This window comes from Saccopteryx leptura, chromosome 6 (assembly GCF_036850995.1).
Source record: "Saccopteryx leptura isolate mSacLep1 chromosome 6, mSacLep1_pri_phased_curated, whole genome shotgun sequence".
Taxonomy (NCBI): Eukaryota; Metazoa; Chordata; class Mammalia; order Chiroptera; family Emballonuridae; genus Saccopteryx; species Saccopteryx leptura.
This window is the reverse complement of record NC_089508.1, coordinates 97294591-97366679: the sequence shown is the minus strand read 5'-3', so window position 1 is coordinate 97366679 and position 72089 is coordinate 97294591. Positions and strand designations below refer to the sequence as shown.

The 72089-nt window shown below is 38.7% G+C and overlaps 1 long non-coding RNA gene across 1 annotated transcript; it reads left to right on the top strand.

Annotated features, from left to right (window-relative positions):
* Positions 1-36027: 36027 nt before the first annotated feature.
* On the top strand, positions 36028-68170 carry LOC136377375 (uncharacterized). Its single transcript, XR_010746289.1, has 3 exons — positions 36028-36231; positions 49763-49917; positions 68060-68170. It is a non-coding gene; the product is annotated as an uncharacterized lncRNA (long non-coding RNA).
* Positions 68171-72089: the final 3919 nt, after the last annotated feature.

The following is a 72089-nucleotide window of genomic DNA, read 5'->3' as shown; positions in this document are numbered from 1 at the left end:
CGCTTCTCCTGTGTGCCCTGGCCGGGAATCGAACCCAGGTCCTCCGCACGCTAGGCCGACGCTCTACCGCTGAGCCAACCGGCCAGGGCCACTTTCCACCTTTTTGCAGGCATGATTGTTGCTTCACTTTTTATGTTTACATCAAAGATCCCCTTTCCAGTAAGATGTTGATACTCTATTTTTAGCCATTAGACACAGCTTCATAAATTTTCATAATTTTTTTTGAATAGAGTTTTTTCAAATCTTTGAAGACCTTCACTACTTTTCTTTTTAAAGTTCTACCTGTTTTACCCACTGCCTGGATCCAAAGAGTTTATGTTTCATTCACGGAAGCCTGACGAACCACTTCTAAGTACTAAAATTTGTATTGAGTGTAACCTAGCCTTGGAAGTTATACTCTTTAATTTTAACTGTATTCTATTTGTTAGAAGATAGTCATAAAGTACAGCCCACACTTGAGGGAAGTGGATCTAAACTCATTTTTTGGAGAGAAGAGTGTCAATGTATTTGATTTGTGGTCATATTATAAAACACTGCAGGTCTCTCTTCCCCTCCCGCAGCCGAGGCTCCACTGGAGCAAAGATGGCCCGGGCGCTGGGGTTGGCTCCTTGGCCTCTGCCCCAGGCGCTAGAGTGGCTCTGGTTGCGGCAGAGTGATGCCCCGGAGGGGCAGAGCATCGCCCCCTGGTGGGCAGAGCGTCACCCCTGGTGGGCGTGCCAGGTGGATCCCGGTGGGGCGCATGCAGGAGTCTGTCTCTCCCTGTTTCCAGCTTCAGAAAAAATACAAAAAATAAATAAATAAATAAATAAATAAAAATAAAACACTGCAGGAAGAAAAACTGAGTAAGACATATTCTTTTTTCTGCCAGGGTTATCATAACTAGAAAAAGTAACAAATATATAACTAAGCATGATACAATATAAAATATACTCAAATAGATTTATGTGGAATAATTTTTAGATACAGAGAAAAAGGAATAATACACTTAGGTAGTATAGATGAGTTTGTAAACTTTAAGGATGAATAGCAATTCACAAATCAGAAGTTGGGAAATGCTATTCTAGGCAGAGAGGACAGCAGGAGAGAATTTGGAGATTCATGAAGAGTGTGGGCAGCTTGGGAAATGGTACTAAGTCTACGAGAGATATCACATAAGAATGCAAGCAGCAATGACTCACAGGATTTGGTATTAGCTAGTGTCCAATTGTAAGAGAATTATTTACTAAGATAAGGAATTTGAACTCAAATTCCAAAGAAAATTGATTTTACAAGGATGACATTTCTTTGAGGTTTCATATTTTATTGTAAAATTCATATGGCATTTCATGCTATTCTATAATAAATCAGTATTTTTTTAGTTTAAAATGTTTACCCAAATGTTAAGTAAAGTTGACATTCCCAGGGTACAGACAATTGTTATGTTCTGGTTTCATATATAGTTCACATGTTGCAGAGTAATCCTTGAGCCACCCAAAGTAAAGATGCCACCTATGGCACAGGCGGCAATGAGGATATGTTATGAGGTCATTTTAAAAATGGCATCATAGCAAGATCTGTGTTTTAAGAAAGTTAACTCTGGGGATAATGAAGACAACAATTCACATTTTGGGAAATTAGGAAGGGCATGTTGCAGGCTGTTGTAAACGATGATAGATGTTTGGACAATAACAGTGTAACTTGAGAGAAAGAACAGCTTCGAGAAGAGTTTACAGAATAAGACTTTCTTGGAATTAACTAAGTTATTTATATTACATAAGATGTTTGTTTTCAAACAGCTGGTTCAGATAACTATGTGCATAGGATGTGTTTCCTTTGGGGAGCCACTCATTCACTTCTGGGTCCATCTCATAACAATCACCATAGAGGAGAGAACTGTTTATAAGACAGTGCAGTCAGAGCACATTCTACTCCAGACAGCCCACTTCGCTTTGAGAAATGACCAGTTATTTCCATAGCTGAAATAAGTTTAATTTAAAGACCTTATTGTAAGGCCAATGACCATGGCCATGCAGGCTCATATTGGATTCGGGCAGATGGTAAAGGAACTGTGGGTCAAAAAAAATGGTGGGCCATTTCATTTATTAGAATCTCACAAGAGTGGATGAGCAAGCACGCAGGGAAAACCACTTCTTTCTCTCTCTCTCTCTCTCTCTCTCTCTCCTCTTCAGCAAAAAGCCTTCTCCAACAAACAATGGCCCCTTCCAATGGCAGCAGGCAATTGGCAATTTGCCATCTGCCACCCTGAAGGCAAGCACAGCAGCGTTACATAGGCTATACACACAGGGTGCTACTCCTCCGGGATCATGCACCAAATAGGCAAACTGCAAGCCAGCAAACCTAACACACTTGTTTGCCCAACACTTATCTTTATTTATTCACTTTGCAGGAAACTAAAGGGTAGAATTTGTAACCTTAAAATTGTTACTGTGTTGAGGAAACCAAAAGTTGGTTCATATATTAAATGTTATGTTTGAGACTCCTAAATCTACCAAACTAGTAATCCACAAGTTAGTTTTCACAAAAAGGAAATTAAAAGCTTATGTTGCTAACACTGATCTTTTTCCAAATAAAGTACATATTAGTTACTTTAAAAAAGAAAAACAGCTCTCCTTATACTCGTATTTCTCCATCTTCAGCAGTTCACTACTGACCCTGAAAGAACGCAAGTCAAAAATAAAATCAGTCTTTGTATCCATCCCAGAAACCCAGTTTCTGATGTGACAGGAAAACCAGGGAGACTGCTGCTCAAATCCTGTTTTTTAAGAGAGTGACATAAATCATGTATACTGAGAAGGTGTGAATGTTTAAATGCCTTACTTATCTTCCATTAACAGTCAATTAGCCTGAGGAGAAAACTTTTAGTAGAAAGTGTGGGAGGAATTGTCAGAATGCTTACCAGAGGCGGATCAAAAAGTAATAATGATCTCCATGCCAAAATGCCTCCTACTCCCCAAATCCCCATGAAATCTCAACAATCCCTGAGTTATGCAGCAGATGTGATTCTATATGCTTAAAACAGAGGACGAAAAGGAAAAAAAAAAAAAAAAAAAAAAAAAAGAACAGCACTAGCAATTTGGAAATAATTCACTTAGGGAGGAAGAATCAACTTGAAACATTTTAGAATGGAAAAAAATTGAAACTACACCAGAAAAAGGTCTTCACAATAGCGATGACTCAAAATCGTAGAGTCAGGGAAATAGTGCTGTCTCCTAAAAACCTATCAGGAGGGCAGAGTGTGTAAACCATTACAAAGAAAATATGTGAATAGGTACATTGGAGGTTTCCCCCTAGAATTCTATTTTCACACAATTTATACTGAGAATAGTAAATGTAAGTCAGGAGAGAGAAGAGGAAGTGATGTTTTACTGAAGTTAAACATTTAACTTTTCACATAAGGAATGATAAGGTTGCAGGTGGGGGCCATGATCCCCTCCTCCCTTAAGTGGAAAAGGGATTTAAAAAAAACTGGACATTCCAGATCACCTCCCCCCAGGCATCTGGACTGACTCACCCTGGTGGGGACAGTCCCCTGGCTTACTTATAATTAATCCTTTTTTCCATAATGACCCCACCTCGAATCCTCTATTTAACCCTACCTGTTGGAGAACTGGTCACTGACCTCTGCCTTAGGAGTCCGCCTGGCAGATGACTCCCTAATAAACTTTTCTTACCTAAACTTGGGTGTGCTCCTTTGGCCGACCTTACAAGGAGGTTTTCTCAAGTAGCACATGAGGCTATATCTGAAGTGATAGAATTCTTATACCTTATATTAACTTTTATAATATCCTCCTAACCCCACCTCAGAATGTCACTAGCCAGAAATTAGGAGATATGGAGCAGGATATAAAACTGCTTCTTGGAATTAACTAAATTATTTATATTTCATTACATGTTTGTTTTCAAACAACTGGCTGAAGTACCTATGTACATAGAATGTATTTCTCTTGGGGAGTGTTGGGCAGATAAAATGTATTATGCTCACTTTGTTAAAGAGGCCGTTGCCCAGGTGATATTAATGTGTGTTGAGAATCCTTGTAGCCTGGGGCTTGGTTTTGGGATTAAGCCTTTCCCACCCTTTTTGATGTGGGGCGGTACAATCCAATCATGCCTCAGAGAAGTGATTTTGTATTAGAGACTTCCCTATTTTGTATATTGGATTAAGGGTTTGGATTTCTACACTATAAAATGGGGACGGAGCGGGAATTTGTGCTCTTGGTTCCTGAGATTATCATTAGAGGAGAGAGCAGAGCAGAGAGCAGAGAAATGCCACGTGGAGGAGGCCAGGAAAGCAGCCAAGATGGCGGAGTGTTGAGTGAGATGCCAGTTTGTACAGAGTTTGTATCTGGGATAAGGAAGGAGATGGGGAACTGAGGAGAATAAGGCTGGTGAGCTAGAAACCTTTGATTCTAGGAAACTCGGATAAGTCAGTGGCTTTGTGAGCACTGAATGTGATTGGGTTTTGGAGCCCAGTGTGTGTTTTTACTTGCCCGCCAGGTGCAAGCTAGGATTAAAGACTATGGCCCACCAGTTTTTGGCTCCATGGTTTCTTTGCCGACTGTCCAAATCCAATGCGAACCTGCATGGGCTGGGCTGCTCTGATGGTGGCCTTGGCCCTGGCTGCTGGCTTTACAGGGAGCCAAGTGTGGAGCAGGGAATAAGAGCTCTAGCTCTGGAGGGGCTAGAAAGTTAGCACATGTTCTTCAAGCTCTGAAGGATCTTAAATGAACTAATGACAATTTAAATTTTTTTTTAATTTTGAAATAATTATACAGTCACAGAAAGTTGCAGAAGAATCTAAAAGAAGTCCAGTTCACCATGTATACAGCTTGTCCCAATGTTGACATATTGTATAATAATAGCACAATATTAAAACCAGGCAAATACATGCCTGACCAGGCAGTGGCACAGGGGATAGAACATCACCTGGGATGCAGAGGACGCAGTTTGAAACCCCGAGGTCGCAGGTGTGATAAGGTGCCAAGGAACTGTAAAACTTAGTATTAGCAATGCCAAAGAGAAAAAGTCAGGCCTCTTACCCCTTCTTTCTGTGTAGAAAGGAAAGAGAAGAATGCAGGAGCTTCCTGGCTTACAATGGCAACTGGGTCATCTATTCATAGTTTAGCTAATTTCTATAATTCTCTGAAAAGTTGCCTGGGGCCACTTGCCACACAGAGCAAAGAAGATAGAACTTATCTGAAAACCTTAGAAAACAATGTTTATATACCTTAATCAAGAATACCTATATTTGGACTCACCCTAAAGTCATGAGAGTAACATATACCTCTAGACAAAGGGATCACAAGCCCCTCCTTACCTACCCCAACCGGTATGTGATTTTGTCTATAAAATCAGCCTCAGCCTGACCAGGCGGTGGCACAGTAGATAGATCGTCGACTGGGATGCGGAGGACCCAGGTTCGAGACCTGAGGTTGCCAGCTTGAGCGCAGGCTCATCTGGTTTGAGCAAAGCTCACCAGCTTGGACCCAAGGTCACTGGCTCACGCAAGGGGTTATTCGGTCTGCTGAAGACCCACGGTCAAGGCACATATGAGAAAGCTATCAATGAACAACTAAGGTGTCGCAACAAAAAACTGATGATAGCCCTGGCCGGTTGGCTCAGCGGTAGAGCGTCGGCCTAGCGTGCGGAGGACCCGGGTTCGATTCCCGGCCAGGGCACATAGGAGAAGCGCCCATTTGCTTCTCCACCCCTCCGCCGCGCCTTCCTCTCTGTCTCTCTCTTCCCCTCCCGCAGCCGAGGCTCCATTGGAGCAAAGATGGCCCGGGCGCTGGGAATGGCTCTGTGGCCTCTGCCTCAGGCGCTAGAGTGGCTCTGGTCGCAATATGGCGACGCCCAGGATGGACAGAGCATCGCCCCCTGGTGGGCAGAGCGTCGCCCCATGGTGGGCGTGCCGGGTGGATCCCGGTCGGGCGCATGCGGGAGTCTGTCTGACTGTCTCTCCCTGTTTCCAGCTTCAGAAAAATGAAAAACAAACAAACAAACAAAAAAACAAAAAAACAAAACTGATGATTGATGCTTCTCATCTCTCTCTGTTCCTGTCTGTCTGTCTTTATCTATCCCTTTCTCTGACTCTCTGTCTCTGTAAAAACAAAAACAAAAAACAAGACAACAACAAAATAAAATCAGCCTCAGAATTGTATGGGGGGGAGGGCTAAACAATTTGGGATTGTGCCCCATGTAGCTAGCTGAATAATTAATAAATGCCTCAAAAATTCATCTGGACTTCGTGTCTTTGGGGAACTCGCTGGTTACATTACAACACAGGCTTGAGTGCAGGGTCATTGTTGGTCAAATAAGTTTGTAAATATGATATATAGGTTTGCTCACTTATAGTTTCCATTGGGTGTCGGGGACAGGCTGTAAGCAGGCAGGGTTGTTATACTCTGCCTAGTTTTAAGACTAAGCCTTTCCCACCCTAAGTGACTTTGTATCAGAGACTTCCTTATTTGTATATTGGATTAAAGGTTTTGATTTCTACACTATAAAATGGGGCAGACTGGGAGCTTGCTCTCTCTCTTGGTTCCTGAGTGTTTCATCCACCGGGTACAAGAACAAATGTCGGAGACTTTCAGGAGTTTAGATGTTACTTTATTGGCCAGTTTAACCTGCGCAGGGGCGAACTCCCAAGATGTCCGGAGACACCATGCTCATGAGGAGCTGCAAACGGAAGCCGCGCCTGGTGCTTACAGTCAGGTCCTTATATATCCTAAGTGAGCAAGCATTACACAGAAGCAGATGTGGCAGTTTAGCTATTGGCTAGGGAGGTCGCACACAGCATAGCAACAGGGGCCGGCATAGCAACAGGGGCTGGTTTTAGCTTAGTGGCGAATTTCAAACATAAACTTCTGATAAGGGTCTCTGACTTTCTTTGTTCTCAGCCTCACAGGGGCCATATCAGCACTCCCTGTTCCTTCAATAGCTACACTCTTGGCAGCCCCAGCATATCAGTACTCCCTGAATCTAACACTGAGATTAGCATTAGAAGGGAGAGCAGAGAAATGCCACTTGGAGAAGGCCAGGAGAAGCAGCCAAGATGACAGAGTGCTGAAGGAAAAGCCAGTTTGTGCAGAGTTAGTGCAGGGAGAAGGAAGGAGTTGGGAAACAGAGGTGAATAAGTCTGGTGAGCTAGAAACCTTTGATTCTAGAAAACTCGGATAAGTCAATAGCTTTGTGAGCACTGAATGAATGAGTTTTGGAGCCCAGTGTGTGTTTTTACTTGCCTGCTAGGTGCAAGCTAGAATAAAGATGATGACCACCAGTTCTTGGTTCCATTGTCTCATTACCATCTGTCCAAATCAAATGCAAACCTGCATGGGCTAGGCAGCTGTAATGGTGGCTGTGGCTACTGGCTTTACAGTCATCCAGCTTGAGCACAGGGTTGCTGGTCTGAGCATAGCCTTGAGACCAAAGGTCACTGGTTTGAAGCCCAAGGTCCCTGGCTTGAGCCCAAAGTTGCTGGCTTAAGCAAGGGGTCACTGGCTTAGCTGGAGCCCCCAGTCAAAGCACATATGAGAAAACAATCAATGAACAACTAAGGAGCTGAAAAAAAGAATTGATGCTTCTCACCTCCCTCCCTTTCTCTCTCTCTCTTTTTCTCTCAAAAATAAATAAATAAAACCAGGCAATTACCATTGGTACCATTCAGAGTTAATTCATATTTCACCCTCATTTAGATGTGTATGTTGTGTAAATTTCTGTGCAATTTTTATGTAACTACACCAATATGGCAGAACTACAGCATTACTGCAGGGCTTCTCTGTGTTAGCCATTATAGCCACACACTCCCCCTTTCTCTCCATCCCTTATCCCTGCTTACTACTAATCTTTTCCCCCATCTCCATTATATTGGAGACAAAAAATTTCTCCTAGCCTTCTATATTCTTTTTGCTTGTTTAAGAATTAAATTGACATGAGACAGATTAGCAGGAGAAAATCAATGGTCTCCAGCTCAAAAATAATCTATATGCCAGAGGGATTCATTCTGGGAAGACTCGTTCTAGACCCCTACAGTAATTTCATCATTTCAAAAATATTATAAAAGTGAAATAAAATGTTAGATTTTCTTTTTTACAGGGACAGAGAGAAAGAGTCAGAGAGAGGGATAGACAGGGACAGACAGACAGGAACAGAGAGATGAGAAGCATCAATCATTAGTTTATCATTGGGTGTAGCAACACCTTATCTCATTGATTGCTTTTTCATATGTGCCTTGACTGCGAGCCTTCAGCAGACCGAGTAACCCCTTGCTCGAGCCTGCGACCTTAGGTCCAAGCTGCTGAGCTTTTGCTCAGACCAGATGAGTCTGTGCTCAAGCTGGTGACCTCAGGGTCTCAAACCCAGGTCTTCTGCATCCCAGTCCAACACTCTATCCACTACGCCACCGCCTGGTCAGGCAAAAATGTTAGATTTTTATAAATCTTTATATAGTATGTACACATATATAAAGATGGATTTGAGGTTTGATTTTTTTTAAGTAAGTATAATTTCTTTGAAGTTCATCCACATTGTTGCATGTATCAGTAGCTTATTCCTTTTACCTGCTGCGTGGTATTCCATGACATTGTTATTTTACAGATTATTTAACTATTCATCCATTGAAGGACAGGTGGGTAATTTCCAGTTTGGGCCTATTGAAAATGAACATGTTACAAACAAGTGTGTTTCAGTTTCTGTGTGACTCTAAGTTTTCATTACTCTGAGATAAATGCCCAAGAGAGCAATTGCTCGGTCCTATGTGGTATCATTTTTAGTTTCCACACTATTTTCCAGAGTAGCTGTACCATTTGACATTCCAACATGATCCAGTTTCTCTATATCCTCACCTATATTTGATGTTAAGAGTATTTTTTTAATTTATTTTTATTGTTTCAATAGGTTTGCAGTGTTATCCCATTGTGGTTTTAATTGTATTTCCCTAGTGGCTAATGATGTTGAACAATGTTCTCATGGCATTATTTAATGTCTGTGTTTTTTTCAGTGAAATATTTATGTCTTTTTCCCATGAAGGTGTTCATAACAAGTGTCCCAAAAATATGTTATTTTGGCATAAGAATGATTTTTTTTTTTTGTATTTTTCTGAAGTTGGAAACCGGGAGGCAGTCAGACAGACTCTCACATGCACCCGACCAGGATTCACCCGGCACGCCCACCAGGGGGCGATGCTCTGCCCATCTGGGGCATTGCTCTGTTGCAACCAGAGCCATTCTAGCACCTGAGTCAGAGGCCACAGAGCCATCCTCAGCACCCGGGCCAACTTTGCTCCAATGGAGCCTTGGCTGCAGGAGGAAAAGAGAGAGACAGAGAGGAAGGAGACGGGGAGGGGTGGAGAAGCAGATGGGTGCTTCTCCTGTGTGCCCTGGCAGGGAATCGAACCCGGGACTCCTGCATGCCAGGCTGATGCTCTACCACTGAGCCAACCAGCCAGGGCTGGCATAAGAATGATTTTGACTGAAATCTACAGATTCAGGAAAAGCCCTTTTACCACTCCCTTGGCTGTGTAAGTTTACATTGAGAAGGGGACATGAGGAAGAGAGCTATTATCTGAGATACTTTATGTGCATAACTTGACAACCTTTTTTTCAAGTGTCTCTTGTCTTCCTGTGAAAGGTCTTCTCACCATTTTATCATCAGATTCTTTTCTTAGTTCTGGGTGTTATTTATAGTATATAAACCTAATCAACAGTGTTGCCCTTTAGCTCTTCATGTTTATGGGGCCCCCATTCACAGATAATTAAATTTTACTTTTCTCCAGTTAATCTGTTTTATGTTAATTTAATTATTACATGAGCCAAAGACCCTACAAGGGAAGAAGTGAAAAAATTTCCCCCCATACACCTATTTTCTAATTGGATTATTTGTTTTTTAAATGTTGACCTTAAGAGTTCTTTATATATTCTAAACTAAAATCTTCTGTTGGATATATAATTTGCAAATATTTTCTCCCAATCTGTAATTTTTCTTTTCATTCTCTTAACAGGATCATTAGCAGAACAAATATTTCTATTATTTGATAAGGCCCAACTTATTAATTTTTTCTTTTAATGATGTGTTTATGGTGTAAAGTTTGAGTATGCTTGACTCAGTTCTAGACCCTGAAGATTTTCTCTTTTTCCTAAAATTTTATATTTTCATATTTTAATTTAAAGCTGTTGTTGGTCAAATAAATTTGTAAATATGATATATATGTTTGCTCGCTTATAGTTTGCATTGGGTGTGGAGGACAGGCTGTAAGCAGGCAGGGTCATTATAGCCTAAGGCTTAGTTTTAAGACTAAGCCTTTCCCACCCTTTTAATACAAAAATCTTTTCAAAACTAAGCTTTTCCCTACACCCTTGACTGTTTTCATGATGTGGGGTGGTGCACTCTCATGAGGAATCCCATTATGCCTCAGATAAGTGACTTTGTATCAGAGAATTTCTTGTTTGTATATTGGATTAAAGGTTTTGATTTCTACACTATAAAATGGGGCAGAGGAGCCCATGCTGGAGGAGGGCAGAGAAAGGCCATGTGGAGGAGAGGAGAAGCAGCCAAGATGGTGGAGTGCTGAAGGAGAAGCTAGTTAGTGCAGAGTTTGTGCAGAGAAAAAGGGTTGAGGAACAGAAGTGAATAAGGCTGGTGAGGTAGACACCTTTGATTCTAGGAAACTCAGATAAGTCAGTAGCTTTGTGAGCACTGAATGAGTGGGTTTTAGAGTCCAGTGTGTATTTTTACTTGCCCGCCAGGTACAAGCTAGGACTAAAATAATGGCCCACCATTATTGGCTCCATTGTTTCATTACCGTCTGTTGTAACCAAATGCGAACCTACATAGGCCAGGTGGCTGTGATGGTGACCATGGCTACTGGCTTTACACAGTGGATGTGTTAGATTCAGGGAGTACTGACATGCTGGGGCTGCCAAGAGTGTACAAGGTCCCTGTGATGCTGAGAACAAAGAGTTCAGCAACATCCTGTATTGAGTCAGAGACCCTTATCAGAAGTTTATGTTTGAAATTCTCCACTGAGTAATACCCCCCCCCCCCCGTAACTGCGCACGACCTCCCTAGCTAATGACTAACAGCCACATCAGCTTCTGTATGAACCGCTTGCTTGCTACGCTATAAAAACCCCTAGACTGTAGGCGCTCGGTGTGACTCTGGTGACTGCACCTGAGCTCACCCCTGCGCAGGTTTGTTTTTTTTTTTTTCTTTCTTTTTCTTTTTCTCTTGGCCATAAAACTTTGTCTGAAACTCTCCAAATGTCTCCAGTGTTTGTTTTACCTGGCGAGTGCAACATTTATGGGGGCTCGTCCCGGGGTTCCCATTATGGGAATTTTGGCTGGGGATAGGCGGAACAGCTCGAGCTGGTGAGTATTTTGTTGTGGAATTCCTTGTTTCTGTAATCTGGCTCCGGAGCATTTGCAGTCTGTGGTGGCAGACAGGACACTGTCAGAGACCCGCCCAGACACTCGGGCCAAGGGCAGGATGCTGCCGGCCGAGGTTTCTGTTTCTGTCTGAAATCGATTGATCGTTTTGAAGTAGTGAGCTCACTCGCGCCGCGCCGCGCTGCTGTCTGGTTGTTTGTTTAGCCTGAATGACTGTGTGGGAAATTTTGTGTATTGCCCTCCTGGGATTTGCTGCACTGTTGTGTTTGGTGTTAATTTGTTTGCCAGTACAGTGTGATCAACGTTCATCTATCTGGATCACCCTGCTTATAGGGTGGGGAATCCTGTGTGTTGTCTTTGTAGGACTAGAAGCATACCTGGCTAAGAAGAACAAATACCGCGAGATGGGACAGCAAGAATCTACACTTAAATCCCCTCTTGATTGCATTTTAAGTAACTTCTCTGATTTTCAGAAGAGAGCTCAGGGTTATGGGGGACCTCCACCCGATCGAGAAACTCTCCGGACCTTAAGCCAAGTGGAGTGGCCATCTCTTAAGGTTGGATGGCCATCTGAAGGAACCTTTGATCTGCCCATAGTTTTTGCAGTAAGAGTCATTATATATCAGGTGCCTCATCCAGATCAATATGTGTATATAGATATTTGGATAGATATAGCTACAGACAAACCTGGGTACATTAAGAGGTGCATAAAAGCTAATCAAAAGGTTAAGAGAGCTATTTGTGTGAGCGCAGCAGACATTAAGCCTTGCCCTCCCTCCGCTCCACCTGCACCTGAAAAAGAGCCTCCCAAATCATATCCGGTCCTTCCTGACGTTACTGAGGATATAGTAGACCCTGTAAATTATCCTCCTCCTTATCAGAAGCCCAGGGAGCCGGATTCAACTGTGCCCAAGAATGTCCAGAGTCCTCCCCACACTCGGGGGGGGGAACCCCTTATGCTCAACCTCCCTTTGCTGGAAGTGCCCCAATGTTACCTCTTAGGGAGGTGCTGCCCCCACTAGATGAAGGACCACACACACCGTCCCGAATGATTTATATTCCTTTCTCTACTAGTGACCTTTATAATTGGAAACAGCAGACCCCGTCGTTTTCAGAGAAACCCCAGGGGTTAATTTCTTTGCTTGAGACTGTTTTCAGGACCCATCAACCAACTTGGGATGATTGTCAGCAGCTTTTGCACACTCTGTTCACAACGGAAGAAAGAACCCGCATCGGCCAAGAAGCTGAAAAAGTATTTAAGGAAGATGGAGGCCCCAGCGAGATTAGCCGTGTAAGACCCCTCCTCACGGAGTGGGCTGCAGCAGACATTGGTAGCTGGCCAGCCTCCGGCAGTTGCCGTTTGGAAACTGAATTTGACTGATTTGAAACATTTGGAGTCTTGAGACTGTTTGGTAAGGAAGCTTTTGGTAAATAAGCTTCCTCTTTGAATATTTGGAAACAGAGCTCTGGTTAGAAAAGGGTGTGCCTGACCTATGGTGGCGCAGTGGATAAAGTGTTGACCTGGAACACTGAGGTCACTGGTTCGAAACCCTGGGCTTGCCTGGTCAAGGCACATATAGGAGTTGATGCTTCCTGCTCCTCCCCCTACCTTTCACTCTCCTCTCTAAAAATGAATAAATTAAAAACAAAACAAAACACATAGAAAAGGGTGTAATAGAGCAGGCGGGATGCCACCTGATTTCTCCCCACCTGGTCAGTCGGGGAACGCAGGACGCTGCCTTCTCCCTTTGGTTTTGGTTTAGAAGTTTGGTTTGTTTTGTGTGCATATTTGGTTTGTTTGTCTGCTACTGGAATGGCCAACTTAAGAGCAGACTGGCCAAACCAAGGATTGCTAGACCCATAGAAAACATAGAGAGTTTAGCGTACTATCACCAGCACCCACCTGCAGGCAGGTGGCATGGTCAGTGTGCAGCCAGTATAGCAGCAGAGGTAGAGAAAGAAAAGGCAGCCAGGTTGCAGCTGGCTGCAGGAGAAGCGGCAGGCTCCCCCCACAGTTTCAGGCACTTGCCCCTCCCTCTTGGGCACCAGCTCAAGGGCTGAGCCACTGCTTGGTCAGGCAAAAGATAACAGCGCAGTAAGCTAGAGGTTATCATCACCTTGCTACAGCCCCTGCCCTCCTCTGCTTTGGCTCCGGGGAATCCCCACCTCCTATCTGGAGCTAGACCCGAGGAGAAGATTTAGGGAATACGGCCCCTTCTAAACCCACTGCCTTAGGGTTCTTTAAATACAGGATTCCCAATTTTGCTCTCTTAATCAAGCCCCTCAGTGAGATCTTCTGAGCATGGCTTTTAAGGTCTATAACGACCAAGGAAATAACAGAAAAGGCAAATAAGGCCCAAAAGAAGTCAGGAAATACCAACTTTTGGCTCCAGCGCCCTAAGGGGCTTGCTTCATAGCATTTCATCAAGGCCCTGCTCCAGAGTGGAAAGAAAGGTCATTGAACTGAAGCCTGCCAGGCTTCCCGGCCCCATCAAGGGACACGTCTGTGCTGTGGAAAGAGGGACACGAGAAGGTAAGCTGCCCCCTTGCTCCATGGAGGGAGGGTTCAGTCTCTTCTAGCCCTGCTCCAGCTACCTGTGACCTGACCTTGCCCAGCATGCTGGGAATTGCCACTGAAGGCCTAAGGACATGTTCAGGAGCCTAAGGTATTTCTTCCAAGTAGCAGATAAGCTAATAACACAAGGGCCATCTACTATGCCTTGCTTGAATATTTAAGTTTTATTTATCCCTCAAAGATCTCTACTGTGGGTATTGACAGTCTGGTTTTATTGCTTTATGTTTAGTGTCTCCTTTATTTCTCTTATCTCAATGCCCCATGCCTATTATAGGCTAGGACCTGCTGCTAATTCCAGCTAGAAGCAGTAGTCACTAGGACTTAAACTCTAACTGCAAAGTGTAGAAATGTAACACCCTTTCCCTAAGTACTTACAGGTTTTATAGGTTACTCAGCAAACTGTTCAAAGACTGTCCAAGAGGCACTTCTAGCAGTACACCACCCAAGGACTGACTCCCATGTAGATGGGTCCAGACACCATGATCATACCCGCCTGGGTCCACCACAGCTGGCTGAAGCTTGCAGTCCCAGCAGAGACACCTTTGTGGACAGCGAAAACTGACCCCACCAACCTTGTAAGCTGACCCTGAGAAGGACAGCATGCCCTGCTTCAGCCACAAACCAGAAGTTAACTGGTCCACGCATGGAGACTTTGGGGAGGGAGGGAAACTAAGGTAAAGGAAAGCCAAGTAAGTCATCTTAAGGTTTGATGCATGTACTGCTATGAGTCATACAGAAAGGGAGTGTAAGTCCCTTGGCTGAGAGAGAAGCTATAAGGTAAATGAAAGTTATGTATGTGCTCATAGCTACCACTATAGAATAACCTGTGAATATTGGTCATGTGTCCAATAGGCTACTTATGAAAAGGACACCTCCAAAAAGCAATCTTTAAAAGAGGATTACTTATTGCTAACTTAGTCTTTGCTGAAGGTTAAGGTTTTTAGGAATTAAGAATTCTGATAAATTAGAAAGGAATTGTATGGTTTTGATAATAGAAGGTATAAGGTGTAGAGGTACCTTTGAAAGGAAAAGGAAAAAGTAAGTTGTTATGAAAGCCAGTTATTCCTGGATAAGAAAGTGCATAAAAGTTGAAGGTTTATGTAAGTTGAAGAAGGTTTGTGTAAGTTGCAGAAGGTTTGTGCAAGTTGTAAGAAGTTAGTACAGAGAAGAAAAATGCAAGGCAGAAAGAAATTAGTCCATAAAGCTTGTAGTACTAAGGGCACACTATCAGCGTGCCAGCACATACTAGGGAGGACCCCTGACCTAATTAGCTTATAGCTACAGCTAAAGTAGAAAATTCTCATGAGCCCCAGCCTTATACCATTCTCCCCACTGATGAAGAATCAAGGATTTGATTTATGCCCAAAAGAGATGGGGGAATGTTAGATTCAGGGAGTACTGACATGCTGGGGCTGCCAAGAGTGTACAAGGTCCCTGTGACGCTGAGAACAAAGAGTTCAGCAACATCCTGCATTGAGTCAGAGACCCTTATCAGAAGTTTATGTTTGAAATTCTCCACTGAGTAATACCCCCCCCCCCGTAACTGCGCACGACCTCCCTAGCCAATGACTAACAGCCACATCAGCTTCTGTATGAATCGCTTGCTTGCTACGCTATAAAAACCCCTAGACTGTAGGCGCTCGGTGTGACTCTGGTGACTGCACCTGAGCTCACCCCTGCGCAGGTTTGTTTTTGTTTTTTTTTTTCTTTCTTTTTCTTTTTCTCTTGGCCATAAAACTTTGTCTGAAACTCTCCAAACGTCTCCAGTGTTTGTTTTACCTGGCGAGTGCAACAGATGTAGATTTTTTAACTTGCATTTTTTGCTTTTTTGTGCTTGTTTTTGCGCTCATTGTTGAAGACAGTGACATCATCAGACACAGATGAGGACAAGTTAATAGATGGGAGTTTTGACAGTGATGAGGTATTGTATGAATTTTATGATGAATAAATCTTGAGTTCAATAAGTTTATGTAATACATTTTTTTTTTCAAATTTCAGGCCCCAAAATTAGAGGTGCATTTTATATGTCAAAGTGTCTTATACATGGGGAAATACAGTATATTTAATTTAGCTTCTTCCACTTTCTTCATTGTCTTCTGCTTGAGTTATTGCATCAGTGGTTCTACGGGCTTATAGTTTAGAAAGAAAAGAAACCAAGTTGATAAACTTACTGCTGAGCTATATAGGCCTTCTTTAATTAAGTATGTGATTATCACAATAATAGTATTTGTGCTTTGAAACTCAAGTACAGTGTTAAAGTCTCTGTTTTAAACTTAACAGTTTATAAAATTACTTGGCAAATACTTGGTATTTTTACCTCCAAAGAAATGAACACAAGGACTGAAGTTGTTATTCTGCTCTTTACCATAATCTGTGCCATTGAGAGTCATTGTAAATTAGCCATTTCAAAAGAGTGCTCCTTTTAGGTTTCCTACTCTTCATGAATGAGGCATAAAAAGGAGAACTAGGGAAGGAAAATATTTACATCTACCTGTTGTAAAGTACCCTACCCCAAATGTTGTAAAGTACTATACCCCAGATGCTGAAAAGTACCTGTTGGGCAGATAAAATGTATTATGCTCACTTTGATAAAAATGGTGCTGCCCACGTGAGGCCGTTGCCCAGGTGATATTAATGTGTGTTGAGAATCCTTGTAACCTGGGGCTTGGTTTTGGGATTAAGCCTTTCCCACTCTTTTTGATGTGGGGTAGTACAATCCAATCATGCCTCAGAAGTGACTTTATTAGAGACTTCCCTATTTTGTATATTGGATTAGAGGTTGTGAAGCTTCAATATAAAATGGGGGCAAAACAAGAGTTTGCGCTCTTGGTTCCTGGATGATTAGCATGAGAGAGCAGAGGGAGCAGAGCAGAGAGCAGAAAGAGGCCATGTGGCCAGGAGAAGCAGCCAAGATGGCGGAGTATTGAGTGAGAGGCCAGTTTGTGCAGTTTGATGCTGGAGAAGAAAGGAGATGGGGAACAGAGGTGAATAAGTCTGGTGAGCTAGAAACCTTTGATTCTAGGAAACTCAGATAAGTCAGTAGCTTTGTGAGCACTGAATGTGAGTGGGTTTTGGAGCCCAGTGTGTATTTTTTACTTGCCCGCCGGGTGCAAGCTAGAATTAAAGATGACAGCCCACCAGTTTTTGGCTCCATTGTTTCTTTACCGACTGTCCGAATCCAATGCGAACCTGCATGGGCCACCGGACTGCTGTGATGGTGGCCCTGGCCCTGGCTCCTGGCTTTGCATTTGGCGTAGTCTGTGGCAGGATTCAATACAGATCGGCAAGGAGCCTTTGAGTGGTGGAGTAGAGGACTGGCTAGTGTTAGGGTTCCCCATGGCTGTCCTTTTGGGGATTGTAGGCTGGCTGACTTTTACAGCCATGTGTGAGGAAACTGAGAGCTCTGTGGAAGAGGTTGCCCAGGACCTGCAAACCGAGCAGTGGAAGGAGCTGGAGCAAACGCGGGAGAAACAGATGCTGACCCTGGAACTGGAGGAAGTGCTGGAGGAGGAGGCCGATCAGGTTCACGAGATTTGCCTGGAAATGGAGCAGCTGCTGGAGGAGGATTCACAAGTTCGTGAGTTGCAGATTGCCCTGGATGTTGTGGAGAGCCAGCAGCGGCAGGAGGCCAGGGCTGAGGCTGAAGCTGAGGCCGAGGCCGGGTCCGGAGCTGCAAGGTCTGCAGAGCAGAAGGCAGCAGCAGCCCGGGGTTCGAGCCAGGCAGCAGGAGCTGATGTTTCCAGTTCCTCTTTGGAGGATGAGGAGAATCAGGCTGGAGTTGCAATCCGCAGTCTCCATAAGATGAGAGCCCAGCTGGAAGGAGCACCTACTATGGCCCTGGTAGGTCTGCGATTTTGGGACATAGGGCTGGACATGCTTTCCAGAGCAGAGATGGAAATGCTGACTGCCATTGCCATATGGCCCTCTTTGGGACAGTGTAAGACCTGCCAGGATGGCAGGGATGAGGGGGGTGGCTGACGCCCCATGTGCACGGACTGATTTCCTGGACTACGACCGGAGTGGGCATTGGCTCCTTTGTTGGATGGATTTACGGATTACGGATTTTGGACAATGTGAAATACCCTGATGGGGGTGAGGGGTGGCTTTGATGGAGGCCCTTCCCCTACCCCGGGAAGCTTTTCCCGTGGCTAGAAAGAAGGCCGAGGACATTTTGCGCTTTTGGCAAAGTGCTCAGAGACTGGTGAAATGTACCTTTGTAATTGTTGAAACTGTATGATTTGTGCTGTTGTAACTTGTGTAATGTGCTAATTTCCTTGCACAGGAATTCCGGTGATATAAATTGTGGATAGTAAAGTGAGCATAGGGGTGGATTGTTGGGCAGATAAAATGTATTATGCTCACTTTGTTAAAAATGGTGCTGCCCACGTGAGGCCGTTGCCCAAGTGATATTAATGTGTGTTGAAAATCCTTGTAGCCTGGGGCTTGCTTTTGGGATTAAGCCTTTCCCACCCTTTTTGATGTGGGGTGGTACAATCCAATCATGCCTCAGAAGTGACTTTATTAGAGACTTCCCTATTTTGTATATTGAATTAGAGGTTGTGAAGCTTCAATATAAAATGGGAGCAGAACGAGAGTTTGCGCTCTTGGTTCCTGGATGATTAGCATGAGAGAGCAGAAAGAGGCCATGTGGCCAGGAGAAGCAGCCAAGATGGCGGAGTATTGAGTGAGAGGCCAGTTTGTGCAGTTTGATTCTGGAGAAGAAAGGAGATGGGGAACTGAGGAGAATAAGGCTGGTGAGCTAGAAACCTTTGATTCTAGGAAACTCGGATAAGTCAGTAGCTTTGTGAGCACTGAATGTGAGTGGGTTTTGGAGCCCAGTGTGTGTTGTTTACTTGCCCACTGGGTGCAAGCTAGAATTAAAGACTATGGCCCATCAGTTTGTGGCTCCGTTGTTTCTTTACTGACTGTCCGAATCCAATGCGAACCTGCATGAGCCAGGCGGCTGTGATGGTGGCCCTGGCCCTGGCCACTGGTTTTACAGTACCATACTCACTTCTGCGGGTTTACGTAGAGACACCAAGTCCAGATGAATTTTGAAGGGTTTTATTAAAGGAGGAGATTTATTAAATATGCTGGCACATATGACTGAATGGGGCATATCTGACCCAAATCATGCAGCCCCAAATATATCTCAGAGGCTGGTTGTAAGGCCAGGAGCCGCCATCGTGGCCATTCACATGCAGGTTCCCATTGGATTCGGGCAGACGATAAAGAAATGGCGGAGTCAGAGGACGGGGGGCCATCCTATTTATTGGTGTCTCACCAAGACAGGCAAACCATAAAAGAAGACAAGGGAAAAGCAGAAAACCAGCTCTTCCCATGAAGGGCAAGGGATCAGGGAAGCCCCTGCAATTGTGATAGCAGGAACTGTGTGTCCAAGCTCCTGGTCTGTCCCACTTTATAGTGTAGAAAACCAAAATCCCTTAATCCAATATACAAACAAGGAAGTCTCCGATACAAAGTCACCCATCCAAGGCATAATTGGATTCCTCATGAGAGTGCACCACCCAGATAATACAATCATTCAAGGGTGTGGGGAAAAGCTTAGTCCCAAAACCAAACCCCAGGCTACAACGACCTGGCCTGCTTATAGCCTGTCCCCCACACCCAATATAAGTCACAAGCGAGCAAACATATATATCACATTTACAAACTTATTTGACCAACACTGGTTATATACCCTTTGACCACATACAGGTTGGGGGGAGCATGACAGAATGACAAAATCATTAACAAGATTATAACATTTGTCTAGGGGGTTTAAAAAAAGTTTAAAACTTTCAAAATAATATAATCAAAGACATTCACAAATCTTTTAGTGTTTATCTCCCCTCCTTTGTCTAGAGGTATACATTAATCTCAGGATTCCAGGAAGGGAGGGAGAGCTAAAATCAGTGTAGGGTGGTATGTAAATTTTGTCTCTTATTGAAAAGGTAAGGAAGCTCTTCAGATAACTGTATCCTTTCAGAGAACTAAAACCAAATGACCCAGTTGTCCTTGTAACTCAGGAAACTTTCATATCCTTCTCCCTCCATTTTTCAAAGAAAGGACAAGACAGAAAGCCTGACTATTCCTTTTTAAAAGATGTTGCCAGTACTACGTTTTACAGTTCTCTGGCACCTTACCACATACCCATCTAGGTTTTTGACTGAGAACACTCTGTAACAAAAGATAGATTTATAGGAGAAAAACAAATGGAAGTTTAATAACATGTATTCCTACTGTATACATGAGAGAGACCCCAAAAAATTGAGTAACTCCATGGAATGGCCCAAGCCACCATCTTAAATACCATCATCAACTAGAGATAAATGGAGATATTGGGGTTAGGGAGCCAGTTGTGAGAGGTTTTCAAGCAAAACATAGTAAAGAGTATGGTTGTTACACTGATTTAGGGTGTCTTCTCCACTGCCAAGACTTTATAGAGAGATCTAGTCATCCTCCTTTTCCTGCTACAAATGGAGATTTCCCTACAAATGTAAATGTCTCTAACAAAAGAGTAACTTCTCCTTGGTCTACCAAGCCTCTCCCATGTCTGATGTTTTTTTAAAAATAACCAGCTTGTAAAGCCAGTAGCCACAACCACCATCACAGCTGCCAGGCCATGCAGGTTCGCATTAGATTCAGACAGACAGTAATGAAACAACAGAGCCAAGAAATGGTGGGCCATTACCTTTAATCCTAGCTTGCACCCGGTGGGCAAGTAAAAACACACACTGGGCTCTAAAACCCACTCATTCAGTGCTCACAAAGTCACTAACTTATCTGAGTTTCCTAGAATCAAAGGTTCCTAGCTCACCAGACTTATTCACCTCTGTTTCCCATCTCCTTCTCTCTGCACAAACTGGCTTCTCCCTCAGCACTCTGCCATCTTGGCTGCTTCTCCTGGCCTCCTCCACATGTCCTTTCTCTGCTCTCCCCTCCAATGCTAATCTCAGGAACCAAGAGAGAGCAAGCTCCCGGTCTGCCCCCATTTATAGTGCAGAAATCAAAACCTTTCATCCAATATATAAAACAGGGAAATCTCTGATACAAAGTCCACCCCACATCAAAAAGGGTGGGAAAGGCTTAGTCCTAAAACCAAGCCCCAGGCTACAAGGATCCTACTTCCCACAGCCCGTCCCTAACACACATTAATATTACCTGGGCAACGGGCTTCCATGTGGGCAGCGCCATCTTTAACAAAGTGAGCATAATATATTTTATCTGCCCAACAATCCACCCCTATGTTCACTTTACTACCCACAATCTACATCACATTACACAAATTACATTACACAAATTACAAATACATGACAAATCATACAATTTCAACAATTACAAAGGTACACTCCACCAGTCTCTGAGCACTTTGCCAAAAGCGCAAAATGTCCTCGGCCTTCTTTCTAGCCATGGGAAAAGCTTCCCGGGGCAAGGGAAGGGCCTCTAGCAAAGCCGCCCCCCACCCCTATCAGGGTATTTTACATTGTCCAAAATCCATAAGTTCATCCAACAAAGGAGCCAGTGCCCACTCTGGTCATAGTCCAGGAAATCAGTTCACACACATGGGGCCTCAGCCACCCACCTCATTCCTGCCATCCTGGCAGATTTTACACTGTCCCAATAAGAAGCACATGGCAATGGCAGTCAGCATTTCCATCTCTGCTCCAGAGAGCATGATGGCATTCACCCCTATGTTCCAAAATCGCAGACCTACCAGGGGCGTAGTAAGACCTACTTGCTGCTGGGCTCTCATCTTCTGGAAACTGTGGATTGTAACTCCAGCCCGATTCTCCTCATCCTCCAAAGAGGAACTGAAAACATCAGTTCCCGCTGCCAGGCTTGAGCTCCAGGCCGATACCGCTGTCTGCTCCACGGGCCTTGCAGCTCCAGCTCTGGCCTCAGCCCCAGCCTCCCACCACTGCTGGCTCTCCACAACATCCAGGGCAATCTGCAACTCACGAACCTATGATTACTTCTCCAGCCTCTACTCTATTTCCAGGGGAATCTCGCAAACCTGGTTGGCCTCCTCCTCCAGTGCTTCCTTCAGCTCCAGGGTCAGCATCTGTTTCTTCCACATTTGCTCCAGCTCCTTCCACTGCTCAGTTTACAGGTCCCAGGCAGCCTCTTCCACAGAGCTCTAGGTTTCCTTACTCATGGCTGTAAAAGTCAGCCAGCCTACGGTCCCCAAATCGACAGCCATGGGGAACCATAACAGCAGCCAATCCTCTACTCTACCATTCAAAGGTGGTGGTTGCTCACCCTACCAGGTGGTGGCACAGTGGATAGATCATCGGACTGGGATGCAGAGGACCCAGGTTCGAGACCCTGAGGTCGCCAGCTTGAGCATGGGCTCATCTGGTTTGAGCAAAGCTCACCAGCTTGGCCCCAAGGTCACTGGCTCGAGCAAGGGGTCACTTGGTCTGCTGAAGGCCCGCAGTCAAGGTACATATGAGAAATCAATCAATGAACAACTAAGGTGTCGTAATGAAAAACTGATGATAGATGCTTCTCATCTCTCTCTGTTCCTGTCTGTCTGTCCCTATCTCTCTCCCTCTATCTCTGTAAAAAAATAAAAATAAAAATGTGGTGGCGGCTCCATACTCATCTGGATTGAATCCTACCACAGACTATGCCAAATGTATAGCCAATACCCACGGCCCCCATCACAGCCACGTGGCCCATGCAGGTTCACATTGGATTCGGACAGATGGTAATGAAACAATGGAGCCAAGGACCGGTGGGCCATTACCTTCAATCCTAGCTTGCACCCGGTGGGCAAGTAAAAACACACACTGGGCTCCAAAACCCACTCACATTCAGTGCTCACAAAGCTACTGACTTATCCGAATTTTCCTAGAATCAAAGGTTTCTGGCTCACCAGACTTATTCACCTCTGTTCTCCAACTCCTTCCTTCTCCCTGCACAAACTCTGCACAAACTGCCTTTTCCTTCAGCACTCCTTCATGTTGGCTGCTTCTCCTGGCATCCTCCACATGTCCTTTCTCTGCTCTCCCCTCTAATGTTAATCTAAGGAACTGAGAGACAGCAAGCTCCTGGTCTGCCCCCATTTGCCGTGCAGAAATCAAAACATTTAATCCAATATATAAAATAGGAAAGTCTCTGATACAAAGTCCACCCCACATCAAAAAGGGTGGGAAAGGCTTAGTCCTAAAACCAAGCCCCAGGCTACAAGGATCCTACTACCCACAGCCCACTCCCAACACACATTAATATCACCTGGGCAACGGGCTTCCACGTGGGCAGTGCATCTTTAACAAAGTGATCATAATATATTTTATCTGCCCAACACAGCTCAAAATTATTCTTATGCCCAAGAGATATATTTTGCTCCTCTTTAGAGTTCTGCAATCTGGGGGATAAAAAATTGTGAAGAAAAATATAAAGATACAATTTTAACTGTAAAATTGACATAAATGGAGCATAAATAGAGCTGGAGCAGGCATTCCAGAGAAAAACTGTATTATTTATGCTGCTCCTTGAAACTTTGGACTGAGTCAACCCACAATTGTTTTACAATTGCTCGCGAAGTCAGAAGAAAAGCAGGTATCTTGATCAGAAGGACTGATAATCATGGACATTTTACTGCAGATAAAATCAATAACCAATCATGTACAGACAAGTAATTTAGCTTATAGGCACCAATAGGATTTTTTTTCTTCTTTTCATGTAACAATTCTTTTTTGTTTTCTTATGAAAACACCCTGTAATCAGAACACTGGGTTTCTTCCTGAATCTGTGCTTTCCAACTAAAAGCTTTGCCTCTTGAACTGGTTTCTTGTTTGTTAGAGTCGACATAACATTTTCAGTCAAAGATCCAAAATACTGATCTAAGATTCTTACCTTTAAAAGATGTAGGATTAATTTAATTAAATCACTATTGGAATAGCTTGTAAAAAACAAACAAACTACAATTAAAATGTATAAATTTTAGCCCTGGCCGGTTGGCTCAGTGGTAGAGCGTCGGCCTGGTGTGCAGAGGTCCTGGGTTCGATTCCTGGCCAGGGCACACAGGAGAAGCGCCCATCTGCTTCTCCACCCCTCCCCCTCTCCTTCCTCTCTGTCTCTCTCTTCCCCTCCCGCAGCCGAGGCTCCATTGGAGCAAAGATGGCCTGGGCGCTGGGGATGGCTCCTTGGCCTCTGCCTCAGGCGCTAGAGTGGCTCTGGTCGCAAAAGAGCGATGCCCCAGAGGGGCAGAGCATTGCCCCCTGGTGGGCAGAGCGTCGCCCCGGTGGGCGTGCCGTGTGGATCCTGGTCGGGCGCATGCGGGAGTCTGTTTGACTGTCTCTCCCCGTTTCCAGCTTCAGAAAAATACAAAAAAAACAAACAAAAAAAAACAAAAAAATGTATAAATTTTAAAATGAAATAAACTGTTATAGAATAAACTGCATTTTCTCATGGGATTTTCTGTTTCAAATATAAACTTGTCTAATTAAAGTGGAATTATTGTTCAGATTTTCCATGCTCTCTTTTTTAATGATCTTTTTCACACTGATCTTATAGTGGTCACTGGGAAATAAGAATAAGAGTAGCAAGGTTTTTCTAACTTTTTATGCTAGAATTTTGATGGAATCAACTGGTTAAACTTTTAGAAGAGTGAACAGCTAAAATACTTTATATATCTGTGTGCTGTTTGTGTCTAGGGAATAGTGTAGAGTTAGTGTCAATTCTTTAACTAACTAGCCATAACTCTGAAAAAGGCTTTACCTCTGCAAACTCAACTATTTTGTTTTTCAAATTCCTTTTCTGTTCAGCAAGTTTGTAAGGGTCTATTTCTGACTATACAATATTTTTGTAAATGACCCTAAAAATATTTGTGTGTCAGTATCGCTTAGCATTTCCAACCTCAGCCTCAATAATGTGCTGCGTGTTGATGGGTTTTTAATAGTAATGAAATCTTTTCCATCCTTCAGGGAATCAAAATTATACATCTAACTCCCATCCTCTGGCAGACTTCTCCGTTAACTAAAACAAGCAATGTATGTCCCAATAGACTTTCTTTTAGAGATACAGTATTTTGGTAAGACTATATGAGAATTGAAAAGGTTGCACCTTCAGCTTAGCATAATTTGTGTCTTTCTTTAAATGCAGACCTTGCAGTAAAAACAAAATGTGACAATAACACTTCAGTGTTGTATAAAAGTATGCTAATTTTAATACTGTATAGACTGCTTGCTTTATTTCTCACAAAACTCCTGTTTCTTTGTAATTGAAACCCAAGTTACTTAAATTTACTATATCCACAATTACCCTTTCCCCCCAATTTTCTGCTAGAAGTGAGCCAATATTCTTTTAGAAAACGAAAGCATCCATGCTAATAATAATGTAATGATAGAGTCTTGAGAAGGATACCAGAAATTGTCTTTTGAGAAATTCAAGCAGCATTTTCCACATCAGATTGAAATCCGCACCAGACAAGAACCTAGCCTGTTTGATCAGAAAGAGGTGGAGCCCAAACTGAACCAGGCATCCCACTCTGTTGATGAGCAGTTTCAATGAATAGAAAGTATCTCTTTTTATCAAATGCTTCTTGTGCCTTCAGGTCACTGGTCCTTATCTCTTAGAAGTAAATGGAAAAGTATAATCTCTTTTCTGAACCACAGACCCTGAAATATTTTAAATTTTTATAGGTTTCTCCCTCCTGGCTTAAGATCTCTTATTTATTATTTGATCAATCCTCCTCAGTGGACAAAGTCCCTGGCACATAGTAGGCGGTTAACAAATAATTTTTGGATGAATGCCAGCTAATCAGAGCATGTAAAGTGAAAATCAAATCCCCTTCCTAGCTTACAATGTTTTTATTTTGTACAATACATTTGAATTTGGGTCATCTGAATATCCTTGAATTTTTCTGTGTTCTTTATTTCAATCATTCCTTATTCCAATAAAGGATTCAGTATTTCAGACCATTAGCATGATTTCTGAACTGTGTCATCATGAAGTTCAATAAGAATACTTTTTGTGCTTCATCAAAATCATGATAAAAATTGTAAAAGGGTCAACTGGGGAACAATGAGAAAATAGACATCTATCCAATTACTCTCTTACTAACCAGTATTTGGCATAGTGGTCAGAATCCATGTGACACCATCCACTCATCAATGTTTTTTCTTTTTTTCTTTCCAATTGTGTCACTGTTTATATTAAATGAGAATATATTAAACTTTTTCTAAAATTCAGAAATATAATACAAATAAGTAAAAACAGTTTAGTAAGGCTTATTAATATTGAATTAGTGCTGGTTCCTAGTACTCCCAATAATCCCTCATAATTTCTCTAATAGCTTTTGTTCAATAGTCAATTTTCTAAAAATATTTTATGGAGATACTCATTGTTCTTAATTTATAATTCTCAGGATCTATATATTATTTTTTAAAGCTGTAATCTGTAGCCCATATTCATTTTTAGGTTCTATTCCCATTGTTCATGATTTCTCAAATATTTCCAACAATTGCTCTGTGATGTGAGAGAAAGACACAGATAAAAGTATAAATATATCTATATTTCTTACACTATTCTATTAGTTAATGTATGTAAGCTTGATGTATATGATGAAATTAAACTTTATACGTAGGTAGCTTCTTTATATATTCTTACCCATTTGACTTATTTTTCTCATTAAAGCAAAACGTTCTATGGTTTTCAATTTCCAGACTTTCTTCTTGGATGTAGCAAAAGAAAGCTGAATTTTATCATTTTGTTTTCTATAAACACTGCCACAATTGAGTGTATCTTTTTTATGATAAAAATATTAAAAATATTCTCTGTTTCTGGTATTGTTGGTTCTTCTAGGTCTAAGCTCATTGTCAATATCCTTAGAAGTTGAAGTTTGTGTTTTTATTTGAGCATATATTTTTTGTTCTTTTTTTTTTTTTTTTGTATTTTTCCGAAGCTGGAAACTGGGAGGCAGTTCAACAGACTCCCGCATGCACCCCACCGGGATCCACCCGGCATGCCCACCAGGTGGCGATGCTCTGCCGCAATCAGAGCCATTCTAGCGCCTGAGGCAGAGGCCACAGAGCCATCCTCAGCGCCCGGGCAAACTTTGCTCCAATGGAGCCTCGCTGCAGGAGGGGAAGAGAGAGACAGAGAGGAAGGAGAGGGGGAGGGATGGAGAAGCAGATGGGTGCTTCTCCTGTGTGCCCTGGCCGGGAATTGAACCCGGGACTCCTGCATGCCAGGCCGACGCTCTACCACTGAGCCAACTGGCCAGGGCTTTGTTCTTTATTTTAAAATATAAACTTACAGAGTAGTAACCTATATGCTTATGGTAATATTTTTAGCTACTGGTTTTTCCTTTTAATATTTCTTAAATCTTTTAATTTTTTAAACAAGCATTTGCCTATCTTCAGTCTATCTCTTTTATTATTTTCATTCATGGTTTGATGTTTATTATTTCTGTAAAGTTCCTAACATATTTTCTTAAGTTCACATATCTGATTGCCCATCCTAATTCCTATTATTTTTGTGATAATGATCACTTTGTGCCAATAACAGAGTTCCATGCTCTAACTATGCTTTAGTAATTGCTAATTAATAATGGAGATCAGTTCTCCAAACTCTTAACTTTTCAGACTTGCAAATAAAAAAGGATCACATTTTTGCTTCAATTGAATAAAATGTCCACCCAAAGTGTGAGTAAGATTTCCTCATTTAACATGTGTATTTTCCTTCTTTGCTAAAATTTTGCTAAACTGTGCTTTCTATCCCTCTAATAAGCATCACTAAATTCACTAATGTATTTATCTTGACTAGGTAGTTATGCTGCATTAGTAAATTAACCATAGCATATAAATTGCTCAAAAATAACAACATAGAAAGTTTATTTCCTGTTCATGATTTATGCTCCAACAGGCTTTGCAGTTGGGAAACTCTTCTGTTCCATGTAGTCATTCAAATGCCAGATGGATAATATCTCTACTACCTAAAATATCACAATTTGGGTGCCAGCTAGAAAATTATGTACAGATCTTCAATGTTCTGTCTCAAAAAAATTGTTATACATCAGTTCTTCTCATAATCCATTGCTAGCACCAGGCATATAGTCTGCCTAATTGCAATAACTGGAATATAAAGGGGATATTTGGTGAGTACTATTGTCCCTGCCTGGATTGGTGGATTACTTTGCATCTATGTACTTCCTAAAATCCAACACCTTTGAATAGAATTGTTTCTTAAAAGCGAAGGATTTATTACATTTATAAGTCCTATTCCATTGAATTTCTGGTATGACCACGAGGCTATAACTACCTACTTTTATTAAAATATCAGGTCTTTAAAAAAAAAATCAGGGCTTTACTAAATTTGTGTAATTTTGATAAACAGTTGCTGAAACTCTATATACTGATATCTTTATATCTCTACAAGTAATTCCTATACATCTTCTCTGCAATGATTATTTTTATGACTTACATTCTTTTTTTTATAAAATCCATTTGTGTTTTCTTTGAGAATTCCCTCCTCTGATATTTCAGTTTACTAAATTATTTTGATCAGATAAAAATGTTTTGCTAACTACATATTGAGTACTGTAAGAGCAAATGTCTTTCACAATGAGGATTTTAAAATCCTATTTTTAACTTCATATGCACAGCCATCTGTTCACTGCTCATAAATACTTGTTCTTCCAAATTTTAACCTTCAATTCCAAGTGGTGAATATTCCACATATGTTCCCAAATGCTTCTATTTACTATTCTATTTACTATCAATATCACTAGGAAGACAGTCAAGTTTTCTTTATTCATTTGTTCTTCATGTATTAGTTAATTTAACAAATATATATTATTGAGTGTTCACTTTGTGCCACACATTGTAATGGAGTTAGTATAATCTTTCCAATATATTTTTTAAAAAGCTGAAGGTGAATAAAAATTAAGGTAAAAATAGTTGACTAAACACATCTATTTTGTTGCTTAATAAAATTCTGCCAGGCTGACAATAATGTGAATTTTTAGATCATTAACCCACAAAAATGAAAAGAAATAGCATCACAACTGTGGAAGCTGGAAAGCACATGAATGATTGGAAATACCTAACATAAACAAGAAATCTGAATCATAAATCCATAATGAGTAATTCAGAACCAACTCATTTTTTTTTGCATAGAACCCTGATGTCACCAGCAAATCCAGGACATGGGGTAAGAGACAAGTCTAGAGTAAAGAGGATTAGTTGGAAAGCTACTCAAGAATCACTCTAGTGATCAAATCACTTTCTCCACTTTGATCAACAAGACTATTTCCCTCCTTCATTTTGCAAAAACAATTGACATTTATTCTTTGCATGAAAGAGTTTAAAAGAATAAATAATAATAGAGTGTTATTTTAGGCAAACCAGGCACCATACTTCAGACTGAAGAAAAATATGAGCATGCATATAAAAATATGAACATGCATAAACTTAGCATCCTTCTTTTCCTGGATTCCCTGGATTCCCAAGCACTGAAGCCAGGTCTTCACTCTCCAAGAAAAATATTTAAAGAGTCTTCTATCAGAAATCTCAGTAGCCTAAGAAAAGAGAAAGAGAGAGAGAGAGAGACAGGCAAAGGAAAGAAAGTCCATGATAGCACATCCTCAACTAAAATATCCAGTTAGATCACCCAGTAATAAATCGCTCATGTCTGCACTTTCTACTCACATGCTCAGCACTTTCACAAGCTTTGTAGTATGGCAGTGTTAAACATGAGCAAACAAGAGATAACTAGCAAGACTGAAAGTCACTAATATGAAAGATGCTGACCAAAACAAGCAAAACAAAAGAAAACATTTGAGGAAAGTCACTACATACAGAAGAAAGAACACAAAATCTACAGAGATATTAAAGAAAACATAGAAACTTTGAAAAAAGAAAAGGTTTTCTAGGCAAAGAAATATTCAGCAACTTTAAAAAGATGTTTCAGATATTAACATTTTAGTGCCAGTGCTAAAAACTCAATAGGCATTGGAAGAAAATGCTAAAGATACTTCTTAGATATTACTGCAAAGGGACAGGGACTTGAATTAAAGGACAGAAAAGAGCAAACATTAGAGGGCTTTTCCAAAAGGTACAAATAATATCCAAATAACTGAATTTCTGGATAGAAGATAAAGAATAAATATAAGGAACTGAATTAACATTTATAAAGAAAATTTTCCTAAACTTTCTGGGGCATAAGGTCTAGATTGAAGGTGCCAACCAATTGTTCTGCTCAAGTGAAATGGACACTAAGGCACATTATTCTGGAATTTCTGGAAACTGGGGACAAAAGGAAGCTTCTAAAAGACTTTAGTAAATAAGTCACATGCAAATAATCAGAAATCAAATGACATTACTCTAAAACACTGAAAATTATTTCTGAAAGGAAGTACTACCTAAAATTCTATAAGGACTCAACTTATCAATTAAGTGTGTCTAGAGAATCAAGATATTTTATTTTTTAAAAATTTTTAAAAATTTATTTTATTTTATATTCTTTTAAAGAGACAGAGAGAGAGTCAAAGAGAGGGATAGATAGTGACAGACAGACAGAAACGGAGAGAGATGAGAAGCACCAATCATTAGTTTTTCATTGCAACACCTTAGTTGTTCATTGATTGCTTTCTCATATGTGCAGACCAAGTAACCCCTTGCTTGAGCCAGTGAGCTTATGTCCAAGCTGGTGAGCTTTGCTCAAACCAGATGAGCCCGCGCTCAAGCTGGCAACCTCGGGGTCTTGAACCGGGGTCCTTCTCATCCCAGTCTGATGCTCTATCCACCACCTGGTCAGGCGAGAATCAAGATATTTTAAAGGGTACAAAAATTTATCTGTAAATACCCTTTCTCAGAAAGAATCAGAAAAATATATAAGAAACAAAAGAGTCCATTTCTAATATCATATTTTAGCATATTTATTTAGGAAAAAATAAATATGTAAGGTATCTTACCATTCTCTTCAATCCACATTTATGTTTAGCTGTTAGAGTTTCGATTTTTGATTGCAAAGCTACTTGAAGGTAAAGAGTATTAATGGCATTTTAGTTTCTTTGTGTTTTTATTTTCTATTTATCTTATTAGTATTTTTTTTACTTCAGTAAGTATATGTAAGTAAAATGACTTAAATAAATACATGTTTTCCATGATCTTCAAAGTCCACATAAATTAGAAAAATTTATTAATTTTTTTTTTTTGTAACAGAATCTTACTAAGTGGCTTCCAAAATTTCTAAAGAGGTTTTACCTTGAGTGCCTCTCAAACACTATTTAAACAGTGGAGTAAACTAGAGAACAGATTAGTAAAATGGAAAGAAAAATTTCATTAGATTTCTCAAACTGTTTTTAGACAGTGCATGATAAGTTACAATCAAACACTTATTTTTCCCAAAAATACAATAAGTATGAGTCACCTTTGTTTATTTAACATTTTTATACTTGATGTCAGGTATCCATGGAGAATATTATTGAAGGGAATACTCTTTGAATTATCACTATAAGGCCTATGAGAGCAATGAATGTGTTTCTCTTTTCCCCTTCCTGGCATATAGCGAGCACCTAGAACTGTGCCTAACAAATTACACACAGTCAATAAATATGAATAGATGAGATAATGGGTGAAAGAATGAAAGACAAGTCACAGAAGAGTGATGGAAGGTTCTCAGGATGATGTGGAGGAAAGATTCAAGGATGATGGTTGTGTGCATATATGAGGAGGTATCCAGACTATGGTGGAGGAGATGATTCTAAAAGAGGCTTTTCATCCAGATTGAATTGAATCACTACCTGATGCACCAAAATGTTGTAAGAGATGACATAGGTAATAAGGCAACAAGCAAAAGTTTCTATTAAATTAAAGACATGCATATATGAAAACTAAGCAAACATGGAAGCAAAACTGACTCCAGAAGAAATAGTAGAGAAAATGGGAGAGAACAAAGGGCTAAGCAATTATTTTCCACAATGTTCCCAAACTACAGTAAGCATATATAATAGAAGGCCATTATCTGGGCCACTGCTAATTGCTTCTGGGCAAAAAATTGCAGTGGAATGCTGTTTATCAAAATAAACCTTATAGGAATACTTGACACTTTTTACTATGTGCCAGTATAACTGCTAAAAGTAGAAACTAATAAAAAAATAATTAAGAGGATTGATAGGCTTGAGGATGGCCTTCATTTGCCAGGCGCAGGCCTCCACCCATTCATTATCTCGCCCCAGGAAAGTGTCTGCATCCATCTTTCTTTGGTACCAACACTACTCGTTATCTTTTCTTCCTGAGGTTAACGTGATTCTTCAATCTTCTTATGACTGCAGAACCTCTGTAGTGTCTCATTAAAATTTGAAAAGCTAGTTCTTTTTAATTTTGAAAATGTCTTATAATTTGTGAGGAATCTATGCCAGTCCTTGACAATTTTGTTTCTATCTTTCTTCAGTTTTTCACTTTTTATGTTGCTGAGGATTATCATTAACCCTTTTAGCATAGCATTCTTTGGATTTCATCCTGAATTATTGTATCCACTCTAGGAACTTGAGATTGAAATAAATAACTGGTTGCTCCTATCTTCTAAGGTTCATAATTTCAAATCCCTCCTCCGTATGTTTTCCTTCCAAGCAGGCTACATGGATACTACATTAAAATCATTGTTTAATCTCTCATCTTTCATTCACCTCTCTATATCCAGATTTGCTAAAAGTCGTCTCACTATTTGTAAGTGTGTGTGTGTGTGTGTGTGTGTGTGTGTGTGAGAGAGAGAGAGAGAGAGAGAGAGACAGAGACAGAGAGAGGGACAGATAGGGACAGAAAGACAGGAGGGAGGGAGATGAAAAGCATCAATTCTTCATTGCAGCACCTTAGTTGTTCATTGATTGCTTTCTCATATGTGCCTTGACTGGGGGGCTACAGCAGACTGAGTGACCCCTTGCTCAAGCCAGCAACTTTGGTTTCAAGCTTGTGAGCCTTGATCAAACCAGATGAGCCTGTACTCAAGCCTGCAACCTTGGGGTTTTGAACCTGCGTCCTCTGCATCCCAGTCCGATGCTTTATTTACTGTGCAACCACCTGGCTAAACTAGTCTATTTTTAAGTGCTCAATTAATATTCATTTATTTTTTTTCTATCATGAAAGTTCTAACTACCTAATTATTTAATAAGGTGGTAATATTCAAATTGTATAACTACTTTTCAACACTAACCTTTACTTGACTTCTCTGTGGCATTTAACACTAGTAACCACATCCTTTTACTTTAGATTCTTGTTTAATACTTTCTAGAACATTGATTCTTTTGCTGTCACTACAGTTACTTACTCTCAGTATTTTTGCTGGCTCTTTTCCCACTTTATTTAAACTTCTTATTTTTTCATTCACTGATTCCATTGATTGATTCATTCGTTTTTGCTAAATGATCTCATCTGTCTCCACATTTCTAACTAACACATATATTTTATTTACCCTCTTGTCTGTATAATTTTTTTAACTTTTTAAAAAATTTTATTTATTTATTTTAGAGAGGAGAGAAAGTGAGAGAGAGAGAGAGAGAGAGAGAGAGAGAAAGGTGGGAGGAGCAGGAAACATCAACTCCCATATGTGCTTTGACCTGACAAATGCAGGGTTTCGAACCCACAACCTCAGCATTCCAGGTCGATGCTTTATCCACTGTGCCACCACAGGTCAGGCTTGTCTGTATCCTAAGGCCAGGGATTTCTCATGACCTGCAGGTGAGAATTTGGCTGTCTCACACAATTCTCATTCTTAATTCCTCATTTTATCCATGCTCTTTATCTTATTACAGAAATCCCTAGAGATGGGAGTCAATCTGATCTGCTCCTTTCCTCACATCTCTCTTTACAGGGCACCTGCATCCTATCAAGACCTAATCTCATCTTTTTTCCAAGTCTACTTCTTTCCATTCTTACCACTAATGCTGTAGGTTTTGCCTTAAGAGAGACATACCAGCTCCACACTTGGTATATTAGCTCCACACTAATTAATGAATTACTGAAGCAATCTATTTGATTTCTTAAATCTCAGTTTCCTTATAACAATAGAATCTGAGCCATAGAATAAAGTGTTAATTGATATAATATATGTAAATGTTTTTAGTTTATTTCTGATTCATACTCTTTTTATTCTTAAGGAAATAGAAGACGAGCAACCATCTCTGTAAAATAAAAAAATGGAGTGAAAAGAAAGAAAAAGACAAGGAAAGAAAGAAAATTAGTGGGACTTTCTCAGGATATTTATAATCTCTTCCCCCTTTTAGAGGAAACTGTATAAAAATTACTATTTTTGCAGGCAGTTGACCTTTAGTAATATTTTTAAATAGTGCTGAAATAACTTTTATAACAGTTGTATGTCTACAGATTAAAAAGAAAATTTCTGTAAAACAAATCAGATTTTCGCATTGAATTCTAATTTGATTCGGGGATGTGTTCCCCGCCTTGCGATGACGATGTGTGGTGGAAGAGGCCAGGATTGCAGTTTGTGCTATCATCAGCACAAATCAGGGGGAGTCAGCATTGCAAGCATCAGCTCTTCACATAACATTTTTTTTTTTTTGCAGGATGCAACAGATGTGAACAGCAGGGAAACAACTTTTATGTCTCTAGCAGAATTCCATTAATTTAAGTCTTCTGAAACCAAATTCCAACATTGTCATTGACTTTCTAATTCTTTTTGGCAAGGATCTATAATGTGCATTGTCAAATATTGAGAATATACATACAGGTATCTATCCCATCAAAATGTATAATGCTGTGGAGAGTTACACCTTTAAACTCCCTCATTATAAAGAAATCAATTTAAACACAGAAAAATCACTATTGGTAAAAAAAAAAAAGAATTATACTGTTTTAAATACTGTTATTTTGATCGTGGGTAGAAATACAACTTTTTATATTTCAGTTTTGCCAGGCACTTTCTTATCTATTATCTACTAGGACAAAAAGAATGCCAAGAAGTACACACTCTAAACCTGTTCATGTACATGTCAGTTTAGCTTAATTTTTCTCTCAGTTCAGTGTTTTAATTGAAGCTGGTTTATCTTTCCAAAAATATAAATGGTAAGAGCCTCAACAAAACCAAGGCTCTATATAACTTTTCGCAATCCCTAGAATGTTTTAAGCTTTTCTTAAAAATAAATAAATAAAAACAGAAATACTGACTACTCTGCTCACACATAAGCATATGGACCTCCCCGGTGTCTCAAATCATAAAACATTTTTAATTTTGCCCCTACAGCTTCAGTTAATGCATGTAATAGAAATGGATATTAAAAATCTATTCTCATTTATGGTGATATGAACGCAAGCAGAGAAAACAGTAAAAATCTGCAGTGTCTGCACATTTCCTAGCACTCTGGTTTGTGTGAGAGTAGAAATTATTTATGGATATTCTGGCACAGCTCTAATATTAAAAGGGCTACAAGTCTTTCTCCATCAAGAACTGAAGATTTTAAAATTTCCTAGAGAGATTTCCATGATTTAACCTTCTTAAAATTAAAGAGAACAAAGTCTCTTTCTACATAGATTAAAAAGGGCTTAGATGTGTGAGGTTGGTATAATGTCTTTTTACTGTGCATTTCTTTATATTAATTTACCATGTAACTTTATTTATCAATAAAAGAAAAATGGTAGTTATCATTAGTAGGAAAAATTAGAGAAGAAATGACTCTAGCATTTCAGAATTCCTGAAATCTTGCATTTATACCCATAGGTCTGGGTTATTTGTTCTCCACATATACAGAAACCTGTAAAAACAGGAAAATCACAAAATTTTCAAAAACTAGCCTAAATTGAAAAAATATGCTATAGACAGTCGAGTTCATATACTTTTATAATGAAGGAATATGCTCCCTAGTATATTAGAATAAAAAGTTGTTAAATTTATATAACCTGCTTTTCACTGATTATAAATTAGATTAATTGCTATATTCTAATACCAATCACCAGTAGTACTCACTAACAGCTTTTCTCATATTGAACTCTAGGTCGATATAGTATTACCAAAAATAAATCTGCCTAATCTCTTGTGCTCAGACACAGAGCCATATGTTTCTATTAAAGAAAAAAAGAAAGCTAGTGAGCTTTCTAATGTAATTCATACAGTTGAATATTTGTATATCAATATAATTTTCATAAGGAATAAATTAGATATCTATGTAAAACAGGATATAAAAAAATAGAACAGGTACATGAAATATTTCACAGTACTCGACAGTGCAGAGTTGGGAAGGAGCAACAATCTTGCTAAAGAAGATTCTTTTTCTCCAGATGATGGAAATCCATGTAGACTGCCATAACTTCAGAGGTATGTGAGGAGGGATTTTGGGATGAGCAAGTGTCCATGCTAAAATCTCAGTTTTCTATGGTCCTTGAGAAAGGGTAACTGCACTTATTGTAAATATCAACTTTCAGAGGAATTTGTATAAAAGGAAGACTTCCCAATAACAATCTTTTACCTATATATACTTTATATTTATAGCATGGGCATTTTACTTAGTATATGCAATAGAAATATGAAGTATAGATATAAGTTCTTTCAAGAGATAGTTTAAATAAAAAAAGACTTAGAAGAGTAACAAAAATATAGTCCAAAACATTTTTAGTGTTTTGCTTACCTACTCCTTTCTTCTTTTCACAATACAACCCACAAAATAAACTCTATTTAAAAAAGATAGGGTTTTTATTGCCTCTTTATACTCAGTTACTCCAAATGGTCCTACATCAAGCTGGCAGCATACATGGAGAGCTATCTAAACATATTTCTGTCTCAGATTCTGTAGTTACATCATAAGGCAAACTCTGTATGGTATTCCAATAAAATATTATCTGAAGAGATCAGTGTGTGATCTAAAATATCATATGATTGTTTTGAAGGCAAGTTACTTAACCACGCTGCTCAGCATTTTCCTCATATGTAGTTATGTACCTGTTTAACAAGGACAATGGAAATATTTAATGATTGCCTTTAGGATCAAATAAACAAATAAACTACATTCTTAGAAAGATATGTGCAATATAAGTCAGAAACAGAATTATATATATTTAATGCACAAATAAACATATATTTGAAGAGTATTTGAATTTATATTTGACATTTGCAGAGTCAAAGTAAATACAGGTGAAGTATCAGTGTTTTTGCCTCTAAAACAAGCATTTGGATTTGATAATTCAAAACAATTTCAGCTTTACCTTTCTATGAGTCTCTGATTACATATTTTCAAAGTGTAAAAAAAAATTATAAGCAAAGAGTAATAATAATAAGGAAAGCTTAATGTGATAATAATTTGTAGTTAATCTTCTGAATTCAAAGTTCTGGAAGATACAGTTATAATTGGATATTTAAGCTGTTTATTCCATACTATTAATCTCAGCTGTTAAACTTAAAAGAACTGACCTTTACTAAGCAATAGTTCCATCCAGTGGTGGGATTCAAATAATTTTACAACCAGTTCTCTGCCCTAATGGCCATTTTAGTATAAAAAAATGATATACCAAAAGATAGTTTATTATTTAATGAATTTAATACTTAAATAAGAACAATAAAAGAGGTACGCAAAACTAGATTATGTTATAAGAACAAGATTTAAAATATTAATGAGAGAATATTAAATAATACCTGACAAAACACAATAAAACTGTCATTTAAGATATTTCCAATGACAGCTTGTCACCCCCTGGTTGTTTGGCACTTTTTCTCTTTATATTATATGTTTGTTTTTTGAAGTGACAAACATGAGGGAATTAAAATGTAGTATTTCGTCAAAGGTACAATGAGTTTTATGAAATGAATAAATAAATATTAAAGCATAGTTCTGTCAAGTTTTTTTCACCTATGGATGGAATGAACATTAATTACTATGGGTGCTTAGTATATGCTGTTGTACAGATGAACGTTAAAGAAGAGTAAGGAATGTAAATTTGTGATTTCCACATTGGGCGGCTGCCCAGGCACTCACCTTAGAGAGAACTCTGATTACAAGTGCCATCTTAATAACCAGTTCACCGAAGTCAACAAAAAATTAAATATTGGTTCTGCTGAACCAGTGTGAACCAGCTGAATCCCACCGCTGGTTCCATCCTCATGTGGAGTCCAGAGCCTCATTTTCCTTCCACATATACTTGCATTGGTGTTATCCAAAGTTTCCAATGGAAAAACTTCTGAGCTAAACAATTTCTATGCTTTGCTAAATAATTTATATGTATGCATTTATGATTATGAAATTCACTTGCTAAGCTAGTTTCTTCCTAAACAGTCTATATTTTTATGTTGTCCTGACATTGATACTATGTCACCTTGAAGTTATTTTTTTCTGTCATGAGGAAACAAGTAGCTCCATGTAAAATGCTTTAATATATGGAGCCATACAAAAACTTCAAGTAAAAAGTAATACAAATAGACTTAGTCATTTGAAAGAGTAGATGAAAATAATTAAGAACTTTTCCTTATTTCATCCATGCTCTATTTTGGTCACTACTGCTTTCTCTGCTCAATGAGTTTAATATGATCAGATATGGCAAAGATGTGAATTGTACAAACTTCTTTGTGTCTCTCAATAAACGAAAACCTATGATAAGCAAAATATTGTTAAAAATAGAAATACAGTTCAGAATAATATAAAATATCATATAACAAAGTGTATTTGGAGTAACTGTAAAACTAATTATGTTGTATTTTTCTTGAGCTGTGAGTCCTTTGGAAATATCATTAGACAAATTAGCAATAAACAGTTCCTTCATGGGAGATGAGTTTTTAGTAATGTAACAGTATACTAACGAATATTCAGGGGCTATTCATAGAATTAATCAGTTGTATCTCTTTAGGCATTAAATTGGCATCTTTAGTAAAAATCTACATAACCTATACTGGAATTGAAGTCATTCTCAGGTGATGTCACCACCCTTCAGTAAATATGTAGAGGGAGGACAAAGTTACAGCCAGTAAGAAATGTTCCTTGGATAGCTTTAACAATTTCCATAGCTCTTTCAAATTACTGGAAACATCATATGGTACAAATGACTAAATTAGGGATAACTCAATCACAAAAGGCAAGCATTGGCAAAGAGAGAGGATTTGAACTAAGAAAGTATCATGAGCTATTTATTCTGAAAACATAGATTGGGCTAGAAAAATAGCTTTTTTTTTCTTTTTTCCAAGTTCTTTAGTCTAAAATATATATGCTACTCTTCATATATTTTAGGATTAGACTTGGGCCTTGTGTCTGTGCCTTAGATTGACACTGGAATGAGAGTTATTAGAGTAGTTGAAGATGGAATGGATAACTGATGAGGCAATTTGCCCTTCCTATATCCACAACACCTTTCTTGAATCTAACGTTCTATCCTGAAAAGACAGGCAGCAAAATCTTTGAAATGTATCATTTTCCAAATAGAACAATCTGAGAAACCCAATTATCATCTCATTCCACTCATTCTTTCACTCCTTCTACTCCTCTCTACTTGACAGTAACTAAAATCAGAAGTTTAGTTACAGTCTCAACAAAATAGCATGTTTCTAAGTGTAGTAATTTCCCATTAATATTTGATGAAGCAGATTTCTTCAAACATCTATCCAGCCTGTGTAAAAACCAGTTGCATTTGATCTACACTTTTAAATTACAAAATTCTGTATTGTGCTAAAGTTTAGAGGCAAATAGAGCAGCAAGAGAGAGTAGTTCTTGGTTAAAGAATATGCAGGATGAAAATGATTTGCCCCAAGAGTTGAGCTAGAGTAAATATCCATGAGATGCTCATCAGTATTTCTTTTTTGCTCAGCCTCTGAAAAATGCAGATACTATAGTGTGAACAGGCTCATTTTCCACCTGACCTGGTCAGATACTTGGCAATGGCAATGGCTAACATTTCTTCGAGAAAAATGTAACCATGTAACATTATGTGACTGTAGTACAAGATAGTCACCAATATGATTTTATTTTTTATAGATTTCCCAGGATGGGAGAATGTTCCTGGACCTGACAGGGATAGTGATTGTTTTTCCTCTGGGTAATAAAACCAGCTACTTTTCTCTCACTTTTTGCCTGTAGTTTCTAAATGCAAAAGAAAAGCAATTATCACATGAAATATGTGCCTGAGGGGTTCTTCCTGCATTAGTCAGTAGATATCTATTTCCCTTTCATTTCAAGATCTTTTGGAAGGAAAGAAAAATTCCACACTATATAAGATATGTCCTCAATAAAATATTTGTGAAACTTGAAGGGTTACTTTTTAATCTGTTTTATTGATTCTGCTCTAGACAGAAGTCAGTTTTTCTCTAATTATAGCAAGAGAGATTCCGCCAAGCCTCTTATTTTAAAGAATAAATGCTTAGAGAAACAGGAAAAGTTCTCACAGTCACGTTCTTCACAGGTAACCCCCTCCCTTTCTTAAAGCTTTAATGTAAAACAATTATTTGAGACAGGTAACCAACTGACTTGAGGTATATATAAAAATTCTTATACTCTTTAAAAATTGTATTTATTACCTATAGGTCTTTCATGAATGCGTTTTCTCTGCTTTAAGCATGGAATTTAACTTAGTGTACCACTATTTTCTAAATAATATTCATAAATAATAAAAAAATATTATGACCTAGGTGGTGAATATTCTATACTAAATTCTCAGGCTTAGAATATAAAAAATAAAAAGATATCTCAAGTTGAGAATAAAAAGAATATCATAAAATTGGGGGGGGGGAGAAGTGAGTTTGACAATTTCACTTTGGCATAATCTATCAATAACTATTTTTCACTCATGTTTGGATAGCATCCTTACTTAAATGTAGTATAGATTTGGAATCACAACATCAAACACAAGTTCAGGCAAAAAAAAAAGTGCCCTCAATAAACATGTGTTTAATGAATAAATACAACAGTTAATTAATTTTTGAAGAGTCCACCCAATATTTATCCAAATACCCATACATTATCAAAATCACAACTACACACATATCAGTAATGGTGCTAAATGCAGAGAACATCGTGATGAACAAAATAGACATTACCTTAGCTGTCATGAAACTTAAACATTTTAGTGAGGGTAAAAATTTGTTAGCACAATTTTTTAAAAGAAATAAAACCTGGAACTTCTGATAAATTCAATGAGAGCAAAAATGAGAATGGGGAGGTGATTGGGTACCTTGCTTAGAGTTAGAGAAAGTCTTACTGAGGAAGTGACTCTAAGCAGGAGCCAACAATTGTATGAACTGAGAGGAAATAGGAAAAAAGGAAAGAAGGAAGGGAGGAAGAAGGAAGGCTTGTTAATCCTGGAGTACTGTTTTTCTAGAATTACTCTTCCCCAGAAATATTATTCCTATGCAAAGATCATGAGCAGAAAACTAAAAAGGAGTCAGAAATGGAAAGGTGAAACCCTTGGCCAGATAGTTCAGTTGGTTGGAGCGGTTGGTTGGAGCGTCCTCCTGGAGTGCAGAAGTTGCCAGTTCGATTCCCTGGTCAGGGCACATACAAGAGCAACTCGATGTTCCTGTCTCTCTTTCTCTAAAAAAAAAAAAAAAAAAAAAAAAAGAAAAGAAAGAAAGAAAGAAAAGAGAAAGAAAAGGATTTAAAGGTGAGAAAATGCTCTGGGTTTCACAAATAAAAATATATTCAATTCTGAAAACTAAAGTTGAATAAATGGGACAATGGATCCGAAGAGAAATTAAGCAATACATTCTAAATGTATTGCATATCACTTAGAGAAAAAATAATCACTTGTAATTAGTATCTGTTTATTAGTAACAAGTATAACCAGATTTAACTATTTTTCTGGACTGATAACATAAAATTGCTAAGGACAGATTTCTGGATTTCCACAGAGCATTCAAAATCTTGCAATGCCACCCTTGCAAATATCTGGGGGAAATATGTGTTATGTAGTAAGAAAGCTATGTAGATACATAATTGGCAATTGTTAATAATGTTAAATTAAGAGGTTTTCTTCATTGATGTGCTATGAAAGTCTGCCACTCTATTTTACAGATTACTTAGAAACCCAGATGATGATATAGGCATTATTGGTATAGCATCTAAGATTTCTGGGAGTAAATATTGCATTATTAGTTAGTTTGAATTTCCTTACCAACAGATCTTTCTATAACTTTCATCTTTGAATCCCAGGATAATTATTCAGAGTTATACAGAATACTTCTGATCTTTTTTTTCTATATGATATTCCTTTGACCACTTAAAGAAAAATATGTTCAAGTTCAGTCTTTTTCAAGTGAATCATCCTTTATATCTTCTGCTCTTACTCTTACTCCTGAGAATCTTGGTTTAAGTTTCTATTCATACATTTCAATTTACCTATATGCAAGTTAAACTGTAGTTCTAAGTAGTAAGTTCAGTAAGCCCATTTCAAGGATAAAATCGCCTGCCTAAGGACCAAGTCAGCTCTCTAATATTCAAAACTTGAAGCTAAATGATGACTGGGAGTTCAATCAAGTAGAGGTATCCCATTCAAATGGCCCTATGATCTTTATGTTAAACATCATCCATCAACAATAGTTTAGTTACATAAATTTTCATGTGAACACATGGTTGGACTAAATATTGTATAATGTTTTATCAATAGTTTCAGCAAATAAGTGCTATTCTGGATCCAGAAGTATAGGGAAAATCAGTAAAGGAAAATCAGGTTTTACAAAAAAAAAAAAAAGAAAGAAAAGCTTTTAATCAAAAAGTTCTACCAGTTATCTGTTATGTTGTAGCCTTTCTCATTGAAATTGTTTTATTATTAAGTTGCAAATGCAGCTTCCTGAACAGTGTACCTGTGATTTGTGTTCATATTTTATTTCTATAAAAGAATTTACACTGCCTCATTGACTAGGATGAAAAATCTGGTTTGTGCTGGTTTATGGATGTAGCAAAGCCATTTAAAAAATTAAAAGTCACTGGGCTATTTCTGTGTAAGCTAAAATATTGGATCTTTAATGGTGTGTTATATTAAATGCAGGTGGGACAACTTTTCAGTAATATATTAACAGAGAAAAATTGTGAATTTATATAGAAATAAGTCATGTATCTTGAATTTAGTTTCTAAATTTCTCTTTAATTTCTTCATCTTTGAATTATACTATGATGCATCACACTTTTCTTAGCATAGTTCTGTACATATAGCTTATTTTTAATTGGTGAAAGGATACAGATATGAATGACTGCATGAATAATTGATTGAATGAATGCAGTGAGTGTCTGGTGAGCACTTGGGTTCTGTGAGAGATGAAGTTTAAGAAAAAAAGAGCATTGGATTTTCACTAAAGCAATTCTTACAAATTGGTGATAGCTAAAGTCATTTCAATTTGTAATAGTTACCCACCACCCTTAAAAGAGTGTTTAAGGTTACCAGTGGAATCAGGAGTTCAATGAATCAGAACAGATAGGTACATGATTACTATCTAGTATAGACTCAGCACACATGCTCAGAACCTTAGATTTTTAAACTCTTAGATTCCTGAGAAAAACAAGGAAAGATTCTAATAATCATGTTAAGAATTACAAAAAAACATTCACTGCATTTGAGAATGATTGTGAATTATTTGAACAGCAAACTAATTATAAGATTGTCCTCATTATAACTGTATGGCCAGTAGCTGCAGTCACCATCACAGCCGCCTGGCCTATGCAGGTTCACATTTGATTTGGACAGATGGTAATGAAACAATGGAGCCAAGAACTGGTGGGCCATTACCTTTTTAATTCTAGCTTGCACCCAGCGGGCAAGAAATACACACAGTGGAAAAACACTTCCCTTTCCATTCAGGGGTCCCAAAGCCACCGACTCATCTGAGTTTTCCTAGAATCAAAGGTTTCTAGCTCACCAACCTTATTTACCTGTTCCCCATCACCTTCTCTCTGCATGAACTCTGCACAAACTGGCTTCTCCTTCAGCACTCGGCCATCTTGGCTGCTTCTTGCAATGCTAATTTCAGAAACCGAGAGAGTGAGCCCTTGGTCTGCTCCCATTTTATAGTGTAGAACAATGGTAGTCAACCTGGTCCCTATCGCCCACTAGTGGGCATTCTAGCTTTTATGGTGGGCAGTACAGAGCAACCAAAGTATAAATAAAAAGATAGATTTAACTATAGAAAGTTGTTTTATAAAGATTTATTCTGTCAAACAGTAAAAATCTGACAAAGTACAGTGATACCTCGGTTCTCGAACATAATTCGTTCCGGGAGAACGGTCGAGAACCAAATTGTTCGAGAACCGAAACAATGAAACCCATAGGAAATAATGGAAACTGGATTAATTTGTTCCAAGCCCCAAAAATATGCCTATTTACTGGTGCTTTCTCACAAATAACGACTTCATTGATGCTGTCACCTGCTAACTCTTTTTCTTTAATGAAAATAAGAAGCAGCTTCTCCATTTCCTCCATTATCTGAGACCTTTGCTTTGTTAACAATGTAACACCTTTGGCAACATTGGCAGCCTTTATAACAGCTTTATTCTTAAGGAAAGTTGAGATAGTAGATCTTGGCATGCCATACTCAGCAGACAGATCTGAAACACGTGTGCCCTGTTCATATTTGGCAATGATTTCTTTTTTCAGCTCAATCGTTGTTCTCACAGCTTTCCGCTTACCTTTGTCTGCATTACCACTTCTGGCTTTCTTTGGACCCATGTCTAAGGGTTAAATTCAGTGTACAAAGCGTGCACAAAGCGTGAGTCTCTCCACAAAGCGTGACTCTCTCCACAAAAACGTGATTCTCTCTCTCCACAAAGCGTGACAAAGCGTGACTCACACTGATGACGCAGGCAAGGCGCGCTCGGCCGAATGAACGCCATTCGGCTCAACTCGGCTAATCTCGGACGTTCGAGTTCCAAATATTTGTTCGGATTCCAAGACAAAATTTTCTCGAATTTCCTGGTCGAATACCGATTTGGTCGAAAGTCAAGGCGTTCGAGAACCGAGGTATCACTGTACTTGGTAAGTAATAATTGTTATATGATTTAACTTGCTGTAACTCTGCTTTATAAATTTTATAAAGTAAAATTACTTCCCTACTTTATAAATCACCATTACTGTGGAACTGGTGGACGGTTAGAAAATTTTACTACTAACAGAGATACAAAAGTGGGCGGTAGGTATAAAAAGGTTGACTACCCCTGGTGTAGAAATAAAAACCTTTAATCCAATATACAAACAAGGAAGCCTCTGATACAAAGTCACTTATCCGAGGCATAATGGGATTCCTCATGAGAGTTCACCACCCCACATCATGCAACAATCAAGGGTATGGGGAAAAGCTTAGTTTTGAAAAGATCTTAGTATTAAAAGAGTGGGAAAGGCTTAGTCTTAAAACTAAGCCTTAGGCTATAAGGACCATGCTTACTTACAGCCTGTCCCCCACACCCAATGCAAACTATAAGCGAGAAAACATATACATCATATTTGCAAACTTATTTGACCCACAATAACAATAATTGAGAACAGCTTGATAATAATGCAGTTTGTTTATTTGAAAGCCAAATATATACCATGCATTTTACATATGTAATTGCTTTTACTCATACAAACAATGAAAAAAAAATGTTAACTCCATTTTTAAGGAATACAAAATTGGTAGTATTTCATATTATTATTAGTTGAAAATGCACCCTCCCACACACACTAAAATGCCTTCAAAAGTAGAAATTACTCCTTGATACCAGAAGAAGTAAGTGAAATCTGCCTTGGTACTTCTCCATCAAAGAAACCATTTCTAAGTTTTGGATATATATCATTTCATATTTCTCTCTAGGCCTAAAAATTTATATTTCTTGCATATTTGTAAATAAATTAAGATATATGCATATATATGTTTCAAAGTTTGTTAACACCAGGTTCCAATTTTTATTAAAAAGAAGACTGAAACAAATGCTGCAACATATCTTATATATATTTATCATGCTACTATCTTTGTAGAACAGTTTATTAGGATTGTTGGGTCATAAAGTTTGAAAAATATTTTGTGAATTGTTGGGCAGATAAAATATATTATGCTCACTTTGTTAAAGATGGCTCTGCCCACGTGGAAACCCATAGCCCAGGTGATAGTAGTTGCCCTTCTTGCCTTGAATGGGTATAATTATATTAATGTGTGTTGGGGGTGGGCTGTGGGCAGGCAGGATCCTTGTAGCCTGGGGCTTGGTTTTAGGACTAAGCCTTTCCTACCTTTTTTGATGTGGGGTGGTGCACTCTCAAGGAATCTCATTATGCCTCAGATAAGTGACTTTGTATCAAAGACTTCCTTTTTTGTATATTGGATTAAAGGTTTTAGTTTCTACATTATAAAATGGGGGCAGATCAGGAGCTTGCTCTCTCAGTTCCTGAGATTAGCATTAGAGAGGAGAGCAGAGAAAGGCCATGTGGGGGAGAGGAGAGGCAGCCAAGATGGTGGAGTACTGAGGGAGAAGCAAGTTTGAGCAGAGTTTGTGCAGGGAGGAGGAAGGAGATGGGGAACAGAGGTGAATATGGCTGGTGAGCTAGAAACCTTTGATTCTAGGAAAACTCGGATAAGTCAGTAGCATTGTGAGCACTGAATGAGTGGGTTTTGGAGCCCAGTGTGTGTTTTTACTTGCCTGCTGGGTGCAAGCTAGGATTAAAGATGATGGCCCACCAGTTCTTGGCTCCTTTGTTTCATTACTGTCTATCCTAATCCAATTCGAAGCTGCATGGGCCGAGTGGCTGTGATGGTGGCCGTGGATACTAGCTTTACATGAATAAAAAATGTTCTTTAAAATTTTGTCCAGATACATACTCTATGAAAACTGTACTGTATTACCTATTTCTCCACACCTTTTCTAAAAGTAAATTAAACCTTCCCTATCAATTTTGCTAATTGATCGGAAAAACAATAGTGACAGCCATCATTTTTGTAATTAGTTTTCAGAGAGACAATCCACATTATCAAAAGTCAGAGGCAGTTATGTAAACCTCAGTCCACTGGTCTGTGTTCTATTTATGGCTATAGAAAATAAGAGGCCTCACCAGGCAGTGTTGCAGTGGATAAAGCATTGTACTGGGATACGAAGGACCCAGGTTTGAGATCCTGAGGTCACCAGCTTGAGCACAGGCTTATCTGGTTTGAGCAAAGCTCACCAGCTTGGACTCAAGGTCACTGGCTCGAGCAAGGGATCACTCGGTCTGCTGTAGCCCCACGGTCAAAGCACATATGAGAAAGTAATCAATGAACAAATAAGGTGTCGCAACGAAAAACTAATGATTGATGCTTCTCATCTCTCTTCATTCCTGTCTGTCTGTCCCTATCTATCCCTCTCTCTGTCTCTGTAAAAACAAAGAGAAAATAAGAGTAGACACAATTAAATTAAAAAAATAAAAAATAAAAGAATATTATAAATCAAAACATGTAGTACTCTAATAAAATTACTTATGAAACTAAAAAAAAAGGAGTAGATTTTTCTTTTTGAGATGATTTTGACCTTTTAGCATCAATCCAATTTAATTCCTTTTGAGAGGGTTAGGTCTGATCTTAAACCAGCAAGGTAAGTGGATATAAACTTACTTATTTCTCTCACAACAAAGATAATGATTTTTACCCTTGAGGTGTTTACAACTTAATGAGTTTCATATGAAAAATAAATAAAGGTATATAATTTAAAACAATGCGGATAGCATTGTATAGACTCCCTGACACAGAAGAAGTAGGAGAAGGTTTGATGAGCTGCAAGTTCTAAATTCACAGGGCAACTAAGGATTTGCTTTTGTCTTCAATTACAGAGAGCACCTTCAGAGCTTCGTGATTAACCCTGTTATCATAAGATAGCATTATAGGAAGTAAAAAAGTTGTGCGATCATCAGCAAGTAAGCTGAACTCATTGTGGCTAGTAAATTAAGAGAGATAAGAAAGCAAAGTATACCACACAAATAGAAACTGATAAAAGAAAGAAAGTAATCACTTTCCCTCAACATTGGTCACCAACAAAAGAGAGCAAAGGAAAATGTTACCGACCTGAGCAGCTCCCGCATTGCAGCTGCGCTTACTACCCACTCTATTGCTGCTGCTGTTCTGCAGGCAGAATTTGACCTTATGAACTAACTTTTAGAGATATAAGAATGATTTATACACACTTAAAAATTGGAGAAAAACTTATTTCTCACACAACTGGTCTGTATTTTCAGAAAATTAAGATAATTTTCAAAAATAATGCTATCAAATAGAGGTTACAGGTAAAATGTATAAGTCTTTGTAAAAGTATACCTTTATTACCCAATTTGCCTATTTGGTGAGAAGTAGAATCACTCAAAAGCCTAAGCATGTGTAAGTTTTCACACATGGACATAAAAACACACATATCCACACCTAGTGTTATCCATCAAATCTCTCATCACCTTGATGCCAAATATATACTCACAAATTATATATTGGTCATGATTATTGTTGGGAAGATAAAATATATTATGCTCACTTTGTTAAAGATGGTGCTGACCATGTGAAAGCCCATCACCCAGGTGATATTAGTTGCCCTTCTTGCTTGGGATGGGCGTGGTTGTATTAATATGTGTTGGGGGAGGGCTTTCGCGCCAAAAGGTTTTAAAAGAAGAGATCACATTTTTACAGGGCAAGAGTGATTATGTTCGAGGAGGAGCCCATGCTGTAGGAGAGCAGAGTAAGGCCACGTGGAGAGAAGAGGCAGCCAAGATGGTGGAGTGCTGAAGAAGAAGCCAATTTGTGCAGAGTTTCTGCAGAGAGAAGGAGATGGGGAACAGAGGTGAAAAAGGCTAGTGAGCTAGGAACCTTTGATTCTAAGAAACTCAGATAAGTCAGTAGCTTTATGAGCACTGAATGAGTAGGTTTTGGAGCCCAGTCTGTGTTTTTACTAGCCCGCTGGGTGCAAGCTAGGATTAAAGGTAATGGCCCACCAGTTTTTGGCTCCATTGTTTCATTGCCGTCTGTCTGAATCCAATGCGAACCTGCATGGGCCAGGTGGCTGTGATGGTGGCTGTGATGGTGGCCATGGCTACTGGCTTTACAATGATAATGTATGGATGGATTCACTTACCTCTATGTCAAAACTGAAGTTTCTTTGCTGCTAATCTCTTCCCCTGAATAAATACTCCAGGCACACAACTGAAAAAAATAATCCCCATCTAATGTCTGAAGTTGAGGTATCTGAGTATCTGGATAGAAAATCACAAAATACCAACTCCTTCTGGGATAAAGTATCTGTTCTCTGAACAAGTCCACTTCAAGGATTGAAGTACTGCATCTGAATCTGAATTCTATGGCCAGAACTTCTTAATAGCCCATATTGTCTTAATTCTATAAGGATCTGTGACTATTACTTGCTATGAGATTCCTAAGAATAAAATAATATGGACTTTTGAGGATTTTAAATTTAGGAAATTTAATTAACCTAAAGATTATGTTACTAAACTCATACTCTTTATCAATACAAGCCTTTCTTTTTAAAATTATATGGAGAGGTAGATTGTTTTAAAGGAGGTTAAGCCTGACCAGGCGGTGGTGCAGTGCATAGAGCGTCAGACTGGGATGCCAAGGACCCAGGTTCGAGACCCCGAGGTTGCCAGCTTGAGCACAGGCTCATCTGGTTTGAGCAAAAGCTCACCATCTTGGACCCAAGGTTGCTGGCTCAAGCAAGGGGTTACTCAGTCTGCTGAAGGCCCACGGTCAAGGCACATATGAGAAAGCAATCAATGAACAACTAAGGTGTTGCAATGCGCAACAAAAAACTAATGTGATGCTTCTCATCTCTCCGTTCCTGTCTGTCTGTCCCTGTCTATCCCTCTCTCTGACTCTCTCTCTGTCTCTGTAAAAAAAATAAAATAAAAAAGGAGGTTCAACTTAAAATGTGAAGTAACATATGAATTGTTTATTTCAGTATTCTAAAGCAAAGACCCTTAATAAGAAGCTTCAACCAACCAGAGCTGCTATACAGACTGATGGGCTTATCTATATACAGTTCTGTCTACTGATCTCCATGGAGACTATGAATCCACAGAGCTCTGGAAGTGTCACAGATAGCAGATCTCGGAGGTAAGGATCAACACTTCCCTCATCTTTCTCTCCACTTCCCTTGTTGTGTGAAGAAAATGTTTTCATAATTTCTTTGAGCTCTACCCACCTGTATAACCAGTAAGACTTTTTTCCCAGAAAGTTACACATTTAAATGTCAAGCTAACAGTATTCAGTTTGTAGTGTGGGCCAAACCTAGCAAAACATAAAAGGTGAGGTAGAGAAGACAGCAGGTGTAGGGAAGGGATGCGGGAGTTAGTATTCATAGGTCATTAGCCAGAAAACCAAGTTAGGCCCATGTAGTGTGATACCAGCTTATGTCATCACTGCTATGGACTTCAGATCACTCTTTTCCAAAAAAGCAGAAGTGTGCTTCAAACAATTAAGAGGACTGAATGGAAAGAACATATTCCAAACTTTTATAATACCAGCACATAAAACAGTAAGTGCTTGTAAAGACTATAAATGGTTCCCTAGAATTGAAGCAATTCCACTTTCTCCAAAGCACTTCATTTCAAATGGCTAGTGTAGGCGCATTCTTTATCTTCAGTGCTACTTCATTTATTGTAGGCAGTCTAACAACTGTCAGATATTTTAGAAATAGTGCTAATATGGGCAAATACTAGAAAATCTTTAAAGCTTAACTAGAAGAAAACTTTATAGGGTGTGAAAAATCCTATTCCATTCATATCTTCATATTTCCCCTGGTGATTTTTATGATAGAATGACTGCTGTGACTTTAATATTAATATAATCTATTCAGACAGACCTAGGATAGTGATTAGTGTTTTAAAATAATATACACAATTCCTTACTAGAAAGATTTAAGATTGTCAAAAGATCTTTAAGTTGAACCCATTTCATTCTCTAAAAGTTTTAATCTAAGTATCTCTTCATTCAACTGTAATTAATTGAGGACAGAAATGTAAACAAACACATAACATTAATTTTTCATTACATTTTTTAAAACTTTGGGCAGTAACTAGAGACAGGTTACTTTTATTTCAAGCTCATAAATATTCCCTCATAAAATTTCTATACAATTACAACAGGTTGGATAGAAGAAAAATGAACACAGGTTTTGTTTTAATAATCTGACAAACATTTTAGACTAAGGATATTCCCAATAAAGATCACAGCTAAAGAATAAATTTATTGGTTAAAGAGATAAATTTAAAACTAGTATTATTAATCATTAATCACTGAGTCAATTAAAATAAAATCTCATAGGTGTCTTCATTTAGATGCACATATACTCAAAGTACATTTTGAATATTTGTGATGTACATTGGTGCTAGAGGAAAAGTGGTGCATAGAGTTTTATATAAAACTTGCCTCTGTCTTTCAAAATGTATTCTAATAAATTTAAGAAAACTCCATAAAGAATATATAATCTAGTTGGAGTGTTAAACTTAACACAAGTGAACAAGTGACAGTTCAGTAGAGTGGAGTGGAAAGCATGTGTGCTATAAAAATTCAAATTTGGTTGAATTTTCAGAGAAGGGGAGGGTGAGACTTGAGTCAACTTGACGAATATATAAAATGTGGAAAGGCTAATGTCAATAGAAGGAAGCTTTCTTCAAAACAGGCAGGAAGGAGTGAAAGAATATTACCCAAATAGAGGACAGGAGGGAATTCCAATAGCCTAACTGAAAGATGAGTTAGGGTGGTGAGTGAGAAATAAGGCTGAATTAGTAAAGCATGTATCAATTTACTATTATGTTAGGTTACTTGTAACAGAGACCTGACCACAGGGACTTAATTAAAGAACAGATTGTTTTTTTCACAAAACAAGGAATCTGGAGGTGGACAGCTCATAGATATAATGGCAGCTCTAAGACACCATTAGATGTGGATGTTTTTCTCTTTCTGTTCTGCCAGTCTTGCTGTCTTTCGCCTGCTAGTTATGACATATCTCTGCTCTGCAAGTAGAGTATCTGTGTTCTGGCAGATGAAGGGCAAAGAGAAACTCACCTTTCCTGAAAGCTGCAGGTAAACTCACCTCTCTTATTCCCAAATCATGTCACATGGTCATCTCATATATGAGGGACCTGGGAAATCATGTTCTATTTTATTTTCATCTGGTCATAGTGGCATACTTATGCATCAGAGAAGAAATGGGGAGAAATGGATGTTGGAAAAGCAATATGCATTATCTGCCTAAGATACGGCCAAAATTTTCAAAGAATAAAAAGATCCAATGTGATAAATAGTGATGAACTATTATAAGTTTCTTAACAAGCCAATTTGGCAGAGAATTAGTGCTTCATAAAACTGAGTTTGGCAGCAGTAACATGGAATAAAGAAAGGCAATCACAGAAGGAAGAAGAATGACCCAGAACAAGGCTGCAGTCTCATATAAAATGTAATAAGAGCCTATGTTTATATACTGATAGTAGAAATGTGAAATAATGGAGGAGATATTTACGTATCTGAGCAGGATGCCATTTCATGTAGATGTTCAAGGACAGGGAAAATAAAGATTATGCATTTCCCAGCCTGTGGAAGTTATAAAAAGTACTTGTAAAACCTGTTCCCTGCTTCAAAGACTAAAACACAGGAAAGGTCAGAGACATGTTCAAGGTTACAAAGCACCAGTGACAGAGACACAGCCCTGATCAAACTTATTTTCTAAATTCTTAGACCAGTACTATGCCATTTTCACATATCATTTTCATGATACAGTTTATTGCATATATTTTTTTATATAAATATATAAATTTTAATGAGAATTTATAGTTTTTAGATATAATAAATTTGGAGTTGCATGCATTAGAAATCTAGAGTCTAGGAAATTTTAGATTATTTTATTGACATTTCTTACATTGAAAAATAGTTATAATGTACTTCTGTAAACTGTATTATAAGAATATTGCTAAAATTACACTTTTATTTTGTAGAGACAATAAGTAAATAAGATAAGATGCATAGGCTCCCTATAAAAATTGAGAAAGTGAAGAAAAGTATTCTGTACTGATATAAAGAATATTTTATTTGCATATTTATCATAGAATAGTTGCTCTAACTATATGAATTATAATAGAATAGTTATTTTTAAAGTCATGGTGTTGGCTGTTTGATGTAAAGCCATGTACTCTTGTAATATTTATTTTACTAAATTTTTAACTGTATTCACCAGCCCTACAGTACACTCCCCCCCCCTTTTTTTTTTTTTTTTACAGAGACAGAGAGAGGGATAGATAGGGACAGATAGAAACACAGAGAGATGAGAAGCATCAATCATCAGTTTTTCATTGCGACACCTTAGTTGTTCATTGATTGCTTTCTCATATGTGCCTTGACTGCAGGCCTTCAGTAGACTGAGTAACCCCTTGCTCAGCCAGCAACCTTGGGTTCAAGCTGGCGAGCTTTTGCTCAAACCAGATGAGCCCATGCCCAAGCTGGCGACCTCGGTGTCTCCAACCTGGGTCCTCCGCATCCCAGTCTGATGCTCCATCCACTGCACCACCACCTGGTCAGGCTTTTTTTTTTTTTTCACTCCCCATTTTTAAAACTTTCCAATCCCATTTACTCCAAGAAGAGAAAGCCTTTCACAGAGGACATATCTCACTAGGTAGGTCTTCCTGCTACAGAATCTAATTTCAGTAGGAAAAGACCATTGATTTCTCATCTTCCTCAAATTCTGTGCTCATCTCACACATCAAAACTGACTCTGATATCTATTCCTATTTTCTTAAGTCTTTGATTTCTTCTTAAGAATAGGTCAATACACCCCAGCTGGTTAGCTCAGCAATGGAGTGTCAGCCCAGGGTGTGGATGTTCTCAGTTCGATTCTTGATCAGGCACACAGGAAAAATGACCATCTTCTTCTCCACCCTCTCCCTCTCTCTCTCACTCTTTATCTCTCTCTTCTCTTTATCTCTATAGCTATGGCTAGATTAGAGCAACTTGACCCCAGGCACTGAGGATGGCTTTGTAGCAACACCCTAGATGGGCAGAGCATCACCCCCTAGTGGGCTTGCTGGTTGGATCCTGGCATGTGAGAGTCTGTCTCTCTGCCTCCCTGATTCTTATTTAAGGAAAAAGAAAAAAGAATAGGTCAATACATTTATGTTTTGTATTAACATGTTACTTTAGAAATGACATAATTATCTCCTAGACAGCAATTTCTTTTAATTATATATTTTAATAGAATAAGTAAAAATGAAATTTCACACTTGAGAGGGAAGTTGCAATTGCACATCTCAATGGGTGTAATCACAAGTAACACATTCATTTATGCAATGTTTAATATAACACAAATATTTCTAAAATATCTACTATGTGCCAAACATCAGAGTTACAATTTCAAGACAAATAGATAAGGCCCCTACCCTCATGAAGCTTAAAGTATGATGGGAGACTAGATATTAACCACACACACAAAAATATAAGATTCCAAACTGTGGTAAATTCTACAAATATAAAGCACAGGCTTCTATAAACAATTGTAAAGCTGATACATTGGGGAAATGGAAGAACAGAAGGGCAGAGAGAGATTTATTCATAAAGTATAGGTTTTGTTTGTTTGTTTTACCAAAACTTCCACTGATGTGCACATTTCATCTTTTCTTCTTCACACTTCGGTATTGACTATTGGAAAACTTATACATTGATATAAACATCTTAGATTTCCAGCTAAAACAGTCTTTCCTCTAAATATGTAATTCATTCTAAAGACTGGTTATAGGTGGAAGCTTCTGGAATTTAGAAGAAGATGACAAATAGTAAAAGTACAGAGTATTTTTTTAAGCTTATGCTGGAAAAAATTATCCTAGAATTGATGTAGCATACTTTAATTTAGAGTTTAGAATTTTTCCTGAGATTAAACTCTGGAAAGCATAATTTCCCCATATATTCATCAATGATGACTATTATTTTTAGAAAACCAAGTGTGAAGCCAGTTGCCATGGCCACCATCATAGTCGCCCTGACCATGCAGGTTCGCACTGGATTCAGACAGACGGTAATGAAACAATGGAGCCAAGAACTTGGGGGCCATCATGTTTATTCCTAGCTTGCACCTGGAGGGCAAGGAAAAACACACACTGGGCTCCAAAACCCACTCACTCAGTGCTCACAAAGCTACTGACTTATTCGAGTTTCCTAGAATCAAAGGTTTCTAGCTCACCAGCCTTATTCAGCTCTGTTCCCCATCTCCTTCCTTCTCTCTGCATAAACTCTGCATAAACTGGCTTCTCCCTCAGCACTCCACCATCTTGGCTGCTTCTCCTGGCCTCCTCCACATGGCCTCTCTCTGCTCTCCTCTCTGCTCTCTCCTCTAATGCTAATCTCAGGAACTGAGAGAGCAAGCTCCCAGTCTGCCCCACTTTATAGTGCAGAAATCAAAACCTTTAATCCAATATACAAAATAAGGAAGTCTCTGATACAAAGTCACCTATCTGAGGCATGATGGGATTGCACCATCCCACATCAAAAAGGGTGGGAAAGGCTTAGTCCTAAAACTAAGCCCCAGGCTACAATGATCCTGCCTGCCAACAGCCCGCCCCCAACACACATTAGTACAATCACGCCCATCCCAAGCAATCACCTGGGTGATGGGCTTCCATATGGGCAGTGCCATCTTTAACAAAGTGAGCATAATATATTTTATCTGCCCAACAATCCACCCCTATGCTCACTTTACTACCCACAATCTACACCACCGGCATTCCTGTGCAAGAAAATTAGGCACATTACACAAATTACAAATACATGACAAATCATACAATTTCAACAATTACAAAGGTACATTTCATCAGTCTCTGAGCACTTTGCCAAAAAAGCAAAATGTCCTCGGCCTTCTTTCCAGCCACGGGAAAAGCTTCCTAGGACATGGGAAGGGCCTCCAGCAAAGCCGCCTCTCTCCCCCATCAGGGTATTTTACATTGTCCAAAATCCATAAGTCCATCCAACAAAGGAGCCAGTGCCCACTCTGGTCATAGTCCAGGAAATCAGTCCATGCACAAGGGGTGTCAGCCACCCCCTTCATTCCTGCCATCCTGGCAGGTCTTACACTGTCCCAAGGAGGAACATGTAGCAATGGCAGTCAGCATTTCCATCTCTGCTCCAGAGAGCATGATGGCATTCACCTCTATGTCCCCAAGTCACAGACCTACCAGGGGTATAATCCTTGCTGATGGCCTCTCACCTTCTGGAGACTGCAGATCGCAACTCCAGCCTGATTCTCCTCATCCTCCAAAGAGGAACTGGAAACACCAGTTCCTGCTGCTGAGCTCGAGTCCCGGGCCGCTGCTACCTTCTGCTATGCGGGCCTTGCAGCTCCAGCTCTGGCCTCAGCCCCAGCCTCCCACCACTGCTGGCTCTCCACAATGTCCAAGGCAAGCTGCAACTCACGAACCTGTGATTTCTTCTCCAGCATCTGCTCCATTTCCAAACGAATCTCATGAACCTGGTCGACCTCCTCCAGTGCTTGCTCCAGCCCCAGGGTCAGCATCTGTTTCTCCCACGTTTGCTTCAGCTCCTTCCACTGCTCAGTTTGCAGGTCCCGGGCAGCGTCTTCCACAGAGCTCTCAGTTTCCTCATGAATGGCTGTAAAAGTCAGCCTGCCCATGGCCCCCAAAAGGTCAACCATGGGGAACCATAAGAGCAGCCAGTCCTCTACTCCACCACTCAAAGGTGGTGGTGGCTCCTTGCCAATCTGTATCGAATCCTGCCAAGTATGCCAAATGTGAAGCCAGTTGCCCCAGCCACCATCACAGCCACCCAGCGCATGCAGGTTCGCATTGGATTCGGACAGACGGCAATGAAACAATGGGGCCAAGAACTTGGGGGCCATCTTCTTTATTCTAGCTTGCACCCAGAGGGCAAGTAAAAACACACACTGGGTTCCAAAACCCACTCATTCGGTGCTTACAAAGCTACTGACTTATCTGAATTTCCTAGAATTAAAGATTTCTAGCTCACCAGACTTATTCACCTTTGTTCCCCATCTCCTTCTCTCTGCACAAACAGGCTTCTCCTTCAACACTCCGCCATCTTGGCTGCTTCTGGCCTCCTCCACGTGGCCTCTCTCTGCTCTCTTCTCTGCTCTCCCCTCTAATATTAATCTCAGGAACTGAGAGACAGCAAGCTCCTGGTCTGCCCCCATTTATAGTGCAGAAATCAAAACCTTTAATCCAATATACAAAATAAGAAAGTCTCTGATACAAAGTCCACCCCACATCAAAAAGGGTGGGAAAGGCTTAGTCCTAAAACCAAGCCCCAGGCTACAAGGATCCTGCCTGCCCACAGCCCACCCCCAACACACATTAATATACAATCATGTCCATCCCAAGCAATCACCTGGGTGACAGGCTTTCATGTGGGCAGCGCCATCTTAACAAAGTGAGCATAATATATTTTATCTTCTCAACACCAAGTCTTTTTAAAGTTCCGAATATTAATTGAGTTTGGAGAAGTAAACAGTAGGATACGCACAAGGCACAAAAATGATTAAGGATTGGCAAGTTGATATTTTGTGTAATGCTAGGATTGAAAGAATTGAAATAATTTAGCTTGCAGGAGAGAACATTTAGTGTTAATTTATTAATAGTCTTCAAATGTAAAGGATTAGTAGGGAGGAGACCATAACCAGGTGTTCTTGATCTCTCCAATGGAAGGAACGAGATTAAATCAGTAGAAAGTACAGCTAGAGAGACCAAGAATAGATCTAACTTTCAGAAAATAAGGCAAGATAAGCACAAAGATTTCCATAGGAAACTGTGCAGTCTCTGACATCTGCCTGATACTGTTTATATACAGATCAGTTGGAGGGGCCCTCTCATCTTATATCTTTTTAATTATTTACATACAATAGTGGGGTGTAAGGCCAGTAGCCAGGGCCACCATCACAGCAGCCTTCCCCATGCAGGTTTGCATTGGATTCGGACAGTCAGTAAAGAAACAACGGAGCCAAAAACTGGTGGGCCATCATCTTTAATCCTAGCTTGCACCCGGCGGGCAAGTAAAAACAAACACTGGGCTCCAAAACCCACTCACATTCAATGCTCACAAAGCTACTGACTTATCCGAGTTTCCTAGAATCAAAGGTTTCTAGCTCACCAGCCTTATTCACCTCTGTTCCCCATCTCCTTTCTTCTTCCTGCACAAATTCTGCACAAACTGGCTTCTCACTCAATACTCCGCCATCTTGGCTGCTTCTCCTGGCCTCCTCCAGTGGCTTTTCTCTGCTCTCTGCTCTAATGCTAGTTTCAGGAACCGAGAGAGCAAGCTCCATTTTATAGTGCAGAAATCAAAACCTTTAATCCAATATACAAAATAGGGAAGTCTTTAATACAAAGTCACTTATCTGGGGCATAATGGGATTGCACCACCCCACATCAAAAAAGGTGGGAAAGGCTTAGTCCTAAAACCAAGCTCCAGGCTACAAGGATCCTGCCTGCCCACACCCTGCCCCCAACACATATTAATATCACCTGGGTGACAGGCTTCCATGTGGGCAGCACCATCTTTAACAAAGTGAGCATTTTATCTGCCCAACATAGGGACAAGATTTCTCAGGAAGAGATTGACTAGAAACCAAACTGGTAAGACTTAAGCAGTCAGATGAGGAAGAAAAGCAACAGATTTCAAAACAACAGTTTCATATTTTTCCCTCAGGGGGTGTTGGGCAGATAAAATGTATTATGCTCACTTTGTTGAGGATGGCGGTGCCCACATGAGGCTGTCACCCAGGTGATATTAATGTGTGTTGAGAATTCTTGTAGCCTGGGGCTTGGTTTTGGGATTAAGCCTTTCCCACCCTTTTTGATGTGGGGCGGTACAATCCAATCATGCCTCAGGGAAGTGACTTTGTATTAGGGACTTCCCTACTTTATATATTGGATTAGAGGTTGTGAAGCTACAGTATAAAGTGGGGGCAGAGCGGGAGTTTGGGCTCTTGGTTCCTGAGATTATCTTCAGAGGAGATAGCAGAGCAGAGAGCAGAAGGAGGCCACGTGGAGTAGGCCAGGAGAAGCAGCCAAGATGGCGGAGTGCTGAGTGAGATGCCAGTTTGTGTCGAGTTTGTATCTGGGATAAGGAAGGAGATGGGGAACTGAGGAGAATAAGGCTGGTGAGCTAGAAACCTTTGATTCTAGGAAACTCGGATAAATCAGTAGCTTTGTGAGCGCTGAATGTGATTGGGTTTTGGAGCCCAGTGTGTGTTTTTACTTGCCCACCAGGTGCAAGCTAGGATTAAAGATGAAGGCCCAACAGTTCTTGGCTCCATTGTTTCTTTACCGACTGTCCGAATCCAATGCGAACCTGCATGAGCCAGGCGGCTCTGATGGTGGCCCTGGCCTTGGCCACTGGCTTTACAGGGGGGAAAAAAAAGAGTTGAATCCAAAATTAGCTGAGTTCCTGTCTTAAAAGTTAATTTTTTTTATTGTAGCACCCAAGATTATTTGGGAGTTAACTCTTCCCTAGCCACCAATATAAAATAAATCTGAAACATGAACCCTGGATATCTGAACAATTTTTCAACAGATCTTGCATCTTGATAACACATAACATATGCTCTTAAACATAAGCCTTAAAAATAATTTTGAAAACATAAAACTGATTTATTTCTGATTTCTTTATAATTTGGTAGTTAAGAACTGAAGTAAAGGGAACAAGATAGGACTATGAAGAACTCAGGTACAAAAAATATGAAGATTATCAACCATCATTTGAAGCTTAATGTTAATGATAACAGTAGCAATTACAATATGTGTAACAATTATAATATGGTATACTATTATAATAGTATACCAGGCAAAGTGATATATATATGATATTTGTGAGTTTGATAGGAGAAGCTCAAGAGTCAAAATTTTACTTTGAATAATGGCAGCTTTGGTTATGATCAGTGGGCATAACAGTTAATGCAAGTAAAAGCTTTGTTCCAGGAACTGGGACACCTGAATAGGCCTACAGGATTTAATGAGATCTGCCAGTGACCCACCTTTTCGCCCCAGGGAACTGCAAGCAAAGCCTTTGCACTCTAAGGACAAAACTCTTGCTGGCTATGATTCAATTAACTTTGACTATGATCTGATTAACTCTCCCTTCAAATCCCCAAACTCTTACCTACCCTTTTCTTCCCCTTGTAAAAAAAGGTTAGCTGGGAAAAGGGAGTTGAGATAATTTGGGAATGCATCCCTATGTTCCCAGATTGCTGGCCATCTGAATAAAGCACCTAGAAAGATCCATTTCTGTGTCTGAAATGGTGACAAGCAGCAGAAACTCTGATATATTTTCCAGTTTCAAGTTGAGTACTTTCATTAGCTCTAAGTAACAGATAAATAAACTGAGACTTAGATGAATAGGTAATTTTCCCAAGGTTACACATATAGTAAATGACATCTCTATATTGAACATGGGTTCTCTGGAATCCTGAGTACAAATTTTCAACTGCTATAAAATGGATTTACCAAAATTCAAAAAAGTTTACATCATCACTCTGTTATAGAGAACTTTTCAGGACAAATTTCTCCTGCCATCCAGGTGCTAGAAGTGACTATTTCTTGAAGGATTGGAAGGTAAGTAAAATTGTAATTTATTATGATCTATGTGTTTAATATGTGTTCTAAATTAAATTCTGTGAAACTCAATTATTCAATTGATAGGATTATTACTTGCCACATGCCAATTTTTGAAATGCCTTATGGAAAAGTAATTAGATGAAGGTTTTAATTATTCTAATGCATAGCACAAGGGAGAGATGGTGTGAGTCAAAGTGGTGATCAAATATTTTGTAAAAAAATAAACAGTAAACAAAAATAACTGGATTAAAAAAATGAATTAAAGACTAAATACCATATTTTTTGCTCCATAAGATACACTTTTTTCCCCCAAAAAAGTGGAGGGGAAAATACCCGTGCATCTTATGGAGCGAATGTTTATTTTATTTTTTTACCTGCTACAGGTTCCTGGACAAGTAAAAGAGTATTTGAACATTAAAGTCTCTTCTCATTTGTTAATAACAGTGCTAATGGTTGTTAATACTGCTGTAGAGTTTACATTGTTGAAATATTATTGTGGTATTGTTGGTCAAATAAGTTTATAAATGTAATATATGTTGGCTTGCTTATAGTTTGCATTGGGTTTGAGGGAAAAGCTGTAATCAGGCAGGATTGTTATAGCCTAAGCCTTAGTTTTAAAACTAAGCTTTTCCTCACACCCTTGACTGCATTGCATAATGTGGGGTGGTGCACTTTCATGAGGAATCCCATTATGCCTCAGATAAGTGACTTTGTATCAGAGACTTCCTTGTTTGTATATTGGATTAAAGGTTTTGATTTCTACACTATAAAATGGGGCAGACGGGAGCTTGCTCTCTTTCGGTTCCTGAGATTAGCATGAGAGAGGAGAGCAGAGAAAGGCCACGTGGAGGAAAGGAGAAGCAGCCAAGATGGCAAAGTGCTGAAGGAAAAGCCAGTTTGTGCAGAGTTTGTGCAGAGAAAAGGAGATAGGGTGTTGGGCAGATAAAATGTATTATGTTCACTTTGTTAAACATGACGCTGCCCACGTGGAGGCCGTTGCCCACGTGATATTAATGTGTGTTGGGGTGGGCTGTGGGCAGGCAGGATCCTTGTAGCTTGGGGCTTGGTTTTAGGATTAAGCCTTTCCCACCCGTTTTGATGTGGGGTGGTACAATCCCATCATGCCCCAGAGAAGTGACTTTGTATTAGAAACTTCCCTATTTTGTATATTGGATTAAAGGTTATGAATCTACACTATAAAATGGGGACAGAATGGGAGCTTGCTCTCTCGGTTCCTGGGATTAGCATTAGAGAGCAGAGAAAGGCCATGTGGAGGAGGCCAGGAGAAGCAGCCAAGATGGTGGAGTGTTGAATGAGAGGCCAGTTAGTGCAGAGTTTGTGCAGGGAGAAGGAAGGAGATGGGGAACAGAGGTGAATAAGTCTGGTGAGCTAGAAACCTTTGATTCTAGGAAACTTGGATAAGTCAGTAGCTTTGTGAGCACTGAATGTGAGTGGGTTTTGGAGCCCAGTGTGTGTTTTTTACTTGCCTGCTGGGTGCAAGCTAGGATTAAAAATAACGACCCACCAGTTCTTGGCTCCATTGTTTCTTTACCGACTGTCCGAATCCAATGCAAACCTGCATGGGGCCAGGCTGCTGTGATGGTGGCCCTAGATACTGGCTTTATATAGGGAATAGAGGTGAATAAATTTGGTGAGCTAGAAACCTTTGATTCTAGGAAACTTGGATAAGTCAGTGGTTTTGGGAGCCCTGAATGAAAAGGTGTTTTCTCACTGTGTGTATTTCTTGCCACAGGCTGCAAGCTAGGATTAAAGCTAATGGCCCACCAGTTCTTGGCTCTGTTGTTTCATTACTGTCTTTCCAAATCAAATGTGAACCTGCATAGGCCAGGCGGCTGTGCTTGTGGCCATGGCTACTGGCTTTACAGGTATATTTTATTAAATATTTTAACACATTATTTGGTTCAGAATATTTTTTTTCTTATTTTTCTCATTAAAACCCTAGTTATGTCTTATGGAGCAAAAAATACAGTAGATATAATATATAAAACTTCACTATACTGAGAATGAAAAACTTTTATATTCTTCCCCACATCTGTTCTTCATTACCATCACTATCCTTAAATTAAGCCTTTTAAAACATATCTGTAATAGCCTGGCCAGATATCTCTGTTAGTTGGTGCATCATCCCAAAGAACAAAGGTTGCCAGTTTAATCCTTGTTCAGGGCACATACAGGAACAGATAGTTTTGTCTCTCTCTTGTTCTCTCCTTTTCTCCCTCTAAAATCAATAAAATATACATTTAAAAACATATAGGTTATTTGTTTCTCTTAAAACTAATTTCCTTTCTATCCATTGTTACATTTGCTTCCTATTCTTGGATTAATCATTTGAAACATGGTTATAATCACACTTTACTGCTCAGAATTTCTTTTCTTTTTTTGGATTTTTTTTTTTTCCCTGAAGCTGGAAACGGGAGAGACAGTCAGACAGACTCCCGCATGCGCCCGACCGGGATCCACCCGGCACGCCCACCAGGGGCGATGCTCTACCCACCAGGGGGCGAAGCTCTGCCCCTCCGGGGCGTCGCTCTGTTGTGACCAGAGCCACTCTAGTACCTGGGGCAGAGGCCAAGGAGCCATCCCCAGCGCCCGGGCCGTCTTTGCTCCAATGGAGCCTCAGCTGCGGGAGGGGAAGAAAGAGACAGAGAGGAAGGAGAGGGGGAGGGGTGGAGAAGCAGATGGGCGCTTCTCCTGTGTGCCCTGGCTGGGAATTGAACCCGGGACTTCTGCACGCCAGACCGACGCTCTACCACTGAGTCAACCAGCCAGGGCCACTGCTCAGAATTTCTTAATGGTTCCCTATTGCCACCATAAAATATTATTATAATTGTTATAATTGACATCAACTTTCTTTTCTTTTACTAAACACTTTCTATGTGCCAAAAACTATGGTGAACACTTTTTACATTGTCTCACTATATCCTCATAAATATGTTGAAATCTATGTCATTATCATGATCTTACAAATGAGAAACTGTGGCTTAGAGATATGTCTGTAGATTGAACAAAAGCCCTAAGACAGAGCTTAGATTCAAACAAGCTTTGACAGTAAGAATAGACTTCAAGCTCTTTATTCCGGCATTTGAAATCATAAATACTATGTCCCAATGCCTTAGGTTTCATACTTCTCTTCTTCAAGCACTGACATGTCTTTAGCTCAGCTCTTTTCAAGAGTGTCCCTGTCTCTCTAACTAAAGAAACTGAACATTTCTCTGAAGAATAATACTATTATGTGCATATTTTTTATTATTAGTGACTTTTCATAGATGTTTAATTACTTATCTCTTTTAAGAAGCTAAAGCATTTTATAATAGCAAGATCAGTGTCTAACTTAAATATACATGCTTTACAGAGACTACCATTGTGACTTCCTGAAAATAATTTGTTATATTTGCTTCTGAATGAAAAATGAAATAGACTTAAGTTATTATCCGAGTTTTAGGTAGGCCTTAGAAAATACTGACAGTAAGATGTTAGAGATGTAGAATAGTTAATAAGGAAGGAAGTGGACTTTTCTCCTCTGAGGATCTTAAACAAAGGATAGCTTTTTATCTTCCATGACAATTTCAAAGTGGTTCTATCTGAAGAAAAGGGATAGGATTTAAAGCCACCTAAAACTGTTAACTGTTTTCCAATTATTTAACTTCATGAACGAATGAAGGAAATTGGGCCCACTGGAATTAACTCAGCAGAAAATTTAGGAGGAAAAACCTAGCCACTAAGAAAATATTTCAATATTCTTGGGGGGGGGGGGGGTTGTTTTGTTTTGTTTTTTTACTTTTCTTTTGGTGAGTAATATGAGAGCCTTAGTCGATTTAGAGAAATTCCCAGAAGTCTGGCGGAAGTTTATGCACTCACTTAAATCTTCAGGGATAAATGTGACATTTCATAAAAATTTTATATCTATATTTGAGTTTGGAAAGATAGGATGAGAAGAAAACTGCTCCTACCATTTTATCACTTTCCCCCTTTTTTGTTCAAGGCAAAAACATAACCATATGAAATATAGGACACAGGAAATAAATGAACTATGTTAATATAGGTTGTAAAATTCTAAAAGCATTTGAGGCACAGGCTGAGGCTATGAGAGTAAGCAGGAGTTATTTCATGGAACTATATTTAACCCATAGACTATTTGCCTCTTTCTTTGTGTAGAGATATTGCTGAGAGTATATTGCAGAATGATGATGAAGTAATACTCAATGCAAAGCTCTGCTGGGTTCCCACAGGAAAACATGCCTTAGTCACAAGTAATAAAGTAAATACAGAAGCTGCAAAAATCCATCACCAGAGGAAAACAATAATTTAAATGAGTGATAAAAAAAAGGCTTTTTATCTATGCATGATAAAAAACCACTGAATAAAACAAATTACATACCACACCAGAATGACTCAATGCCCACAGAAATTGAAAGCAACTCAGGATGAGAAAGAAGAAAAAATCACAGAGATTCAGAAATGATAGAGCCTCTCAGATAAAAAATGCAAATGTCCTGTTCTTAAAAACCCCACCGAGAGCATCTACTGAGCCATGGCAGTTGTACACAAGGAGTACATAGCCGTGAGTGACCACAATTTGCCATTGAATGGCATTTTGAATAAGAGAATAGTACCAACAAAGAGAAATAATTTTCCATACACAAACACACCAGGCAAAGTACCACTTATATTACACCTGTGTCTTCAAGTTCCTGTTTCCTTCAGGTAGAGTTCAAATAGTGAGACAAATATAAACTGCCTTTGCTATTTAGAATAATATTTGTTATTCATGGCTTAATGCAGATGATTTATGTCTAATATATTACAGCTTCCATTCTGAAAACTGAAGAATGGAAATATCTAGTGTTTTTTCAATGCTATGTAGTAAGTAAATTCTGTCCCTGGACAAAATTCAGATCTCATGAACGCCTCAAATATTAGTTGTTATAAAACATGTTTATGTTGTTGTTTATGTTACTTTGTTGTTATGCAATAGCATATGTTATGCTATTGTTGTTATGTTAGTATTTATAGAGATAGTCTCACATACTCACCATCTACACTAAGAAGAAAGTTTAGAAATTGAAAAGTTCTCATGTGATCATATGTTTAAAATAAATTCTCAGGATTAACAGATAATAATCTAGAATATGTACTGGTTGGAGGGGTTCAGATGATAATTCATGTGTATTGAGTGAATCACCATGGATTGAGCATGAAAAACAATGAAATCCAATTGAAGAATAAAATTCTGGGGATTTTTGCTTTATCATTTATTAACATGGAGAAAAATGATGAGAAAAAGCTCTGAGAAAAAATTAAGTGATTCAAAAAAGCTGTCCTTAACCACGACCTCAAAGTTGTTTTTTTTGTTTGTTTGTTTTTTTTTTTTTTAGAGACAGAGAGAGTCAGAGAGAGGGATAGACAGGCAGGAATGGAGAGATGAGAAGCATCAATCATTAGTTTTTCATTGCACGTTTTGACTTCTTAGTTGTTCATTGATTGCTTTCTCATATGTGCCTTGACCGCGGGCCTTCAGCAGACTGAGTAACCCCTTGCTGGAGCCAGGCAACCCTGGGCCCAAGCTGGTGAGCTTTTTGCTCAAACCAGATGAGCCCGTGCTCAAGCTGGCGACCTCGGGGTCTCGAACCTGGATCCTTCCACATCCCAGTCCAATGCTCTATCCACTGCGCCACCATCTGGTCCGGCAAAGTTTTTGTCTCTCTCTAAACCCTGGAAATTACATCTACTCTTTGTTTCCATAAGTTGGACTAGTTTAGATTCCACATATAAGTAAGATCATACAGTGTTTGTCTCTCTGTATCTGACTTATTTCACTTAGCCTATTGTCCTCCAGGTCCATCCATGTTGTTAAAAAGGCAGAATTTCCTTCCTTTTAAAGGTTGAATATTATTTTTCCAAAAGTATACACCATATTTTCTTTATCCATTCATCCACTGATGAAAACTTAGATTGTTTACTTATCTTTATTAATAATGCTGCTGTGGTCATGGGAATGCATATATATCTTCAAGATTTTGATTTTATTTCCTTTGAATGTTTACTCAGAAGTGAAATTGCTGGGTCACATGATAATTCTATTTTTAATTTTTAAAAGAACCTCCATATTGTTTTTTGGGTTTTTTGGCAATGGCTGCACCAATTTACATTCTCACTAACTGGGAACCAGGGTTCATTTCCCTTTGTTCTGTATTCTAATAAATAATAGTCATCTTAACAAATGTGAGGTGATATTTTATTTTGGTTTTGATTTGCATTTCCCTATTGATTGTTGATGTTGGGCATGTTCTTATATACCTGTTAGTCATTTATATGACTTTTTTTGAGAATTGTCTGTTTAGGTCATTTGATTCTTGGTGTTGAGTTGTAGAGGTCTTTTATTTATTTTGGATAATAATTCTTTGCCAGATATATAGTTTACAAATACAGTTGACCCTTGAATAATAAGGGTTTGAATTGTACTTGTGCACTTATACATGAATTTTTTTTTTAATTGACCAACACAGTGCATTTGATCCATGCAGTTCCAACATGTGTTGTTCAAAGGTCAACCCCAAGGTTGGGAAAGTAGATTTTAGTTATATGTAGATTTTTGACTGCACAGTTGACCTATACCCTTTACCTCCACATTGTTCTAGGGTCAATTGCAATTTTTTTCCCCATTCTGTAGATTGTTTATTTTGATGATTGTTTCCTTTGCAGTGAAGAAGATTTTTAGTGATGTAGTCCTACTTTTCTTTTGCTACTTGTGATTATGGTGTCATATCCAAAAACTCATTGATAAGACCAATGTGAAGAAGGTTTTATCCCTCTTTTTTTTTTTTTCCTAAGAGTTTTCAGGTCTTACATTTAAGCCCTTAATTTATTTTAAGTTGATTTTTATGTATGGTAAAAGACATAGGTCCAATTTCATTTTTTCCAACGTGGATATTCATTTTTTCTAATAATATTGAAAAAATTATTATTTCCCCATTTCTTATTTTTGGAGTCCTTGTCAAAGATTAGTTGACAATATATTTGTGTGGATTTATTTCCAGGATCTTGATTCTGTTCCATCAGTCTATTTGTCAGCTTTTTTTTTTTTTTAAATTTTATTTATTTATTACAGAGACAGAGAGTGAGTCAGAGAGAGGGATAGACAGGGACAGACAGACAGGAACAGAGAGATGAGAAGCATCAATCATTAGTTTTTCATTGTGCGTTGCAACACCTTAGTTGTTCCTTGATTGCTTTCTCATATGTGCCTTGACCACAGGCCTTCAGCAGACCGAGTAACCCCTTGCTGGAACCAGTGACCTTGGGTTCAAGCTGGTGAGCCTTGCTCAAACCAGATGAGCCCGCACTCAAGCTGGCGACCTCAGGGTCTCAAACCCGGGTCCTTCTGCATCCCAGTCCGATGCTCTATCCACTGCGCCACCGCCTGGTCAGGCTATTTGTCAGCTTTTATGTGCCAGGATACCATACTGTATTTATTACTACAGCTTTGAAATATAATTTGAAATCAGGAAGTATAATGCCTCCAGCTTTGTTATTCTTACTCAAGATTGCTTTGTTTTTTTGTGGTTCTACATCAATTTTAAAACTGTTTTCTTTTTTTTTTTTTTTTTTTTAAGAGAGAGGGGAGGAGATAGAGAGACAGATGCCCACATGCGCCCTAACAAGGATCCACCAGACAACACCCATCTGGGGCCAATGCTTGGATCAACCCAATTATCCTCAGGTCTGGGGCTACTGGGAGGGGAAGAGGAGGAAAGGAGAAGAGGGTCAGGAAGAAAAGCAGATGGTTGCTTCTCATATTTGCCCTGACCGGGCAACAAACTGAGGACATCCAACACTGGGCTGATACTCAATAGACTGAGCCAACTGCCAACTGGCCAGGGCCAAGATTGTTTTTTCTATTTCTCTGAAAAATGCCATTGGAATTTTGAAAGAGATTGCATTAAATCTATAAATCACTTTGGATATTATGGGCAATTTAACGATATTAATTCTTCCCATCCATGAACATGTGTATGTTTCCATTTACTGTATTTCAATCTCCTTCAATTTTTGCATCATAGTTTTATAGTTTTCAGTATACATATCTTTCATCACCTGGAGTAAATTTCTTCCTATGTATTTATTTATTTTTATTCTATTGTAAATGGGATTTATTTCCTAATCTTTTCCAGACAGTTCATTGTTAGTATATAGAAATACAATTGATTTTTATTTCTTTATTGTATTTTGTACTTCTACTGAATTTGTTTATTGGTTTTAACAGGTTTTTAGTGAAACACTTAGGATTTTCTATACATGACCATATCAACTGCAAAAAAAGGTAACTTTAACCTTTCCCTTCTAATTTGATGTTTTTCTTATGCAAATAAATAAATCTAAAGATCTACTCTATAGCAGTGTGTATATAGCTAACAACATATTGTATATTTAAATTTTTCATAAGGTATTTGTAATTTTCACAGAAAATTTAATACTACTACTAATAACAACAATAATAAAAGAGGGGAGAGGAAACTTTGGGAGGTGAAATATAAGCCAGCCTTGATGGTGGTGATGACTTCATGAGAGTACACTTATCTTCAACTACACTGAATTTTATACATTAAATACATTTAGCCTCTACATGTCAAAAATAAATATTTTTTATAAATTAAAAAAATCTGAAATAACCCTAAAATGCAAATAAACAAAGTAATGTGAGAAGACTACAGAGTTCTTGAAAGCATTATTAGCTGAGCTTTCTGAACATCTCTAAGTGTTGGCAACAGAAACATTTGCCTTCAATACTAGAGCAATGGTTACAGAAATTTTCACTGATGGGACAGGCCACAGTGAAAGAGCAATGAGGTCTCATGCCTAGAAATCAAAATATTGGAAAGTGATAGCACATGTCATCATTACTCATGACCATTTGTAATAAGATTAGTGGAACTAATAGAACATCAGAGAATTACGAGTGGAAAACTCAAAAACAAAGATGAACATACAAGCAAAGTTTTAAAAACATTTATTATTAGAGAAGTACCAAACTCGATAATCAGAAGAGTAACAGAGAAAACAGTTATCAGAATAATAATGAACATGTAAAGAAACCGTATTTCTAGTGTTTAAGAGAACATTAAATCCATGATATTGTAGTTATTAAAAAAAAAAAAGATTGTGGACTTTAAAACAAAAAACATTAAATTATTTACATATAAATACCTTAGGAATAACTAAAAAGATTAATGATTTAGAAAATTTAAATGGCAGTTTCTGGAAAAATAAGATGAAAACCCCAATAATTAACACAACTACAAAAAAAATTGAGATTAAGAGATTTTCCCCAAAATTTGACCTACTTTCTGATTCAGAGAAAGTGCATGGGAGAAAATAAAGTTGTAGCAGAGCTTTTAAAGATAAAGATATTTTTTCCCAAATCAAGAAATCTTATGAGGTAGAGAAGGAAGATAAGGAGATAGAGCACCTTTAGTTTTAGATCTTGTAGGAAAATCAAAATAAAATCTAGACATAAAAAACATTGGTTTAAAAAATTTTAACTCAATAGCTGGGTGACACAGCAGATTAGAAATAACTAAAAATAGAAGTAATATAGTAAAAAATGAATCTGAAGAATTTTCTCAAATGTAATATCAAGATATATGTATATAAATTTTTAATTTTTATTGAATTTATTGTAGTGACATTAGTTAATAAAATTATACAGGTTTCAGGTGCACAATTCCACAGTACATCATCTATGTATTGCACTAAGTATTCACCACCCCATGCCAGGTCTCCCTCCATCACCATCTATGGCCCCTCTATTCTCCTTTACCTCCCCATATCTGCTTTTCCCTCCTGCAATCCCCACGCTGTTGTCTGTGTCTACACGTTTGTCTTTGCTTAATCCTTTTACCATTTTTACCTAACCCCGAACCCTATCCCCTCTGACAACTGTCAGTCTGTTTTCTGTACCTATGAGTCTGTTTTTATTTTATTATTTTATTTTGTTCATTAAATTCCACATTTAAGTGAAATTATATGGTAATTGTCTTTCTCTGACTAGTTTATTTCACTTAGTGTAATAATCTCCCAGTCCATCAATACTGTTGCAAAATGTAATATTTTCTTTTTTTATAGCTGAGTAGTTTTCCATTGTCTAAATATACTATAGCTATTTTATCCACTCATCTCTTGAATGGGCATTTGGTCTTCTTCCAAATCTTGGTTATTATAAATAATGCTGCAATGATAATGAGGGTACATATATGCTTTCAAATTAGTGTTTCGGGTTTCTTTGGATATATTCCTGGAAATGGAATTGCTGGGTCATAAGGTGGTTCCATTTTTAATTTTCTGAGTTAACTCCATTGTGTTTTTCACAGTGGTTGTACCAATCTACATTCCCACCAACAGTGCACAAGGGTTTCCTTTTCTCCACATCCCTACTACTACTTGTTGTGTGTTGATTTATTGATGAAAGGCATTCTGACAGATATGAGATGATATCTCATTTGATTTTAATTTTCATTTCTCTGATGACTAGTGATATCAAGCATCTTTAATATGTCTATTGGTCATCTGTATGTCTTCTAAATTAAATTTTAAAAAGATTAAGAAATATTGAAAACAGAATAAGAAAATGTAAACAGATTTCAGAGAAACTAAGGTTGAGATAAAATAATTACTTTTAGAAATAATGACTAAGAATTATTCATAATTGAAGAAAAACATGAATTCTTAAATTTGAGAAAAAAACACACAAGCAAGCCTGACCAGGTGGTGGTGCAGTGGATAAAGCATTGGAATGGGATGAGGAGGACCCAGGTTCAAGACCCTGAGGTCGCCATCTTGAGCATGGGCTCATCTGGCTTGAGCAAAAAGCTCACCAGCTTGGACCCAAGGTCATTGGCTTGAGCAAGGGGTTACTTGGTCTGCTGAAGGCCTGCAGTCAAGGCACATGTGAGAAAGCAATCAATGAACAACTAAGGTGTCCCAACAAAAAACTGATGATTGATGCTTCTCATCTCTCTCCATTCCTGTCTGTCTGTTCTTGTCTATCCCTCTCTCTGACTCTCTCTCTGTCTCTGAAACACACACACACACACACACACACACACACACACACACACACACAAGCAGGATAGCTACCCAGAGGGATATTAATATAATTACAGAAACCAAAGACAATGATTAAACTGTAGAAGTAGCTAAAGAAAAAAGACAGATTATCTATAAAAAAAATTGATAAACAAATGAAAATTGACAATGGAAACATATTTAATACAAGGGTTTGTGTATAAGAATCTTTACAAATGAGTGGTTTTTTATAATCAAGGAAGGGAAATGTCCGAAATATCCATATTCAACAAATTTAGTAAATGTATATTTGAATACACATGCTAGCTCAAAGTATACAGCCATAAAAATGAAAAAAAAATAGAACTAAGAGTATCAATATAATAATGAAAAATTTTATGCAGAATTATAGGCATTCATAAAGGTAAACTGATGAGTATCTATAAATATATAAGCCTGGACATTTAGGAATTCTCAAGTTTGTTTAATGAGGTTTCAAACTATGCAAGCATATGTTATCTGGAGAAGGGGTGGGGTTATAAAAGGTTCAGCCAAAAAGCAAGGGTTACTCTGTTTTCCTCT